At 40.8% G+C, this 72,089-nt stretch overlaps 1 protein-coding gene across 1 annotated transcript; it reads right to left on the minus strand.

Annotated features, from left to right (window-relative positions):
* Positions 1-13,243: 13,243 nt before the first annotated feature.
* LOC124722772 (mucin-17-like) lies at positions 13,244-52,272 on the minus strand. The gene is made up of 4 exons (XM_047247908.1): positions 52,201-52,272; positions 40,072-40,240; positions 27,634-27,752; positions 13,244-23,696 (listed from the first exon to the last, which is right to left on the minus strand). Exons 1-4 carry the CDS (start codon positions 52,270-52,272, stop codon positions 16,560-16,562), a joined length of 7,497 nt encoding a protein of 2,498 aa, XP_047103864.1. The 3' UTR covers positions 13,244-16,559.
* Between the last annotated feature and the right edge of the window lie 19,817 nt (positions 52,273-72,089).

The following is a 72,089-nucleotide window of genomic DNA, read 5'->3' on the forward strand; positions in this document are numbered from 1 at the left end:
TTTCATAAACATAATTTTTTAAAATAAATTGTTAGAGCTCTAAAAATGATATTAAAAAACTGTTCCACATGTTTGCTTATCTGATAACTAAGAATTACCTTGCACAATTTGAAAGTTGGAAGTAAAGTAATTCTTGTGAAAATGTTCCTTATGTGATAGCATATGTTGTGAAAATTCCCAACAATGTACCTGATCAAATTTTTTGAAAAAAAAATTTGAAAAAAAATCCAGAATGTAGCCCATAACATAATTACCTTAGGTGCAAAATTTGGTTCTATTATCTTTCAAACACCAAAAACTGTGTTAGATTACATAAACACATCCATTTTCTCATAAGTCCCACCTTAACCCTTAATGTCCCAGATGCGGTCTCAGAGACTGCTAGATTTATTGTTACTCTGTTGCTAATGGACAGGGGTGGGGTAGGTAACTGCAGTGTTGTCTAAGTGTTCTTTCCCGAAGCTGCCATGGCTTCCTTTGTCAGTAGTCACTTGAACTCCTTCCTTCATGCTAACAGTCTTTGAGACTCCATCTGGGATTTTCCATTATGAATTCAGTAGCAAAGTCTTTGTCTACTGTTCATGTTATGGACCCTGGCTTCAAGGGTACTGTTTTAAAATTGTTTGAGGACAGTTTAGGAAGTGAAGTTGGATCAGATAGTGACAACAAAATTGAAAGTGAATGTAATTCAGAATCAGAACAGTGTGAAAGAAAAGATGAATTTGTTTTGCCATTTGTGAATTTGTTGAATGATACAAGTGATCAGAGTGATGAGGACAGAAGTGTAAAGACTGAACTTTTAGCTAAACATTCTGCTAGAAATATATTTGCTTGAAACACATATCACCATTCCATTCACAATCTAATGGTAAGATGGGACACCTATTGCAAATGTTCAAAACTAAGATGAAAAAGTATGTTGCCAACTCTTTGTCTGATGTTGCCTTAGATCAGTTTCTCTCCTCATACCATTTCACGCTGTTTGGCACAAAGAGCCCAACAGATCCACCCAACACAGCTGCTCCAAGGATGCCAGCCAAGGACACTGTTACACCTCCTGTGTCCTCCACCTGGACATCAACCCATGCAGCTGCCATGCCTCTTCTGGCTGGGTGTGGCTGTCTGGGCAGATGGTTTCAGACGCAGCCCTAAATGGATTTCAGCTGTCATTTCCAGATGCTGGTCACCAAAGCCTGTTCTCAAGAAATCTCTTATTCAGCATCACATCATCATTTGTTTGCAGGCAATGCAACCACCTGCTCAAGTAGGTAATAAACCAGATCCTCTTACTATTAGGAATTTGCTTACTGATAATATTTTAAGTGTCATATTGAAATGGACTAATATAGAAACAGACATAGATAAGAATGAAAATAATCCAAATGTTTGGTATGAAGCTGGTTTATGCGAACTGAAAGGAGCTTTTGGTTTAGTGTTTTATTCAGCTATTTTCAAATCCAAGAGAGAAGATTACAAATCATTTTACACCACAGATGGTACTGGAGATGATACATCTAAAGGTGTTATATCCAAAAACCAGCTTGGTGTACTCTTAACATGCTTGAGACTCAGTGACCCTGCAACCCATTTTGAATGCAAGCAAGATGATCCTTTGGTTTCAGTGTCAGAAATTTTTACAAAATTTATTGACAACTGTCTAGTGTTGTACAATACTGGAGAACATACATGTATTGATGAAATTTTGGTATCATTTCATGGAAAATGCAGGTTCAAAATGTACATTCTGAACAAACCATGAAGTACAGCTTGAAACTCATGTGCCTTACTGATGCTCACACTGGTTATCTGTCTAATTCATGATGGACAAAATCTAAGCATAAAAAACTTCCATAAACCAACTCAGGCTGTTGTAAGACTAGCTAAACCAATCAAACAGACTAACTCCAATATTAATGCAGACAATTGGTTTACCTCGATTGAGTTGGCAACATGTCTTAGTTCAAGAGAGGAAAAATGTTTGTGCGAATGCTGAAAAAAAATAATGAAAGAGAGATAACAGAAGAATTCTTAACTGTGAGAAGCAAGAAAAGGAGTTCTACAATGTACACATTCATGCATGGCCTAACTTTAGTTTCATTGTACCCAAAAAAGGGTAAAGTAGTGATTCAAATATCATCCATAAGCCATGATGAATGTAAAGTTGGTTATACAGTTAAACCAGAAATAATTTCATACTATAACCACAGTAAAGGTGGGGAACAGATGCCCTAAATGAGAAGTGTGCTAAGTATTCAACTGCACGATGTACCCAACGATGGCCAATGGCACAGTTTTTCTGCATGTTGGACGTAAGTGGTGCGAATTCCTTTGTCCTTCACAACTCCTACAAAGACACTACTCAGATCAGCCACTTTAATTTTTGGAAGAAGCTTCCTTACATATTGGTGGCATCAACAATGGAAAATGAGTCAACAACTCTCACATAGTTCATGAACTTTCCTGCACCCATTCACCATGTTTTGGGTGTAGCAGAACCAAGAGCAGAATTTGTCATAGAATGATTGTAAAAACACAAAACATGCTCCATCTGTGACACAGAAAAAAGAAGACTGCTTATGTTTACCATTGTTGCAAGAAGCCAATCTGCCTTGAATGCTCTACAAAAATTTGCAGAGTATGCAAAGAAAACATCTGAGAAGGAAACTAAAAACCAAAAAAGTACTAGAGTAATTTCTATTTTTTAAAATGTTGCATGAGATCTTTTTATGTTTTAATTATTAGATGTATAATAAGCAATAAAAATACAGCAGAAGTAAAATTTGGCACGCAGGGTATTTGAGTTTTTATAGCTTTAATGTTATCACATAATTTTATATTCATTTTGTGCAGTTTTGTACTTAAATGTGTTTTTTAATAAACTTTAAAATTTATTTGAATATTGTTATGTCCGCACTATAACACAACAAATATTCTGTGATAACCAAATTTATTTCACCTTCTGTCACTCAAAACAAATCTTAAGTTCGACTACACAACACTTCACTGGCTGTAGTGCCAAGGAGAAATCAGAGTCACTAGTAGAGAATACAAGTCCAAACCACTGCCAACCAGTCAATACCGACATGTCACAAGTTTCCAGCCAGGGAGGCCACAGTACGGTTCGGTCGTCATGAATCCAGCAACCGGGTAGTAACACAGCTATCAGCGAAGATTGAACTCGTTAAACGGGCTCAGGGAGCTCGCTTAAATCCGCAGGTCCGGCCAATCAGAGTGTTGGTAGATTGCACCCTTATACGGTTGCTCACTCTGGTGGCGTGGCAAGGGCAATGCAGCCAGGGTAATCCGTATCAATAGTGGTGTGTACGCTGCTGCTAACCCTGCGACGACGCAGTCACTTGCGCTAGTTATTGACATCGTGTGCGGCACCAGCGGTACTCGCTGTGTGTCGTGCGTGTTGTAGCACGCCGCGCCAAGTTGACAGCTGCTGTGCGGCGGCCGATACGACAAATATATTTTTTCTGTGGTATCAATGTAACATTTTACATAAGAAGCTGAACTGTCTCTCTGACATTTCTGAATGTAATTTTTATGGCAATTTAAACATAGTGGTCTGTTAGACCACACATGGGACACTGTGAGACAAAAAAAGACCTGGGAAGCTAAGGGTTAATTAAACTTTTTATAAACACACCATTTGTGGGTATGTAAATGATTAGAGTAGCAATTCTCTGTGAGAGGTAGAAGGGGAAGATTGCATTAGTGTAGTTCATATTTAGTGTTATTACCAGGCCTGGGAGGGTATACAGCATAGGAGGCATGAACAGTGTCAGATGTTGAATGACCACTGTGAAGGACATGGGGATACCACATACGCATGTGAGACAGCATTATCAGCAGCTGACAGAATTGAAAGGGACCTCATTGTGTTTCTCCATTTTTCTAGCTGGACATATCTGTGGGGCGCTCGGATGTGACAGTGGCCCAGTGCTAGACTGCATGGGACTGTGTGGGCAGGCATAGTCATCACCAAGTTTCCAGTCAACCATGTGTGAACACCACAAGGAACCTCTTTACACACGTGCTTGTCACCTGAGAGTAAGTATAGACTCCCTGAAATATTCTGTATCTTCCCATACCATTGGTTGGAAACTAGCAGCAGCCAGACTAAGGAGTTACTGCCCCATCCACATGCTGCCACTAATACCACAACACAAATGGCTTTGTTTGGAATGGTGTATGACTGGAAGACATGGATTGCTGACAAATGGCATTATATTGTGTTCAGCAACGTAATACAGCTCTGCATTATCCTGCATGAACACCATCAGGGAGTATAGTGGTGACCTGGGAAGGTGTCCCATTCATGCAATGTTTTGGAGAGTTGCAGACGTGTTATTCCTGGTGTCACAGTGTGAGGAGCCAATGGGTATGACTTCACATCATTGCTAACAATGACTGAGGGAACTATGGTGGCACAGCAGTATTTCACAGATATCCTCTGTCCTCATGTGTTATCTCTCATGCAACAGTATCATGGCACCAGTTTGCTACAGAATAATGCTTGTCTGCACATGGCTCATGTGTCTATGAACTGTCTGCTATGGCTAAGAAGTTCTCTAGATATGTGCTGGATAGAACATGTGGGAGACCAGCTCCTATGTTTACTCTGTACAAGTGCCAGTAAACGTTGATATCGAGGACTACTTACAGCAGTTGTGGGCCAGTGATAAAGCAAGAAGAAACACAATTCATGGAGCACAGTACTTACCCCCCATGAACCATGGACCTTGCCGTTGGTGGGGAGGCTTGCGTGCCTCAGCGATACAGATAGCCGTACCGTAGGTGCAACCACAACGGAGGGGTATCTGTTGAGAGGCCAGACAAACATGTGGTTCCTGAAGAGGGGCAGCAGCCTTTTCAGTAGTTGCAAGGGCAACAGTCTGGATGATTGACTGATCTGGCCTTGTAACAATAACCAAAACGGCCTTGCTGTGCTGGTACTGCGAACGGCTGAAAGCAAGGGGCAACTACAGCCGTAATTTTTCCCGAGGGCATGCAGCTTTACTGTATGATTACATGATGATGGCGTCCTCTTGGGTAAAATATTCCGGAGGTAAAATAGTCCCCCATTCGGATCTCCGGGCGGGGACTACTCAAGAGGATGTCGTTATCAGGAGAAAGAAAACTGGCGTTCTACGGATCGGAGCGTGGAATGTCAGATCCCTTAATCGGGCAGGTAGGTTAGAAAATTTAAAAAGGGAAATGGATAGGTTGAAGTTAGATATAGTGGGAATTAGTGAAGTTCGGTGGCAGGAGGAACAAGACTTTTGGTCAGGTGACTACAGGGTTATCAACACAAAATCAAATAGGGGTAATGCAGGAGTAGGTTTAATAATGAATAGGAAAATAGGAATGTGGGTAAGCTACTACAAACAGCATAGTGAACGCATTATTGTGGCCAAGATAGATACAAAGCCCACACCTACTACAGTAGTACAAGTTTATATGCCAACTAGCTCTGCAGATGACGAAGAAATTGAAGAAATGTATGATGAAATAAAAGAAATTATTCAGATTGTGAAGGGAGACGAAAATTTAATAGTCATGGGTGACTGGAATTCGAGTGTAGGAAAAGGGAGAGAAGGAAACATAGTGGGTGAATATGGATTGGGGGACAGAAATGAAAGAGGAAGCCGCCTGGTAGAATTTTGCGCAGAGCACAACATAATCATAACTAACACTTGGCTTAAGAATCATGAAAGAAGGTTGTATACATGGAAGAACCCTGGAGATACTAAAAGGTATCAGATAGATTATATAATGGTAAGACAGAGATTTAGGAACCAGGTTTTAAATTGTAAGACATTTCCAGGGGCAGATGTGGACTCTGACCACAATCTATTGGTTATGATCTGTAGATTAAAACTGAAGAAACTGCAAAAAGGTGGGAATTTAAGGAGATGGGACCTGGATAAACTGAAAGAACCAGAGATTGTACAGAGATTCAGGGAGAGCATAAGGGAGCAATTGACAGGAATGGGGGAAATAAATACAGTAGAAGAAGAATGGGTAGCTTTGAGGGATGAAGTAGTGAAGGCAGCAGAGGATCAAGTAGGTAAAAAGACGAGGGCTAGTAGAAATCCTTGGGTAACAGAAGAAATATTGAATTTAATTGATGAAAGGAGAAAATATAAAAATGCAGTAAGTGAAACAGGCAAAAAGGAATACAAACGTCTCAAAAATGAGATCGACAGGAAGTGCAAAATGGCTAAGCAGGGATGGCTAGAGGACAAATGTAAGGATGTAGATGCCTATCTCACTAGGGGTAAGATAGATACTGCCTACAGGAAAATTAAAGAGACCTTTGGAGATAAGAGAACGACTTGTATGAATATCAAGAGCTCAGATGGAAACCCAGTTCTAAGCAACGAAGGGAAAGCAGAAAGGTGGAAGGAGTATATAGAGGGTCTATACAAGGGCGATGTACTTGAGGACAATATTATGGAAATGGAAGAGGATGTAGATGAAGATGAAATGGGAGATATGATACTGCGTGAAGAGTTTGACAGAGCACTGAAAGACCTGAGTCGAAACAAGGCCCCCGGAGTAGACAATATTCCATTGGAACCACTGACGGCCGTGGGAGAGCCAGTCCTGACAAAACTCTACCATCTGGTGAGCAAGATGTATGAAACAGGCGAAATACCCTCAGACTTCAAGAAGAATATAATAATTCCAATCCCAAGGAAAGCAGGTGTTGACAGATGTGAAAATTACCGAACTATCAGCTTAATAAGTCACAGCTGCAAAATACTAACACGAATTCTTTACAGACGAATGGAAAAACTAGTAGAAGCCAACCTCGGGGAAGATCAGTTTGGATTCCGTAGAAACACTGGAACACGTGAGGCAATACTGACCTTATGACTTATCTTAGAAGAAAGATTAAGGAAAGGCAAACCTACGTTTCTAGCATTTGTAGACTTAGAGAAAGCTTTTGACAATGTTGACTGGAATACTCTCTTTCACATTCTAAAGGTGGCAGGGGTAAAATACAGGGAGTGAAAGGCTATTTACAATTTGTACAGAAACCAGATGGCAGTTATAAGAGTCGAGGGACATGAAAGGGAAGCAGTGGTTGGGAAGGGAGTAAGACAGGGTTGTAGCCTCTCCCCGATGTTGTTCAATCTGTATATTGAGCAAGCAGTAAAGGAAACAAAAGAAAAATTCGGAGTAGGTATTAAAATTCATGGAGAAGAAATAAAAACTTTGAGGTTCGCCGATGACATTGTAATTCTGTCAGAGAGAGCAAAGGACTTGGAAGAGCAGTTGAATGGAATGGACAGTGTCTTGAAAGGAGGATATAAGATGAACATCAACAAAAGCAAAACAAGTATAATGGAATGTAGTCTAATTAAGTCGGGTGATGCTGAGGGAATTAGATTAGGAAATGATGCACTTAAAGTAGTAAAGGAGTTTTGCTATTTGGGGAGCAAAATAACTGATGATGGTCGAAGTAGAGAGGATATAAAATGTAGGCTGGCAATGGCAAGGAAAGCGTTTCTGAAGAAGAGAAAATTGTTAACATCCAGTATTGATTTAAGTGTCAGGAAGTCATTTCTGAATGTATTCGTATGGAGTGTAGCCATGTATGGAAGTGAAACATGGACGATAAATAGTTTGGACAAGAAGAGAATAGAAGCTTTCGAAATGTGGTGCTACAGAAGAATGCTGAAGATTAGATGGGTAGATCACATAACTAATGAGGAAGTATTGAATAGGATTGGGGAGAAGAGAAGTTTGTGGCACAACTTGACCAGAAGAAGGGATCGGTTGGTAGGACATGTTTTGAGGCATCAAGGGATCACCAATTTAGTATTGGAGGGCAGCGTGGAGGGTAAAAATCGTAGAGGGAGACCAAGAGATGAATACACTAAGCAGATTCAGAAGGATGTAGGTTGCAGTAGGTACTGGGAGATGGAAAAGCTTGCACAGGATAGAGTAGCATGGAGAGCTGCATCAAACCAGTCTCAGGACTGAAGACCACAACAACAAACAGTACTTTATGGAGCAACACATAGGATACAATGAAGTACAAGTTGTGCATAGCACTAAACACATTGACTGGACAACAGTAATACAGGTTAGAGAATAGGCCAAGCACTCATTTGCAATCACTTAAATAATACTGTTTCTTGTTGGCTCACCAGAGCATGCCAGGGAGCCAACCCAGGTGGCCTCTGTGAACTGTATGGATGTGCAATCTCTGAGATTGCGTGCATCGTGAGTGAAGGTACATCAGCCAGCTTCCCTCAGAAGAGGATAAAATGCCTATATGACAAACTTACCAATCAAATCAGTGCATGAATCAATGGCAGAGGGGCTCCAACATCATCCTAAGTGGGCTCATACCACCAAGTTGTTTGTAAATCTGATTCAATTTTCTAATCGCTGAAATAATATCACACACCCTCTCAACTCACAGAGTTTCATTCCATTTCCTCCTCCCCTCCTGGGTAATTCACATCTTTGCCAGGCAGTGTATTTATCAATGATTCCTTCAAATATTTTACTTGCAACACAGGTAACACTAATTGGCTTGTAGTTTTAGCTACGGTCCCTTGCTCTTTTTCCCTTGTATGCTGGTATCACTATCAGCTCTTTCCATTTATCTTGGAGGACATTATTATTTATATATATATCTCAAATAGGGATTTTGGTAAGTGACAATGCTCCAGCCTATAACTTTTAGTGTCCCATAACTTATAGTGCTTTTGCGCTTAGTCTGTCCTTCCTAGTGTCTTCTTTGTCCCTATTTTTTTATGACTAGATATATTTCCCACTTATTAAATGTGAAACCTTTAATGACAACCCTCTCTTGTCGCTTTACCTCTTCCCTTGCCTTTCTCCACCCATACACACTATACTACTGCATTCCCAATTAAATAGTTCCATTTTTTCTGCATCCTTTGACAATACTTCCCATGCTACTTGAATGATTGGAATTGACTTTTGTGTTCCATTATAACTCCTTGTACAGGGTGATTCTGTGATGATGTTATAAACTCTCAGGGATGATTGAGAAGTGTAAATGCATCAGCCTGAGATGAGGGACCATGGTCTGGAAACAACTGAGTTGAAAGCTTATAGCAAAAACTGTTCTGATACATCTGACAATGGACCTCTCTACTGCAAGCCCTTACATTCTACACTTTGGGAGGATGTAGTGTGGATGAAAATAAGAAATGAATGTCAAGTAAACTTGGGCTCTAAAGTGTATACCTTAAGAGCTATGAGCACTTGTTCATCTTTGCTAATGTGAAACATGTCTCTCCTACTCAACAAGTTCTCATAGTTCTTAAGCTATGTGGTTTAGAGCCCGTGTATACTAAACAATTTTTCTTTATTTGGTCAATTGTGAGGAGGTAGCTTCTCCCAAAATTTGGAAAGTAAAGAGTCTGCAGTAGAAGAAATCAACTTTCAACTCATTTCTTTCTGGACCATGGTGCCTTATCTCAAATTGACACATTTACACTTCTCAGTCATCCATGAAAGTTTGTAACATCATCACAGACTCACCTTGTATGCCCAAAAATGCATCTTCACCTCTCTTGATAACCCTTCCACTCTACAGTCAGCTGTTTCAAGAAACATTTTGTTGTTTCTCTCAACTTTTAGGGTTCCGAAACAAACCTTGCTACTGTTTCCCTTCCTGATCTTGTTCCTCTGCAGTCTCACCTCCCTTTTTATTATTCCCATTGCTCTAGTGAAATAAACTGGATCTGCTGATCACTTTATGACTTTTTGTGGATTATCCTTTTCATCACATTCTGATATAATATAATTCAGCTCTGACTCAAATGTGTTGACATATTTTCCTATATTTTGCCACTGACTGAACGTCTGACTATTATTTATCAAAAAAGTACAGTAAATTGTACCTCTTGTCTTTTCTGTAACAAATTGCTTGTAATGCCCTTCACAGATGAGCCTGTTTGCCACAATTTGATTTCAGCCATGTAAGTCCATTTTTCCTTCCAATTTCACTGCTGGAATGTTTAGGTGACCCCCAACAATTACACTTCTACCCTTCTTATCAATCATGTTCTCACTCTCCAACAGTTTCTCGACTGTACTGTCATTCCATTCCCCACCTCCCATCCTATACATGCCTTCAGTGTATAACTCTTTGCATCTGCAAGTGCTGAGCCATATCCCTAGAACTTCATTGACATTATCACAGAAAGTCTGTTGGCATGGATATGTTTCATGCACTAAAATAATACTACACCATCCCTGGTCACTCTGTCACTTTTGAAACTATGTTATTCTCTTGGAAAAACTTCCCCATCCCCAGCATCCCCTGTCAGCCAAGACTCTACACTTATTACAACATCAAGCTCAGTTTCCTCAAAAATGCACTGAAATCTATTTCTTTCCTGACTATGCTCCTGCAGTTCGCCAGAAGATGCCTCAGTGCCATTCTAGATGCCCTCTCATTTGACTTGTATTCTTAGTCTTTTAACTTTACCCTATTTCCACACACACACAATTAAATTTTCACCCCTTCACTAAACATCGGTGTTCTCATTTTTTGTAATTTTACACGTCATCTTAAAAATTTAACTTTATGTTTTACAGTCCATCTTATTCAGTGTAAGCCAACCAGTGGAAGGCATTAATTACCAATGAACTTATTTAGGTCTAAGAACACTACACCTGAAGCTTCACAGTGATCTCAAACACAGTCATTTTTCTTGTATTTGTAACCCTCACTCCCTGTTTTTCAGTGTACAGTTACCCTTATCACTATCTTGTACTTCTGCTGATGTGAGCTTGTATTATGCCATGTACAGTTAATTTTAGAGAATGTCTGCATGGTTATGGCATGTATTACAAAAGAGCCAGAAAGAACATTCGTTTAATAACCATTAATGTGTTACTGATATATTCTGAACTGTGTGGTCTATGAGATGTCCATATTGATTGATATGAGTGAAGTAATACTACAGAAACAAGAAAAATAGTTTTCCATTATCTTAATAGTTATTCTAATATTATTTCACATCAGCTGTTGCTGTCTCCCACAAAACTGTATAATAGATTGATGAATATATTGACTTAAACTCATTGTTGTTGTTCTGCCCTTCACATCAATGATTGGTTTGAAGCAGCTCTCCATGACAGTCTAACCAGCACAAGTTCCTTCATCTTTATATCTTCTCATCTGAACTTTTTATCATAGACATTTCACTTCTGTACAACGCTACTCTTCAGATAAATACATTCAGTTTTTCTTACACTAAAATTTATGTCAGGCGTTGACAAATTTCTGTTTTTCAGAAATGCTTTTCTTTGATATTGCCAGTCTGCATTTATATCCTCTCTACTTTAGCCATAATCTGTTTTTTTATATCTAAATAACAAAAGTCATTTATTACTTTTAATGTCTCATTTCCTAGTCTAATTACCTCAGCATCATCTGATTTCATTTGCCTACATTACATTACCCTTGCTTTAATTTTGCTGGTGATCTTTGCAAGAAACTATTCATTTTGGTCATTTGCCAATAGAGGTCCTTTGCTGTTTCTGACAGAAGCACAATATCACTGGCAGACTAAAATTTTTTATTTCTTCTCTATGAGCTTAAATTACCTTACCAAATTTCTCCAAGGCTTCCTGTATTGCTGGCTTGTTGTAAAGATGGAATAAAACTGGAGTGATGATACTACCCTGTCTCAATTCCTTCTCAGCTACTGCTCCCTTGTATGTCCGATTCTTATAGCTGCAGTCTGGTTTCTGTACAACCTTCACTCTCTGAATTTTAGTCATGTTACCTTCATAATTTCAAAGACTATGTTCCAGTCAACATGATCAAAACCATTCTTTAAATCTACAAATGCTACAAACATAGGTTTGCCTTTCTGGAACCTATATTCCAAGATATGTTGAAGGATCAGTATTGTTTTACATTTTATTCCTTCCGCCAGATCCCAAACTGACCATCCTGAAGATTAGGTTCTATCAGTTGTTCCATTCACAGAGAAATGCACAATTATTTCTTGTTAAACTGATAGTTTGGTACTATTCAGCACCTGCCTTCTGTGGAATTGGAGTTATTACATTCTCCTTGAAATCCGACAGTGTCTCGCCACTCACACCTATATTGCACATCAGTCAGAATGATGGGTGGTTTTGTCATTCTCTCCCAAGAATCTCAATAATCCTAAGGGAACATTGTCTACTCGAAGAACCTTGTTTCTTTCTAGGTCTTTCAGTGCCCTGTCAAATTCCCCGAGCTCTTGATATTTGTACAGTCGCTTCTCTTTTCTCCAAAGGTTTCTCTATTTTTCCTATAGGCAGCATCTTATCTTTCCCTGTTATAAATGCTTGTAAAACCTTGCACTTGTCGTATAATGATTCCTGCTAAGGTTAGACATTCTGCACTGTCCGTGAGTCTAATTTTTTTAGATGTCTGCATTTCATTCCCCCTACTTCATATGCTACACTATTATATTTTTTTCATTTCATCAGTTACATCCAGTATCTCCTATGTTATCTAAGGATTTCACCATTATTTATTTATTTGTTTCTCTTAACTTTCTGAATAATTTCTTTTATCTCATCAAATATTCTTTCAACTTATTATAACATTACCCCTGGTTAATTTTGTATTTGTAACACTGTACTGACCTGATTCCCATTATAACTAACTTCAACTTAACCGTTTCCCTTCTTAAATTCTGTACTCTAACTACCCAATTTAGGGACATAAAATCCATTCTTTGATCTATAGACCACCAGTTGACAACATTCTCCTGAATGGTTTCTGTCTAGAAATCTGAGTGCGAATTGTTTACCAAAGAGAATGTCATCATCATTAAGCCATTTAGTAAAAATGGGAAAAATAATGGCTGTAGTTTCCTCTTGTTTTCAACCATTTCTAGTGCTAATGTAGCAAGGCCACGTTGGATAGTATTGTAAGGCCAGAACAGTCAATCACATAAACTCTTGGCCCTACAACTACCCCTTTTGCTACCCCTTTTATGAACCACAGGGTGGCCCGACCTTTTTGCAGATACTTCTTCCCTGACACTGCACCTATGGTACAGCTATCTGTATAGTTGATTCATGGAAGTCACTTCACCTGGGCAAGGTCCATGGTTCATGTAACATGAAATGTGGATTCATATGTGTACACTATTTAATAAACATAAAAGACAAAGTAGTAAAATCACAATTTATTTTTCTTAGCTGAAAATATATTACAATTCTTTACACGTAAAAAGAAAATATTTCAGTCAATCCACAAAAATTACTTCGTTTAAGATGTATTACACATCCACTCTCATCATTTCAACATATAAAACAGATAAAATTCACAACACATATATCACTTAAGTACAAAGATCTTTTTACATCTTCAGCTAGTGATTTATAATGTTACAGTGATTGAATGAAATATAAAGAATTCAATTATCTATGGCTAACAAATTTATTCACAGTTTCTTAAGATTTGTAATTATGATTTTATGACTGCAACATAAACTGTGCTGAGCTTACTGCAGAATTATGTGGTAAACAAAAACAGTTTCCAAGCATATCTGATACAGTATTCAAGCAGCTATTTCCCTCTATCAATTTCAAGGAAGTGTTTCTTTTTCAACTATGGCTTACATTTCAGCTGTTGTTAACTACTATATATAATTCTTTTTCTTGGAATAAGCACTGTATGTAGTAGAACACAACAAAATTTTCATAAAAGTATTTCTAAAGTTCTATGTCCTCACAAGTAAGTAAAATTTCTTACTTTTGTGTGAAATAAATAATATGACATAACTGTTCATTATAATTAATAAAGATAATGTCTTATATTCTGTTGATGATGAAAGTATAAGACCACTGAGCTTAAAATTCATTTTGCTCACTTTTTAAAAGTCTCAGGCATATATGCACATATATTAAAGGAAGCAAACTGCCAGCCAGAAAATTAAACTTTGATCAAAAGGAAATAGGAAATACAACGTAATTAAATATAAAGTAAAAATGATCTGAAAGAAGCAAAATATGAATAAGCCTGTGGAAAGTAGTAACAATGACTAAAATACTACCTTATAGGTTCCACTGTTTAGTTTATGCACAGCATGGAGAATAACTGTGAGGGTACATTCCCAAATTTTTATGCTGAATAAAAGGCAAAGCTTTTATCATTCCCATACAGACTGCTATGCTGATTACACTGAGAAAATTGCGTATGCTAAATACAATGAGTATGCTAAACATGAAAAAACCTACAATATATATGTGGCTGAGGGGGAAACTGATGGCCAAAGGTACCAATGAGAAAAGTATGAATTCTTTGTTGTTCAGAACTTCTAAGAGTGCAAACTATAACAGAAAAATAATGTGTGGTGTAATGCAAACAGTTGTTTAAGAAGAAAGTGTGAACTCCTAAAATTCATGGCAACTTTCATCTAACATATTAAATATCCTAAACCCTATCATTAAATAAGTAGGTTCTGCTTATTACTGAATATACAGAGATGTTTTAGGATACAATAGAAGAGGCATGCAAGGATTTTGCTAGTAACAGTGGAAGAAAATGTCTCCAGGAATATCTACTATTACATGACCAGGATTGACTGTAATAAAATATTTTGAAAATGTTAGTGAACTTGTGTAAGTGAATTATTGTAAAATATTAAAGTTTTTGACTGGAAAAAAAGAATGTTCAAACAATAGTGAAAAATGTGTCAACATTTTTAGGATACCTTTTTACTGTGACATTAGAGACGTAAAGGGTGTGGTGTTGGTTGGGGCAGGTAATGAGGGGAAAATGTCCATGAAGAGTTTACTGAGTAAACTTTTGATAAGATTTATACAAATAACTAGCTGTCTTTTCTGACCATTGGAACACTCCAAAATAATTACTTTTTGTTGTAAAGTTGTTGCATAGAAATATTATTTTCGTCTATGAAGACTAACTATTGGTACACTCCAAAACAATTAATTTTTGTTGTACAATTGTCCCAAACAAATATTATTTTTCATCTATGGAGGTACATGTACTAACATAAAGGATGCCCTTGCAGTTTATGTACTATTTGCAGCAACAACATTTAATTTAGAAAACACAGTCCTGCTGTTAGTTTAATTAATTTTGTAGAAAATTGTAAAGCCTTAGCTATACATTTAATGTAAATCTCCCGTTCCTCAACCATTTCTGTCCTAAAATAAAAGAGGGAAGTAATGATTTATTTCTTTGTTAATCTGTTATCTCTTGAAGTTGTATGGGCAACAGCCTTTTTTAATTAATTCACACTTAATGTACACAGCTGCAGTCAATGAAGTTGCCTGAGCTTGTAATTAATAAATAGTTCTGGAATGTTAAAACTCTCATTTAAAATGCATTTGGGAGAAAAGACATTTACCAGCAATCCTGATGAAGATTCTGTTGTGCAACACAACTTCATAATCTTTGCATAGCAAAAATTAAAAAATTAAAAATATTGTCAAAATCAGTGGCTATATAAACAGAGGAAAAAGTTTGAATTTTGAGATAAGTAAAACAGTTATAGGAAGTAACTAGTTTCCTAAAATTTGTTAAGTTTTTCATATTTTATGAAAAATGATGAAATGCACCATTGTGTAACATGACACTTTGGACAATTCTCTGTGGTGCAATATTTAATTTTACAGGCTGTAGATACATTGCCCTAAATTTTCCACAGCTTGAACAGTATGACAACTGAAAATTTCAATTATCCAAAAAACCATATTTAACTATTTTCATAATATACCAGAATTCCTCGTAGCTGCTTTCCAGCTCATATTGTGATATTGGCATATGGCATACCATTAATTGAATGAGATATAAAACACAGTTTGCTAAGTTAGTACTTAAATCAGTTACATTGCTTTGTAAATACTGAAAAATAGAAGCACATTTCAACAAAAAACCACACTTTGTTCAATGTTTGGGAGATGCTTGCACCAATACATTGGCAGATTTTTTTTTGGCTTTGTGGCTGTCTGTGGTACTTAAACAAATTTACACGCATTTATAATAGCATAAAGACCAGAGTTTCGTACAATAAAGGCATTAATTACATCACACACACAAAACATCATACTCTTACACTTATACGAATGAAGTTCCTTGTTCACTGGTATTCTTGCAAACAAGTATTCATATCATTGATGTTTCAGTGTTAGTCTAAGTATTAGACAACACTTGCTTGATTAAATGGGTTCCACTGTTCTTCATGAGCAGGTAAGCGGTATTACTTGAAGCACAATGTTTGTACATGCATGACTGCTCAAGACACTCAGCTGACTACAATTGAAAAACTATACAAGGAGAAATATGAACAATGAACCTCATCAAAAACATAGAATCTTGGTTTGCTTGATACACGTCATTAGTTACACAAAATTGTGCCTCACTTATAATAATGTACAGTCATGATCAAAGAAACCACTATAAAATATTCACTGCATATCTTACTTCCACTTCAGTAAGCGTACAGCCATACTGTGTTTCAAAGACGAGGTCTGCACATTGGGACTGTTTACCACATTTAAAGTCTTATTTTACATTAACCCCATTTTGCAGCCAGTGAGTAAAGGGACCGTAGTAATTCCACAACTCGTGTATCTGCCTCTGAACTGACATTTTCCTCTGGCTCACTCACTGATGCAGACAGCTGAGAATGATCTACTACACCTGGCTTTGAAGTAGGAACTTCATCAAATGAAGTATGGTTCTTCGATGTGATCAAATCAAATACACTCATGGTTGGCATTGGAACTGACTTAAATCGTCGGTACTTTCTGTCTTTGCTATGGTATGTAGTGACAGGAGGTTCAGTAGTTGTAAGAGATTGGCTTCCTTTGGCACTTCTAAAGTGCTTTCTTTCATTTGCCATATTCTTTTGTGCAGTATACTCTGTAGATGTCTGCTGCATTTGCGGCTCCATATTTTCATCACATGGGATATTGCTTTGGTTCTTGATGGAATGCTTCTTTACATGTGAAAAATCCATGGAACTCAAGCTCTTATTAACCACTACTACTACAAGGTCCCTCATGGAGGAATTAGATGCAGCTTCTTTCATCATCTCTGTAAGTGCATGTCTACTTGTATCATTAAGCTCCATGAATAACTTCCCAGCTTTAGCAACAGTTGCTGTATCTAATGAAAAGATTTCTTGCAAATGATTCAGTGTTTCTTTCTCTTCATGTGTCATACGTGTAATAGTTCTATTTTTTCTTGAAGCAATAGTTATAGGTGTACTGGGCAAGATGTCATTTTTGTCATTTAATTGTCCCATTAATGAGGAATCTTTATTAGTTTCTAATATGGTCACAGGTTGTGTGTCAGACATAAAATGATCTGTGTTATGTTCTACAGACAAGATTCCTGTAGTAACTTCAGAATCTGGAGTTAATTCAGTGGTCATTCCATCATGACCCAATGGACTAGATATCTCACCAATATGATGAGTGAGCACATTTAATTGTTTACCTGTCCGTGATAGATGATTATTTACTGAATTCTGTTTCATGTGCAGCTGGTTAATGGGAGCAGGGGCTTCCAAAGTTGTGATGAGAGGCAAAGCTGCTGGATCCATAGTAACAGAGCTAGAGTCATCAAAATTTTTTTCTTGCAGAATGGGTTCTAGGTTCTGGGTATCTATGGCTCCACTAGATTTTGAATCTGTGCTTTCCCACTCTGATAGATCCCCAGGATTTGTTAATGGGCTTGGGTGCGTAGCAGATTTAATGTCAGTAATGACAGTGAAATAATTGGTGGATAAATTATCCTTCACCATCTTAAGTGTAGAGTCGTGTGTATTATCTTGTGATTCAGAACTGACAGTTTCTCTATCTTTTGTTCTTGACTCAGAATTCAATCTTTGAACTTTTCTTTCTGTTGTTAAATATCCTGATTCACCAGGACTCATGTCTATTCTTGTTGAGGAACTCGTACTGGATTGTAACAATGAAGCCCTGCCTTGCTCTAAAATGCCTCTCGTTTCATCAACTGTTGTAGCAAATGAAAATCCTCTGGAAGATATAGTAACTTTTGGACTCTTTGTAGTCATTTCTTTGTCTGATCTGGACTTCTGTGTTCTTTTAGTAATTGTTTCCATTTTCTGAGGAGCTGCTGAAGTAAAGGTGTTGACAGACATTCTGCTGGTTCCATCAATTTGAATGTTTCTTACTACACCTCCAATAAATGCAGGAGTGGGCTTAGCCATGGGACTATGTGAAACAGATTTTTGGTTGTTATATGCTAAGGGCAATATTTTATCATTCTCCATTCTTTGCATGGTTGGTGAACTGTTTGTTCCCCTCAAATTCATTGCATCCATCTGCTTAACTGTAGCATCATAGTCTTCCCATGACAGAGTTGCTGTTTTCTGTGATGGAGTATCTTGCTGAGTAACTTCCGTATCAGGGAGCTGTGGTAGTGAACTAAGTTCTTCTTTATTGTCAGATACCACATTAGGAGCTTTGGGTGATTCAGTGTGTGACTGTTTTCCCATACTTTCCCTTTCATGTGATGCAGTATGTGTAATATTCATTGCAGTCAGTTTAGTCATACTGTTTTCATCTATGAGTAATTCAGTCATTTCATTGGGTTTCAAAACTGATGAATCTGTAGGTAATGGATAGGTATTTTTATCTTGATTCAAATCATGTAGTTCATCATTAGTTTGAGAACTATTATAATTTGTTTCCAATTCATTATGTTTACCTGCTCTTGTCTTTTGGAAAGTAGATTGTTGTTTTAATGATGTACCAAAACCTGAAGTACCTGAAACAATAAGAGATTCTTCACCATTACCTTCGGTATTTTCCTGAGTATGTTTTGATTTTAATACATCACCATTGCCAAATTCATTCACATTATCAGACTCTGATATGCTCTTTTCTGCAAGTTTGTTGCTAAATTCCAATGGAAGTACTGAAACTGTGTTGCTGGCTTCAAGAGTTGATGGTGTTCCTGATGCATTCACATCAATAACTGTGGTTGAAAACCCACCACTTGCCTTGGGCAGAAGCCTGTTTTCGTCCTTAAGTCTCTCTACAGTGTTACTTGTTGTAACTGCTAAATTATTTACCTCTTCAGGAATCACACTATCTTGCAACGTACTTAATTCGTCAAATGATGCTCTGGTTGTCAGCGTGAAAGCTCCTTCATTTTTAAGAGCCTCCAAATCCGTTGAAGTTGTAGGAAGAGCATCTTTGTTTTCATTATTTGTTAAAATGTATGTTACTTCCTTCCCACCAAGGCTGTAAGTTGGAGGTACTCTTGAAAGTGGTGGAATTTCTTCATTTACAATCAGATCATACACTAATTCATCGCTCGTATTAGGTTTTTGAAACTGAACGCTATTGTTTTGAAATCCCCCAAAGCGTGATTTGGTTTGATTTCTGGGTGCTCTGGCTGTAGGTGTATAGTTTGTGGGGCCATATGCAAGTCCTGTATATTTCTGGGACCCTGGAGGCAGAGTATAATCGTTCACAGTCTCACTGGTAGAAGTTTCTGTGACAAACAAGTTGTTTACTTCATACGCAATTGCATTGGTGCTGTCTACAACTGTGGCTTGTTGATCAACAAGTGGATCTCTGGTTGTGAGAAAATTATAATTAGTCTCCTCGTCACGTAGGCTTTCGTGCACTACTTCCGAAGAAACTGTAGTTGTCTGTCCTGTTCTGGAAGACACAGACTCAGTGGCAGTATATTCACTTTTACTGGAGGCAGTTGCTGAGTTTGAGTCTTCACTACCTGCTACTCTCTGATTTGACGTTGTTGCTGCATGAGCCAAGGAATCAAACAATGGTGCGACTGTGGAACTAAGCAGCCTTAATGTAGGCGCTTTGTTAACATCAGAAAAGTCAAGTACCTCATCATCATCTTTAGCGGCGGGTTTAAGTGAATCAATTAAAGAAATTGTTGTAGTTTCGTATAATGGCGTTGTCATTTCAGCTTCGAAAGAGTTATTCGCCGGCTCTGTTGGGCGAGCCTGTGACAGAATTCTTCGAAAATCTGTTGGATCCTTGAGGTATGCTGTCAGAGCTCTGCTAAATATTTGAGCTAGTTCTCTCAAGCCACGTACATCCTCTTTGGCTAAACCATTGCCAGGCTCCAATGAAACACTTAAATTTTTGGCCAGTAAACTTTCTATTCCAGGTTGCGTCTCATTCAAATAAAATGCTTTACCTTCGCGAAAGTATTCTGTATAATTCACATTGTTGTTATTCCCATCATAGCCAAGCACTTCATCCATATCAGCCATTTTCCTCGTCAACGAGAATAAAGCAGAATAAGAGTCTCTTGTAAGTTGAGTTAGCAGGGGAGGGAGCTGTACTGGGATCTCCTTCGTAGAAGCGTTCACATTATTTACTGATTCGCTAACTAGATCATTCATCATTTTTGTGATCCTGTTTGAAACGTCAGACTCCTCCATTTCTGTCTCGGGAAGTCCAAAGTAAACAGCCAATGAATTCAGGGTGTCCGGTCTGTTTGACGGAGGGATGTTTAAACGTGATTTGTTGAACCGACTTTCGACAGCCGTCCGTGACGTGACCAATTGCGACCCTCTCCTGTGAGATTTCACTTCGGACCGGTCTTGCACTTTAGGTGGAAGCAGACTTTTGGATAACTGTTCTGAAGTCTGCGTGGTTTTAGATGTAACGGATTTTGTTGCAGCTGCCGACCTGAGCGGAATTGTCAGTGGTGTAGTCTTCTGCCTAAGCGACAAGACCCGCTGAATCACACTGGGGGTCGTCGTCGTAGTCGTAAGTCGTCGCCTGGGACCGTCGACAAATATAACGGATTTTCTACTGGAAACCAACCTGTTAGATCTGGGACTAGTGGAGGGTGCGCTGGTGGTTGAAACTGGATCTGCACTGCTGGATTTGCTGTGGTAAATTTTTCTTCTAAATGATGTAACACTTTCTGCGGCTGTGGAAGAGTTAGTTGATTTATCAGTAGTTTCCTGCGGTGCATCTTTTGCTGTTGAAGAATGCGAAATTTCTTTCACGTCCCTGCTCTCGTATCTGGATGTGTCGGCAGCGGAGGCTCCTAGCACTTCAGAATTTATCAGTGGTTCAACTGGAAGGACAGATTGCATAGCAGGTGGATTTGTAGCTGTCAGAAATGGTGTATCCGCTCTACTGGCATTCTCAGTAGCGGCATTTATGTCGTAAGTGTCAGGAGGACGCAATGTGGGAGACTCGGTGGCATCTGCTTCGTATGCAGGCGTTACAGGAACATCGTATTTTGTTTCTCCGCTTTCTTCCGCTGTACTAACAGTAGCTGCCCGCACTAGTGTGAACAGCTCAGTCACTCTAGCATGAGAGGATTCTGACGAATCGAAAATTTCTTCTTTATTGCTGGGAGCAGTTGTTACATCATACTGCACGTCATATCTTTGAGGCTGATATTCCTTGCCTGTAACATCAGATAGGGGAAGTGGTGCTAATATTCCTCTCGAAACAGCCCTCTGAGCACCTGGTAAGGAAGTTGTTTTTGATTCTATATCTTCAGCATCTGAAAATTTTCCATCCGAACTGTACGATTTTTCAGACGACATGTAATCAGTCTCGAACGGCTGGCTGCTCAGAGGAGGCTCTTCTGCGTGACTTGAATCTAAAGTTTTAGATAATGTTCGCCTTTCGTTCCACAGTGAGGGTGATACTTCTTTGTCGAAGGAGGAGTCGGTTGTTAACTCTTTTTCATAGAAGAATTTTTTATTTTCAGTGATTGAAAGCGACAAATCTGAGCTGCTAGCTGTCATATGGCTAATTGTTTCTGTCCTGAAGGTTCTCTCAGTAGTCTGTTTAGGCTCATATAATTCTGTTCCTACTGTCGTATGTTCAGAAGTACTGTAATCATCAAAGGCATACCTGCCAGTCGCTTGAGGGGCAGTTGGCCTATTAATTTCTCTGCCTGAATCTTCACTCAATGTAAGGCCAGTTGTGTCAGTTCCCCCGTCATGTGGCAGACCAGAACAGTTGATTATCGTTGGAACAGACGGGTCATTGTTTGAACTTACAAAAACTGCCGCTGTATGTCCTGTTTCACTTCTTTCTACTGGTTTTTCATCGTCAAAGGATGCTTCCGTAGGTGTGGGAGTACTTACAGTACCTGGTTGCGGTGTTATATGAGTACTGTCAAAATCATCCGAGGCTTTGGTGCTCATAAATGCGAAATCCTCGTGGGTGAACCACAATTCTTTCGGTGGGTTAACATCGGTGATCGGAACTTCTGTTATTGGCTCAGTGACGTCTTCAGCGGCGACATTAATTTCTGCAGGCTTCGTAACACTCACTGTGCCGGAGAGGAGCAAGTTAGTTTTTCGTGCAAATCCCGCCCTTCTGTTTATGGTCACGTAATCTTCTTCAGCGATCTCAGTTCTCGGTGTGGTGTAGAAGTTCCTCCCGCCACGCTCGTCTTCAAGAGTAAATGGAGTACCGGACGGCCGGTATATATCAGTTATAGGTAAGTCTTCCGGCGCCACAGTGGTGAACTGCCACGTAGCTGTACTGGGATTGGCGATCCGGACAACTATCGGTGTGACCGTTCGCTCGGTCGGAGACTGCGGTACGTTTCCAGGCTTCGAGTCGAATATTTTGCTCCTGTCCAGCTCCACATATTGTTTACTTGTGCCTAACTTGCTATTACGGACTGAGCTCTCTGTGACCGAGATCCCACCGCTTTCTGTAAGCCCATCTTCGAAGCTGCGCTGGCCCTGTCGCCTCGTAGGCGGGAGATCGACAGTGGTTGGAATAGTCTGAAATTCGCCGTTGGACCATCGAACGCTTTGAAGCCTTCCACCCCTCCTTTCAGAAATCGACGGTTGCACTTTCCTCGAATAAGCGAAAGCATTCCGCTGCACACTGGTTGCTGTCGACGTCTGTAGACGTGGCCCTTCGCCTGTGCTGCTGCCTGGCTGATCAGAAGGACTTGGTCGATCCTTCATGCCAACGTTGGAAAGTACGTTGTTCCTCTGGATGACCTCGTACTGCCGAGAGCCATTGTTCCTTCTGCTGTTGACGAAGGAAGCGGTTTCTGCGGGCTGTTGTCTCTCCCTGTCACTAACTGAAGTCGTGTTAAGAGCGAAATTGTTGTAAGTATTCCTGCCCTCCCGCAGAGCGTTTGGTGGGGTGTACGTAGTTGAGCGATACGATTTAGATTGTTTCTCCACTTCTGTTTGCTTGGAGAACGAGTTCTGATCTCTTCGTCTTTGGTCGGCGTCACGAATTTCTGATACGATCGGCACAGGAGAGCTCGGTGCTATGTTCCGAACGGACTCACTGCTTCCCCGTTGTTGTTGTTGCCTGCGCTGAGTCTGTCCGTTCTGCCGTCGCTGTTCAGAATAATACAGTTGCTCGTTCTGCTGAGGGTTCTCGAAAGAGTCGCGTTGCCTCGGGCGAGTTGGCTGCCTCTGAGGAATGTCTGGCTGTGGTCGGGGTGCCTGCTGTGGCTGCAACCTGTCGTTGCGGCTTGCAGGCGGCGACTGCTCGCTGTACGAGGAGTCCGACTCGACGTAGCGGCTGCGCTCGGCAGACGTCGTCTCGGCGCTGGACTCGTAGTGTTCCCTGGAGCTACCGCAGTCCACTGTCCACCACCAGTCGCAGATGAGGTGCGATTGCCGGAAGATGGTCCCGTTCGGGCACAAGAACGAGATCTTGCGGCCGCCGTCGCATATGTGGAATACCTGCGGGCAGAGAAAGCCAAAGTCAATCATATACATCTCTCTCCCTCACGTAATTTGTAGTGATTTGCATAGTATGGGCATAAATGTTCACGGTGATCCATAGTTCCTATTACACACTTCTAGTGGTCGTAGAAGGGACTTTTGACGTGAAATTTGACACTGAGAAACCGACTTTTTTTTTTTAACAAGAAAAACAAATCGAATTACATTTTTAACTCCCGCGCTAATATTGATGTTTTTACGTAAATTTTCTGTAACGCTGGCTAAGCACATCTAGTGTATGCACAATACGATCACCTGACATCGCATGACGCCTTTTTTATTTTCTTAAGCAGACGCTATCGATCATATCTCGGTGGCAATAGTTCCTTGTATATAAAGCAAGAGTACTTTGAGGGTCTTGACGAATTTTAGTTTCATTAAGAATTTCAATTGTTTAAATATCATACAGTGTATAAAGCAAGACGCTAGCTAGATTGAAGAAGAATCTCAATTTCAAGAACATTTTCAGTTCCGTTTCCGTGTCATATAACACGAAAAGCAAGAAGTTTTCAAAATGGCTTTAAGCACTACGGGACTTAACATCTGAGATCATCAGTCTCCTAGACTGAGAACTACTTAAAACTAACTAACCTAAGGATATCACACACATCCATGTGCGAGGCAGGATTCGAACCAGAAGCGCGGTTCCGGACTGAAGCGCCTAGAACCGCTCGGTCACAGCGGCCGGCGAAGTTTTCAAGACTCAAGAAGAGTTTTAGCGTGAAGATGAGTTTTAATTTTTTAGGTTTTACTTAACATAAAAAGAAGGAATACTGCCAGTCAGGAGAATCATTTCAGTCCAACAACCTTTCATTTACTATACAGAGGAGGAAGACGGCAAGTTCATCTATAATTTTAGTTTGCGGTGAACGCCATACCGAGAAGCTGAATATTGGGAGCGAAATGTGTGGCTACGAGGGGAGCAAAAAATAAATGAAAGATTGTATAAGTTTCAGATTACACACTCGAAAGTCTCAAGTTTAATCCTCGGTCGGTCCCAGGATTTTTTCTGACATTTACCACTAATTTTACATATGCGGTAACTTGAAGTGAAAAACGTTAAGCTTCAACATGATTCGGAGTCCGCATTGAACTGAAGGTCCCCCAACAGCTGGCCGAGTAAAGGAGTTCAGAGGTCGAAAGAAAGCAAGTCGAGTCACCGACGACAGAATCATACCCAATAAAGCACTGCAGTCGTCGGATTGAGGACAACTTTACTTACCGTCTTTTATGGTTTGAACGGGTCAGAGATTCATAATTTTCTGGAACTCTGGAAGATATGCCATTAGACGTTTGTGAAGAAAATTTGCTCAAACAGAAAGGTGTGCCAGTGCTTTTTCCAAATCCTCGATGAAACATCTGGGCAAAGGTGGATGGACCGAGATGTTCCGCTACCAGGGTCCTGACATTTTCCTCCTTCAGACTTTTCCTTATGGGGTGACGTGGCTTGCTTACGAGACCCCTGTATAGTAGGTCAGATTTCATGTGCGGCATGAATGATTTAGTGGAAAACAGGTATTTTAGACTGCGCATACGCTATTTATTGAACAAAAATTTTGACGGCCACCATACACTGAGGTGACAAAAATCATGGGATAGCCATATGCACATATACAGAGAGCAGTTATATAACGTACACAAGATAGAACAGGGCAATGGATTGGCGGAGCTGTCATTTCTACTCAGGAGATTCATGTGAGAAGGTTTCCGACGTGATTATGGCCGCACCACGGGAATTAACAGACTCTAAACGCGGAATGGTAGTTGGAGCATGGGACAGTCCATTTCGGAAATCGTTGGGGAATTCAATGTCCCGAGATCCATAGTCTGAAGAGTGTGCCGAGAATACAAAAGTTCAGGCATTACTTGCCACCACGGACAACGCAGCGGACGATGGCCTTCACTTAACTATCGAGACCAGCGGCGATTGCGTAGAGTTGCCAGTGTTAACAGACAAACAACATTGTGCGAAATAACCGCAGAGATCAGTGTGGGACGTGCGACGAACGCATCCGTTAGGACAGAGCGGCGAAATCTGGCGTTAATGAGAAATGGCAGCAGACGACCTATGCGAGTGCGTTTGCTAACAACACTGCGTCACGTGCAGCAATTCTTCTGGGCTTGTATCCATATCGTTTGGACCCTACTCGACTGGCGTGGTCAGATGAGTCCAGATTTCAGCTTGTAAGAGCTGATGACAGGGTTCTAGGGGGGCGCAGACACCACAAGTTGTCAACAAGGCACTGTGCAAACCGGTGGTTGCTCCTTAATGGCATGAACTGGGTCCTCTAGTCCATTTGAATCGATCATTGACTGGAAATCGTTATGTTCGGCAACCTGGATACCATTTGCAGCCATTCATTGACTTCATGTTTCCAAACAACTATGGAATTTTTATGGATGACACCGGGGCACAATTGTTCGCGATTTGTTTGAAGAACAGTGTGGACAACTCGAGCGCATAATTTGGCCACCCATTGATCATTTATGGGACATATCGAGAGATCAGTTCGTGCACAGAATCCTGCACCAGAAACACTTTCGCAATTATGAACGCCTATAGAGGCAGCATGGTTCAGTATTTCTGCTGGAGACTTCCAACTGCCGGCCACTGCGAAATGTTAACAATCCTGCGAAATTTGAAACATGTTTCCTTCGTCACATGGAAACTGATATGTTCTGGGGGTATATTTCTGCGTAGAACTTCCTTTATTAAATCCCAGTTGTAATATGAATTTGGGATAGTCTGTAGCTCTAGGTTTGTCAATAGGAGTTGGGGACAAAGTGGGATTGCAGTATTACTTTCCTGCTGGCAACATTATAGAGCAAGTGATTTGTCATTGCCTTCCTCTGATCTGTGAAGAAGTGTCAGGTGTTCATTGGTGAATGAATGTGACAGGCGATTGTGAACATAGTGTTGTGTTTTCATATATCAATATGGAATACATGGAAGAGAGACAATGAAACTAAACAGGAGTACGTAGTGCAGCCCTCTCGAAGTACGCCGAGATACCGTTGACCTATACGCCTTTGTCACATCCTCTCATTCCATGAGTCACTGCGGGGAGTATTCAGACTTACGTAGGATATTGTTGCACAGCTTTTTATCATGAAATTGTACACCTTCACCTTTCTTCCAGTTGTCAACTTAAATCCGGCAATGCAAATTCCTCCAGTCGGATACATCTAGGTCGCACGTCACTGCATTTACCGTTATTAGTGTCAGGTGAATTGCCGACCGTTGTGGCCGAGAGGTTCTAGGCGCTTCAGTCTGGAACCACGCGACCGCTACGGTCGCAGGTTAGAATCCTGCCTCGGGCATGGATGTGTGTGATGTCCTTAGGTTAGTTAGGTTTAAGTAGTTCTAAGTTCTAGGGGATTCGTGACCTCAGATGTTAAGTCCCATAGTGCTCAGAGCCATTTGAACCATTTTTTTGTGAGGTGAATTCTGCTCGTTTCTAAATCAGAAAATTTTTCCGTACGTAATGTGTTAGTATGTGTATTTCGTTTCTTCTGCACAGTTATTTTATTTATTAGTTATTTACTTAAGACGAGTCTCATTGCGGCTATTATGCCATTTCCAAATATCGTTTTAGGTGTTGCAATATAGCGTCTTGGAGTGATTTGCTGAGATTATTTCTCAGTTTTTGTGCTGTTGGAGTTCGTCCGAAATTTACGTATGGTGCTAAGTTTTTATTTGCACCAACGTTCGTTTGACAGGAAACCTTACTCCAGTGACGCATATTGTAAACACATTTCCCGATTAAAATTTGCGGGCAAGAGGCAGAAAAAAACTGGACAAATTGAGATCTTTTTCAGCCATTTAAATAAAATACGAGAGTACGAAACACAGGAAGTTTAGCTAAAGTGATAGTATAGTGAAGTGGACGTTCACCTGGCAGTCGGTGTCCATATCGGCGTAGTATCCGGGGCCTGGGACGCTGCGGCAGTTGAACGTTGTCCTAGGTATTCGAGGCAATATTGGGAAGTCCACACCTGGCCGACCCATAACGCCTGCAAATTAGAATTAACATCAGAGAACTGCTATTTCTATATTTCGCATTCAATGCAGTAAGAAATTAGAGCCACACGCATATACAAAGAGTCATAATTCCACATTTACGTCTACACCTGCGTCTGCACTCCGCAAGACACCGTACGGCGTATGGGAGGGAAAAGAACTGTACCGACAACCTTTATCCAAGCCCTGCTCCTTTAGCGTAGGACAGTAGAGAGGGGTTTAGTGTCCTTCTGTATAAGCATATATTGCTTTAACTTTACCCTCCTGCTAGCATTAGAATGCTGACTCTCAAAATTTTGAGAGGAATTCCGCAAACGTAATTGGTTGTGTGACCAAGGATCCACCGTTACGAAAATACAGCAGTAGGGCATTAAAATGCAGTTTTGTGAGAAATAATATGTAACTTTGATCCAGTATATCTGCAGTTATACCCTCAAAAGCTATTCTTTAGAGAGTGATAAAGAGTGCGTCCAAACCTGAAAAGTAGGAGGGTGAACTGAAAGTTTTTAAAATGTTTATAAGTTAGTCGGGAACTTTATTGAGAGCTACGGCTTTTTTGGTATGCGTAATTGTTGCAACGAGTATGTTCAAACCGTCGAATAAATGCAGCTAGAGTTGTTTGTTAGTAGCCGTTTTAGGTGATCAGCGTCACAACACTCACAGAAATGGTTTAAATCGAATATTATATAATTATTATGATAGCTACGAAACCATTAAGTGCAGAATTATAGCCAATTGTAAATTAAATGTTAGATCAATATAATAATACTAATAATGACAAATAAATCTAATGTGATAACTACGACAGACGTCTCTAAACAAAAGTCACCTTCATCTCTATTATTTGCTAATGGTATTGCAATCCTCCAAAATAATAGCCAACAAGCAATATATTCTGTAGAGAAACTACACGAAATAGCGGCAAACTCGACTCAAACTTTTACACTACAAGATCCAATATATTACAGAAACAATCAACCTGTAATCATCAGAATCCAGTAAATCTCTCAAATGGCCAAATTAAAATGTCTCAGTGAGATTTCAACAGGGCTCGACCACGAAGCTAACAAAGAAGGAATTACAGAACTGCAAAGACCATAGGAATGAAAAAGATTTAAAAAAATCTCTGTCACAAAAGGTAAAACAACGTCATTATTATACACTTTTAAAACAGAGCTACTTTACGCACGTGGAAATCCTGTCATTTGTGGCAAATCGCAAACTAAGAACATCAAAAAACAAGAAACAAAACTTCCGAGGATAATTCTGGGACAAAATGGAATAGCATAAATTTGAAAACCAAGAAAATCGGTCAAGTTTGCGAGATAATAACAAATGTGTTATCTCGGACGACAAGGTACAGGGCTTACTAGACCCATTCGGGATGCACCATATTGAAGCGTTATCCTCTTTGTCGATGCCGGGCGCTGATGACTGCGCAGTTGAGCGCCCCACAAACCAAACATCATCATTATCTTTGTCGATGTACGTTAGCAACAAACTGTCCCAGTGTTCCGTCATCCACTGCAAAGCAAAACCGTGGGCCATTAGTGAAATTTGAGACTTATTAGGTGGAGCCTTAATCGAAAACTTAAGGTTTTAGATATGTTGTTACTAGCTACGACAGTGCTTGGTACTGAATCAGTGACGAATCACAACACCACATTCTTAGTTGTTTCGCAAACGACTAGTTTGCGGACATATGCTTACTGGGTCGTTTTTGCTTCTACTATCGTATACTTTCATCCGTGGCAGTGCATTTTCTCAGTGATCCTCTGCAATTTAATACAGGTATTAATACGTTACCCAGATGTAGCAACTTTCACACAAAATACAGTTGCAACACAGGAAACAGCTTGTGTTATTATGAAAAATCGTACATCATTGCGAATCTCTACACTGTAGAGTCGCACGATTATGACCAATTCGACTAAAAACCCTTAGTTCATTTCACCTGTCACGGGACGTGTACCGAAGACGTATATGTAAATAAGACTGATAGATTAATAGTCTGTGAAATCTATAATTTAGAAGAGAATTATTGACAGAATTTAATCTTTGGGAGAGGGTGATGAATCATATCTGATAGCTCAGTCGTTAAAAGCATTGCTGCGAGAAACAAGGTTCTGAGTTCCAGTCGCGGTTCGACATTGCATAGTCAAATATTCATTTGGGGATACCTAAATTTTTGTCTGTATGAATTTCGCTCAGTGATATTACAAATTAGGAAGCTGTTTAAGTTGTAATAAGTGATGATCATCAGCTTTTGGCACAAGGAGTGAGCATTTCAAAACCTATTTACGGACTTTTTGCGTACTTCTGTGGTGAAAGGTATCGTGAATTTGATTAAACGCAGTGTTTTAAATAACTAATGTGAAAATTTGGAAGCTCTATTTGCACTTGATGTACAAGGTGACGACTGAATACGAGAGTGTCTAACAGTCAGACTACATGCTACCGTGGAATCTCTGTTCATCAGAAAGCAACAGTAGGCTGCCACAACAGAGCAACAGGCTCTAGCTACTTTGTACAGTGGTTAGCACTGTACTCGCATTTGCGGGGACTATTATTCAAATCCATGTCTGTACATCAGATTTAAGTTATCCACGATTTCCCTAAATTACTTAAGATAAATGTAGAGATACTTCCTTTGAAAAGAACATATCGATTTCCCTCCCCGTCCTTCTCCAATCTAAGCTTGTGCTCCACTCCAATGCTGTCATTTTTGATGGGACGTTAAACCCTAATCTACCTACCTACAAGTTCTTGCTGTGTGTAAAGAAGCATTTGGGAGGTGTCTGCGTTCGCTCCATGTGTCTGCTGGTAGGTAAGACCTGAACTTGCTCCTCAGTACGACAACTGGAGGGGTACTGATTTTCGACTAGCAGCCTTCGTTGGCGAACAACATTTTCTGTTTCTCAGAACTGCTAGATGGCCAAATGTCCAGCGAAAACTGCTGGAACGAAACACATACACCACTGTTGTATGAATGCTAGGTGGTTGAAATAGTGTTATAGCTCTAGGAATGTTACCATTGTAGTATGGTGGCAGTGCAGGTTCTGGGATGGTCTGTATAGTTGCCAAATCTCCTCTCTCGCTCCCACCTCCTCCCACACCCCACCCTCTCCTCATTCCCCTAAGCCACTTGAAGGGCAGTTATCTTACTGACAGGAGATGTGACAGCCTGCATAGTTGCCATATTCCCCAAAGACGACGATCCAAGATGGTGAAAGGCCAAAGGGGCACAACAATGGCTCCTGTAGGTAGCTACCCCCATGAATCGTTGTCCAAATCCACCAAGATGGATGCTATTATGACGCCACAGTAGACATAGTCGAATGTAAAAATGACGGGAAATTAAAAAGAAGGTTCAAGTAAGGTAGCTTGTTTGACAGTTGCATGTTGCATAGTCTATTTATTTAAACATTTAGGAGCTGACACATCGCTTTACGGGAAAAACAAATTAGATACGATTTATGATGTTGAAAATACTTTCTTTGTACATATCGCAACTCTTAAGGGCATGTGTGTAGTAGTATTGAATTATTGGGACACTGCACGTCACATGATCTGTTTATCAACACATGTAGGGACGTTTCTTGTAACAGCATTTTTATGTTGTCACGCAGTACCGCAATAATCCTGTAAACTATCACTGTTATGACTTTAACAATCAGCTGTATTACATTTTGCAGTTCTTATAACTGAGAGCATTCGAGGATTTTAAATTTGGCTTTTATTTCTTACTATTTCTTACTATCACTAATATATTTCATGTCTTCTTGGGTGTACACTACCAACTCTTCTGCTCCACATTCTTGTGGAACTTCCGTATTGAATTTTAAGTTTACAACTTTAATGTTTGATAAAAGTTGTTATACCATCCATTTTAAACTCTGCAAATGGTTTTTCTATACCTAGGTGCGCAACGTCTTGTCCTCCACTCTCTGATATAACGTAACCAACTGCTCTCAGCAGATCCAAATGAAAATGGATGTTTACAAACATATGTTTTGTATATCCTTTAATACAGCGAACATCTATGAATCCATTCATTTCTGCAAGTTCTTCAACACATGACTACTTTCCATTGCTATTTACAATAAATGATATCTTATATTCCACACCCATATGCAGATTTTTCCATACACTGTGCTTAAAGTGATATGTAAATCTAGTTCGCACATCTGAAGTGGCTTCTTCTATTTAAAATAACAGTTTAGATTCTTCTGTTATAGCAACTTTTTTAGTCAAATACTCCAGTTTTGGTTTTTTGACTTCGATTCCTTCCAATCCAGTTTTCTTTTGCATACACATGATACACTAATTGCACTTCAAGAGTTAATTTCTTCAACAGGGAATAGTTTACGTTTGTTCAGCACGTTGGTTCTGTTTCTTAAGAACTTTGGAATAACGTTATTTTTGTGAATCGGTCTTAATTTGGCATTATCTATATTTGACGGTATTCTCGAGAAAAATTTCCCAGATTGAACGAAATATATTTCTCTAGCTTTCATATAACACTTTTGCATAATACTTATGTTGTCTTTGTTAGAGTCTGTTAACGATTTACATACATTTGACAGGTAAATAGTTAAAACTATAAGCAAACAGAATGTAGTTTATAATATTTTCTTGACCATGATTGTCTGGGAGGCTTACTCCCACGCCAGCCAACTTTTTTGAACTCTTATTGCCCCAGTACTCAAATTGTATAACACAGTTAAATAAAACACAGCAACTGTTCTGTAAGCTGTTTGGTAGTTTGCACCACACAAAAGCGATTGACACAGAGTACAGTGGAACACATTATAAATACCGTTGTTGGCATTTAATACACTTGGACAGTCTTCCACAGGATCGAACACACCATCTATTCTGTAATTATAAAACGTATTTTGTAGTCTGGTAATACGATGTTCTTCAGCCGAGGAAGACGTAAATATTTCTCATAGACTCGTATCAGGGCACTTACAAAATTGGTAAAATGGTTACCATTTGCTTTGTTCACTTCTAGTCTTGTGCTTTGACATACAAACTTGTTATTTATCTTTATTCTTCAGTTTTCTGTCATTTTGAGGAAATATAAAAATCCTGTGGCTATACCGTAAAAATGTTTGTACTGATGGAAAAACTCCTTGGGATATTGCAAGAACTCCTTGTAGACAATTGTTACCTTCTGGAGCTGGATGTAACACAATATTTAGCGGGGATTTCGATCAGAACGAAGATATATAGCTACTACATAACATCAACGCACTACTTCAGCGTGTGCAGAGGGTGCCAAGGAAGCAGCAATGTGATTTTGATCAATGACGACACAGTTGGAATAGACTGTTTAACGTGTATAAGTTCAAATTGTGGAATAAAGATATATAACACATTTGTATGTCAGATGCACAGGTCTTAACAAAGTTGTCGGTAGCGATCTAATCGATTTTATAAAATGTCCAGACATGTGTCCATGAAAAACTTTCATGTCTTCCTCAGCTAAAGTACATGGTATTATAGACAAAAAACTGCGGTTTATAACTACAAAATGGATAGTCTCTTCGACCCTGTGGAAGAATGTCTAAGTGTGTTAAATGCCAAGAAACAGTTTTTATAATGTGTCCCATTGTGCTCTGTGTCAATCGCTTCTGTGTTGGGTAAATTATCAGATAGCTTACAGAACAGTTTCTGCATTGTTTTTAGCAGTAGTCTGCTATTTTTGTACTGGGGCAATAAGAATACACAGAAGTTGTGTGGTGTAAAAATAAGCCTCCCAAACAACCAAGACCGAAAAAAGATTACAAACTATGTTCCGTATGCCTATACTTTTAATTATTTATCTGTAAACTATATGTAAATTGTTGACACAGAATCCAACAGTGACGACATGTGTATTGTACAGAAGTGTTATGTTAAAGGTGGAAAAATATGTTTTTCTCAATCCAGGACATTGTTTTCTACATTACCGTCAAATATAGATATTGCCAAATTAGTATTCATCCTCACAAATAATGTTATTCCAGAGATCTTAAGAAAAAAAACAAACAAATGTACTGAACGCACTTAAACCATTCCCTATTAAAGAAATTACTCATTTAAGTGCAAGTAATCTATAACGCAATGAAACTGGAGTATAGGACGAAAACAAGTGGTGTAGGAAAAGAATATAAACTACTATTGGAAAAACAAGAAGTCATTGCAAATGTACGAGCAAGGCTTATATATTGTTTTAAACACAGTGCATGTGAACATCTGGATACGAATGTGGAACACAAGATAGCATTTACTGTAAATAGCACTGGGAGGTGGTCAGATATTGGAGGATTTGCAGAAGCCAAAGGATCCGTTGAAGTTCGCTACATTAAAAGATACACAAAAAAATCTGTTTACAAACATCCATTCCCATTTGGATCTGCTTAAAAGGATGGCTACATTGTATCTAAATGTGGTGGACTGGACATTGTGCAACTGGCGACAGAAAAACCATTTCCAGAGTTTAAAACTGATTGTACAACAACATTTATCAAACATTCATCAGTTAAAATTGTAAACTTAAAATGATATGTGGAAATTCCGCAAGACTGTGGAGAAGAAGTGTTGGTAGCGTAAACCCATAAGATGTGGAATGCTTTAGCAGTAGTGTAACACAGAAAATAAACAGCAAAATTAAAATCCCTGAATGGTCTCGGTTAGAAGAATTGTGAGAAGGAACGGAGCTAATTGTTAAAGCCATAAAAGAGATAGTTCGTGGGAAAACAGTCAGAATGATATTAGAATTAGAGAAGATACCTAATCTGGATTTGTCACTTAACTGGCTGGAAAATGAATTAGATGATTTGGACGTAGATTTAAATTTTAAATAAGAAATTAAGATGGATCTTGTTGTATTCACAACGAACGCAAATATAGGAAGAGTTGTTTTCTGTGTGTAAATGTATATGCAAAACTTAATAAAGATCTTGTATAAGAATATTTGTTTGCTTGATTGCTATTGTGTAAAAATTAAAAAAAAAAGAATCTCTTGTTTATGCTAATCTACATGTGCCTTTGGATGGTGACATTGCAAAGTAGTTGAAAGTGGATAACTGGTTGGCCTTGGAAAGTAGTTGAAACTAGGTACTTGAAAGAATAGCAACCCTCTTTTCTTACCTCCATAAAATAAATCATACATCGATTCTGCAGGAACAGGGTGTGGGAGGATCAGATTCTTGGGTGGACGCTCTGCAGACGCATGGGGCATAAGCGGTCATGGACGGTGGGCGTCTGGGGGAGATAGTGGCAGCAGACCTTTTCGCGACGGATGGAAGAGGCATGTACTACGCCTGCAGGCTATCTGGACAGCGCTTTCGCTCTCTCATGGCCGCTGTGGTCGCGCCAAGTATCTCTAGGCAGCAGACAAAAAATTGTTGCGCTACTACACGAGTGCATAAAATCGCTGCAATAATGAATATTTCAGCATTCTTCAATGGACGGACCTTACTACTTGCAGTGCGTATATAATGTCCCAATAATTAAATATACTACTACACACATGTTGTTAAAAGATGAGGCTGTTAAACTGCACCAAAACATACCTAAATGTTTAAATAAATGGACCGTACAATATAAAACCAATAACTAAGCTATCTTACTTGGATTTCTTTTAAATTTCCAGCCGTTCTTACATAGGACTATGTCCACTGTGGCATCATAGTAATAGCCATTTTGGTGAACATATAGGACAATCCTCAAAGGTAGTCATCTTGGGCAGCCATCTTCGTGAACCTTTGACCTTGTGCTATCTTGGGGAAATGTGGCAATCATGCAGGCTGTCCCATTATCATCAACTAATAGGATAACTGCCTTGAATAGGCCTAGTGGCCTAGTGGAGTGTGGGTGGGGAAATCGAGGGAGAAGGGTGGAGTGCAGGTGGGGAAATCGAGGGAGAAAGTTGTCGGCAGAGGGGAGATCTGGCAACAATGCAGACTGTCCCAGAATCGGCAAAACTACCATGCAACATTCTCTAGAATCATTAATTCATATGGAAAACTGTCTTGTGTAACTTGGTTACGAATTCATCCTCATAGATCACATTCACTCATTCACAACACATTCTCTCTGAAGAACAGGATCTCTCTCCATGCTAATAGACCTTGGATGAAAAATGGCTGGAAGTGCTCGTTTCTCGGTTCTTAACACATCTGAGTATCTATATGACCCCTTCAAAAAATCATGCGCTACATATACTTCATCAACTGTGGGAAATGCAGCAGGCAATGTGTCTAGCTGTCCTTGGGGACTGCTCACCATCTACTAGCTGTGCTGCAAACGACAATTATTACGGATGCTAACCGGTTAGATGACGTGAGTATAGTTAAGACTGTGTTTTCTTATTATTTCGTTGTAAATAAGAGCCTTACATACGGTTGATGTCTTGGGCCAACATTATTCAAAATATATATTATTGAAAGAATGGTTTAGAAAATGTAGTGAAATGGATGCCAGCTTGGAGGAGGAGATACTCTTTATTTATTGTCTGTACACGACGATGTGTCCTAACTGAAGATTAAGAAGGTAATAAATATTTGGTGAGGAAACAGTTTAAGTGTAGAGCACTGTCATTTACGGATCAGAAGTATGGGTTCCTGATAAAAAATTTAAAATCAAGAATAAGCCGCATAGAAATTTTTTGAAACACTTCTGCTAAGTGATTTTACAAGATAAGAATAGGATGACAGAAATAAAGAGAAATCTGAAAAATCCTTTGCTATGCTGTAGAGAAGAAGGAGATGGTTACCAGGGGAGAGACTGCTACATATAACTTGGAAATATATCCCTGCGAAAAGGAAGAAACGAGGCAAACCCAGAAAAAGACGGCTGGAGAAAACAAAAGGTGCTATGGCAAGAAGAAGCTTCCACATCACATGACGAGTGGCAAGATAAGAAGTTGTGGCCCTTCGGGTGCAGCAAATGGTTCTTGACGCTGTAAATAAAAAATTCGCCTATTAAGATCGATGAAAAGTATCTGCATTTCTTGCAGCATTAAACCTGATATAGGCTTGAAGATAGACATTTGGCCATAGCGTGTCTTAAGTTCAGAGGAAGCACCACAATGGAGTAATATTCCTTTATTCGAGATGATTAATCCAGTAGCTACACTGAACATTTCCTGTTCTGTTTATAGGATAGCATTTTCTGGCAATCAAAGTTTTGACATATTAATTATTCACGACTTCTACATAGTTCACAAACTTGATACTAATGCTTGCTGTGTGTTCAATTGAAAATAATGACGACACACGTAGTATAATCTTTAACCCAATCTAATATTCGTTTTTCAGTGTAACACTTCGGTATTGCTACACAAGATATTAATTATAGAGCAGAAGTTCTTTTTTTCTTTTTCTTTTTTTTTTACGAACTTACCATAGTTTACGACATCCTTAAAAAGAAAACTGTTGAAAGAGTCACTACACCCGGCACCTCTATCATTGAGTCCAACCAAAAGAAGAACTTCTTCTCTATTTCTTTCCTGGGGCCCATCTCCTATCAGATTCAACGCCTTCTTCATAATAAATTCAACTGTAATGTCGCGTTTCACCCAATAGTAGTATTAAAAAAATACATTCACAATTTAAAATCGACCTGTTCCACTTTGAAAAACTCTGTTGTGCATAAGATTTTTTGCGACACTTGCTCTTCTTACTACATAGGACAAACAGGACGTGCCTTTACAGTCAGATACAAAGAACATCTTTTAAGAAAAAATGGTACAAGCACCCAGAATTCGTCTTTTTCCGACCACCTTCTGATTACAGGTCACGCACCCAAAGCTGTTCACGATATCAGCATTTTGTACTCCGAGAAGAAAGGCCGTAGATTAGATGTTCTCGAAGAATTATAAATTTTTAAATATTAATGATGGTCTCATTCTTAATGAGCATCTACAATAACGTAATAAAAGCTTCTTCAGAGGGTATAAAGCCGGTACTTGATATTTTATTTCGTGTTCCCTCGTGCAGTTACCGAAATATTTTTTTTGCCTAAGTCGACTAATAATTCTCTGGTTTTTTAAAAGATTATATTAACTGCACTTCATGTTATACCATTCTTTTCTGCTCTCTGAGTTTTTTAGCTCACTCTAAAATGGCGTTTTCAACCTTTAAACTGTATTTATAAGCTGTCATGTAGACAATTTATTACCGTGTTTGCTGTTGTCAGGTAAAATGATTGCCTGTTACTTCATGTAGAAAATAATATTCATCGTTAACATTCGTCCGTCTACATTTTGAATGTTAAGTAGCCTGTTTGTATTTGCGGCTACTAGATTGCACTCTTGGTGTAACGTTCACCTGCCCGCAATTGCTAACGCGGGCACCTCAGTCTGATGCTACTGTAGCTCGACGCATGTGAACAGTCCATAGTGGCTTGCCTTTATGTATTCTGTTTTACAAATTTTGTGACTAAAACTTTACCGCTTGATTTTTAGTTTAATACGTTATACGTAAATACTGTTTCCTTTTTGTACTTCTAGCTACTACTTACACTTAATTTTTTTCTTTCCTATAATTTTATAATAATGTTACTGGCCAATTTCAGTGTTTTATTTCTGATGAAGGCACTCTTAGAAGTGCCGAAACTTGGGTCAAAAGACTCTTTTTTTGCGACCGAGTGCTGCTATTACTGTTAATTTTATAGAGCAGAAAGGTAATTTCAGGTTGATGAATATATCGCACAATTACGATTGCGTTAATAAAACACTAATCTTACAACAGTTCCAATAGTAGTGACCTCTTATTAACTTTTTTTTTTATAATCTCGTCTTGTACTCTATATCCTAGTGCTTCATACATGGACTGCAGCAGCTATCTCCTCGTCATTGTTTGACTCTTGTGTAACCTTTTGTTAAGATTTTTACAGACTCCCTCTGCAGCATCTTCCTAATGATCTGAAAAACGGAGCAACAATGGAACGTTTCCTACTATTTGTCGACACCAGTTCTCTTTGCGAAATATTCCTATATGCGGAACTCTCTCCATGTAGTCACAAGTTTCTTTGATTATTTCAGGCGAGATCGTAAGGTAAATGCCATTTCCAGTAAAAACTGAATTACGTCTTTGAACAGAGGCATATGGCTTACTTTCTTCTCATCCTATCTTGTGGTAAGAGGTGGTACACGCCCGACCACAATGTTCTGTACCCATGTTCGCTACGAGATGCTATTTACACGTGTACGCTTGCCACCAATGCTTCAAGTGAACTTGTCGGAGTGTTTTATGTTACTGAAGGCCGCACGATGTAACCAGAAGCAGTTTAGTATTTGGTGTAGCAAACCAGGGGCTCCTTCACGGTTGCGGTAGTCTATTCATTCCAACAGACACTTTTCGACACTGTTAAGAATAGGTATTTTGTTAAAAAATCTGGACTTTTTATCTGTGCTTGAGTCTTACATCAGAATTGCTAATTACCGGTTTCTACTTTCTCAGCAATGATGACTGTGGCGCAACGAATTAAGAAACTGCCAAATCACAAACAAATTACTGCTTCGGTCTCCGGGAAGGCCGTCTGCGCCATTCTGTTCAGACAAATAATTAGAACGCCATTATTGCAAACTTTTCCGTGTCAGCAGTCGAGAACGTGCATTGTTTATCGTTTATATACTGAATTTTGTTCTTCCGAGCTGGTTAAGAGGCATTCAGAGAGAATCAGGTTCGTTACGAAACTCTCAATATTTCTGAGCCCAAACTCTCTCAAATAAAACAGGCGTTATACAACACAAAACTGAGAGCAAACGAATGTGTGAGCTTTGTGGAAGTTTATGACTTTCTTTAGACACCGATTACTTGAAACCCTTCTCACAACTATAGTCCAAATATCACGTGACGACGTTTTAGTAGCAGAATTGTGATAAGACACTGATCGAGGCGGCGCAGTGGTGAGACTGGACTCGCATTCGCGGGGACGGCGCTTCAAATCCCCGAACGGTGTTCCAGATTTAGGTTTTCTGGGATTTCTGTAGATTGGTTAAGGAAAATACCGGCATTGTTCCTTTCAAAGAGTACGATGGAGTTCCTTCCCCTATTCGTCCCTAATGATTTCTTCATCGGCTAGACAGTAAATTATAATCTCCCTTTCTTAATTATGACAGATAATAATGTACAAATGGCAATAGAGTAGCACCAGAAATAATACATTCGCGTATATGTGTTTCAGCTCTGTATTCGCATCAATCGAAGAAAGTTATATTGAACTGTTCGATCGTTTGTGATTGTGGTGTTACGTGAAGCACTGGCCGCCCTGAGCTTGAGGAGAGCGTGTTCTAAGAAGTATGGAAGGTCCAACCTTGGTAAACATCCGAATCTGATTCGTCTTCAGCAGAAGCCAGCCGTTTGACTTTCCGACTAGGGAGCGGCGCCTCGGAACTCTCGTCTGATGTGCCGAGCTCGTCGAACTTCGTGGCTCCAAACCTCTCTGCCATCTGTGTCAGTTGCTCCGCCGTGGTCAGGTTGCTCTGCAAAACAAAATGCTACAATATAAGCCACACAAAATCAACAGGTTCGGGAGTACAACAGCAAAATAATACACTAAATTTTGGGAGCATTCCAATACCAAAAAGGATATATATGAGTGAAATGAACTTCATCCCACAAATTAGGTACAAGGTAATACATATTTGATTGAGACTCGCATGTTTTGTCTCTGGCTCTGAGAACTTGATATGAATCCCCAATGTGCCGCAATTAAAGTCTGTAACTGTTGCGGTGTGGAGCAGAGGATGGCTCAAATATATTTTATGGAATCTCCCTCCATGCTGTTTGTACACGAGTCGGAAAATATAAAATGCTTCATTTCTGGAGGACCGCGATAGACAAGTTTGGAGCCAGCTGCATATAAGACAAGTAGTGTTGGCGGAATTTCAGGAGCAGGGAGTAAAAAGGAGCAAGAGTACCTTTGGTACCTTAAGATTGTTTATACATTTCGTACCACACGCCGCCAAGTTTTGGATTGCCGAAATATGGCATGTGGAAAGGGGGTAGTAACTCGAGCTGTGAAACCTCCCAATTGTAGCCGTTATTTTACTCAATACGTCGAAGTCGAGATCGCGTGTTGTATATCCAATGTTGTCCTAAATCATCACTCTTGACATCGGGCTGCCATGTCGTTACCATACAGGGGGCACCGCGGTAGCGCTTAACACCTGTGCTACCATCGCAGTAGGACAGGTGGAGGCAAAGACTCCTCCAAAAACTCCTCGTTTAACCACTCTGCATGCCACGACAGCATTTATGTGCCCATCCCAGTCCGGATCGTTTGTGGTTTCTAGAAAACGGAATTCGACGCAGTGTATCAAAGTGACTGAGCTTGCCGTAACACTGTGTCCTCCCATTACACAAGAGGAGAACGCCGATGAGCCCACGTGTGCTGTAGTAACCACTTACCGCGGTATACTCTTGGACTTACTCGGGACATTATTTCCAAGTGTTGCAGTCTTCAGAAGCTTTACAACATAATAAAGCATACAACTGCAGTGGTTGTGCTACGTAACTACTGGTCCATTTGACATTTTAATTAAGCAACATGCGATGTAAAAGCATAGGTCATCACTGTAATAGGGACGCTGCACTGTTAAATAAATTCTGTAACATTTCTATGAAATGTTCATTGCGTATGTTTTACATTGGTTCCGAATAAACAAAGGAAGCATAAAAATATTGCACCCGGTATTTATTAGGCATAATGTTCTGTTTATTCCATCGGACTCATAGACAACTCAATGAAGTCATTATGTCACTTAGCAGGGAGCAAAGACTGTTGTCGGTAAACCTTGTGATAAAATGATGAGAGACATAACGTAAGTATAATACTGCATTTTGCAATGCCGCTATGACCCTCGACAAATGTCAGATACACTACGATACTTCCTAAGAGCAGAATCGAGTTATCCGGAGGTCAGGCGGGTCTTTGTTTCCACTTCTCTCCGTCTTTTGAAAGCTAAATTCTGTACCAGTCATTAAGAAAATTGCGTAGAATCTTACTGAAAATCACGCAGTTTCTTCTGTTAGGATTATCTTTCCACTAGTAAAAAACTGCGATACCTCAGTACATCCCACAAGCACACATGAAATTGGCATACGACTGCAGACAGGCTACAACCGCGATGAAAATAAAGTGGAACCTAGGCATATAACTGCAGGAGAACTATGAGGGCGTGCTAAAAAGTAATTCCTCCAAATTTTTTATTCTGTTCTCAGTATCGGTTGAGGTATTACATGTCATTCATATCACACAGTCAACAGTGCCGCTTCGCTGATGCAAGTTGCACCCCTCTGCCAGTAGAAGGCTCCGAGTTGTAACCTTGTGTTCATTGTCATCGTTCATTCTCCATACAGTCCCGACTTGGCCCCATCCGATTTTTACCTGTTTCCAAAATATAAAGACCACCTTCGAGAACTTCATTGTGATAGTGATGCAGCAGAGGCGAGGTTGCGGCTCCGCCAACAAAGTCAAACATTCTACAGTGACGGTATCAACAAACTGGCCTCTCGTTGGGAGAAATGTGTTCGTCACGAGGTGACGATGTTGTGGAATAAATATGTAGACATGAAGAATAAAGATGTAAAATGATAATAAAGTTGCTTTAAGAGTTTTCACATTAATCATTATGTTTTTAGGTACAATAAACCGAATTCTTCATTTACACTTATTTTCATACTCTAGTGTAAAATCAAAAAAACAGCAGTTGCTCTTCCGTAGATAAGTCTATTGCTACCATAGTAGCATTGGTCTAAAACTATCGTTTGTGTAACAACGGTGCTGAAATTCGAATGTCTCACCTGCTCATAGCAGGCAATTGCGTATTCAGAAATAGGAGGACCGTTGGAGTAGTGAAACTGAGAGAAGAAAGGAAGGAAGAATAGGGTTTAGCAACTTGTAGAGGACGGGGTCATTACCGATGGAGCACAAGTTGATCAGACTGGGGGAGGGTAGGAAAGAAATGGACCGGCAATTAACCAATTCAGAGAAACCACGGAAAACCTAAGCCTGTATGATCGGACGTGGTTATCAGCCCCAGTCCTTCTGAATGCAAGTACAGTACCGGTATCTTAAACCAAATTGTGCCAACTTTTGACGTGCAGAGTTCACCCACATATTTTAATGATCTCACGTGCTTAATTTGCTAGCTTGTTAAAAATATGTGAGACACCGTTAGCTCTTCTTAGAAGTTAAATAGCTCATCGACTTCGTCTGCTCAAATTTCAAATAATCCTAGCCCCCTTTGTCGTTGATTGGTCACAGTGAAACGAAGCCTTCATGTCAACTCGCAACGAGGCGAGGAGTCCAATGGCTAACACAGATGACATGCAGGTGTTAGGCCCTTGTTCACCCATCCAGGTTCAGAATTTCCTTGGTTTTCTTAAATCATTTCACTTTTATCCTGAGATTCCTTATACATATTACGATGACTCCTTACCGCATCCTTCTCAGTTGAGTGGGTGCTCCGTCTTTAATTATCTCAGGTCTAAGGCGCTGCAGTCATGGACTGTGCGGCTGGTCCCGGCGGAGGTTCGTGTCCTCCCTCGGGCATGGGTGTGTGTGCTTGTTCTTAGGATAACTTAGGTTAAGTAATGTGTAAGATTAGGGACTGATGACCTTAGCAGTTAAGTCCCATACGATTTCACACACATTTGAACACTTGAATTACCTCAACGCCGGCGAGATGTTATATCCACACCTTTCTACCACATGTTACTGGAATCTCTATTGAATACGCCAGTAAAATCTCCTTCACAATACGTCTCACAGTTTAAGGCGATGCTTGCACAGACGGATCAAATTAAAAATATTGGGTTAACATGTTCAATTTTTTTGTCTAGCGTTTCCCAACGAAAGAGGATTTTACAAGCTCTACAAGTGTACCGGCTGCATGTATTAGCGACACATGTCGATGTTCACCTTTTCGAAAAGATCAAGGCGCTGAAGGCGAAAAGCAGGAGTAACTACAAACTGATTACAGGATACAGCTAATGCTTTCTAATCACTTCGTAATAATTCCGAGCGATGGTGCTTGTACCTTTCAAGGTTATCGCTTTGCAGCGCCTTTAAACGATCTGTGTAACTACGCAATGTGTGCAATATGGCTGCAATAAGTTTTGTGGCGGAATTTAACTGCTGCAACATGTTGCCAAGGCATTTCTACAAAAACGAACAGGTAGATGTCAGGTGATCACCGCCTTTTGTGAGATGTAATAGCGCTCACGCTTTGCATCGTTGAAGATAATTACAATTTCGAAATCGAAATTGGGTCCTTCCCAGGCTGAAAAAATAATTAGGGAGATGTGTGCATCATCAGAAATACGTAATGCTTTACATCTGCCTTTTTTTTTTTTTTTTTTTTTTTTTTTTTTTTTTTTTTTACGAGGTTGTATGCTTGTAACGGACGTATCAGCCGATGTAGCTTACCCCTGATCCTGGAACGTAGCAAGTGCAGAAACTTCTCACATTCAGCCAATATTGAAGACTACAGATTCTGACTCGTATGGATATCTTCTTAATTTCTGCCCATCTTGTAATTAATTTAGTCATAGCATCTTACGATCACTAAAACTGACTCAGCGGTTATCTGGAATGGTATTCCAAAATTTATCTGGCGTCCGGCTTCAGCTTCTGTTTTCCCTACTTTCATACATTTGTGCTTAAATTGTTTCCAAGTGAAAGATGTTAACCATTACGCTATTTAAAACTGAAAGTTTATAAGTTCTCGGTGTGCATAATGATAAGAACTGTAATTCCAAATCACGCATTATAGAAAATAATTTCAGCGAGCACTGTCCTGTGTGTGGTCAATGACTTAAATAAGAAGGTATCATAAATTGACCTTATACGGGGTGTTCTAAAAGTCTCTCCGCAGTGCCGTATGATTGTTAGCCGAGCGAGCCCTGTGACTGTTCGCCTGCCTGGGTTTTTCAACTAAACAATAAACGCACAACGATACTGAAGTGATATTCTGCACCCATTCAAAGGAGAACTTGTGTTAAGTGAAATACTGAACAGTTATTTTCAACAAGATAGTACAACCGCGCATACAGCTCGCGTTTCAGTGTCACTGCTTGCTGATGTTTTTGGTGATCGCATAATTTCACAGGGACTTTGGTATGACCTATCACCACCTGACTTTTTCTTCTAGGGTGCGGCGAAAGCAACTCTATAAAAACCGTCCAAAATCCATCGATGAATTGAAAACTGCAATATCCACTTTCACTCCCTCTGTTACAGAAGAAATGCTACAGCTTGTGTTTGGAAACATGATTAGACGAATTGAATTGTGTATTCAACAATAGCGGGGACACTTTCAACATTTAACGTGAAAATTTGTAAGTAAAAATTAATATTCAATAAATTAATAACTTGTATTTCACTGAGTTTCATTTCGGTATATTCACTGCGGCATACGGCACGCGCGGCCAACAATAATACGGCACTGCGGAGAGACTTTTTGAACACCCCGTATTTTACATGTCAATTCATTAATGTCTTCTTCTTCTTCTTTTTCTTCTTCTGGCTTTTCGGGTAGAGGTTGGGGTAAACCTGTTTCAGATTCACCGTTTTGTTCCCACTGATTTTCTACGCGAATGTTTATAATACAAGTCTTGTTTTAGGATCCTAACCTCCGACATAAGTAGAAGATGTTTCTTCCATTCATTTTTGTTCTGTACAGCTTTCTCTGTTACATATTTGATACCTTATTTTGTCCTTATGTAGATGTTCACAACTTTTTTTTAAAGTACTAAGAATGTCACGTAGCAGCAGAGAATCACCGGTCTCTTCCTTGGAAACAAGGTCGGTTACGTTGATGATTCGCTTGTAATGTTTATTTTTTGTTATGTGTTACTGCTCTTTGTAGAAACAAAACGATTTAACTTCGAAAGACGAGAGATTGGCACAACCTAACTTACACATCATGCGCAGTTGACTGCAACCAAAAAGACCCTGATGTTATTGTTTACATATAGCAGGAAGCTGTGAGATAATCTACAGCCAGCGTTAGTGGTACGTCCCTTGCAGCCTGGTGGATGTCGGAACCCGCTGTTGCTGGTAGTTCAGCGTTGTTGTCGACAGCTCAAAATGCTTGCTTTCATGCTTCCTTCAAAGGATCATATTCCGGATCTACTGTTTTTAAACTGTCACGTCATTGTTCATTCTCTTTCTGATTGCAGTCTGTTAACGTTTCTGGCTGCCCCTGTGGCAACATCTAAACTTTAACAACAACTAGACACATAATTCTTACACCTGCGTAATGACTGTACGATCAAATGGTTCGCTATGATGCAATCAATTACTTTCTTACTTGCAAGTATTTTCACTTAATATAGTAGAAACAAGGGGCACAGTCTGATGAAGTTTGGAATATCCGACCTACATCAACTTGCATTTTTAAGATTTTATTGGCAAATGACCTCGGTGGCGAGCAACCAAAAATTTCTCTTTTTCTATTGTGTGTAGACAGCGGTTCAGAAATGTATATAGAAGTAATTGTAAATCAGATGTTGTCATCAAAAAAGGTAGTAGACAATGGAGCAGCTGTGAGGAAGATTTACTAAGATAAAGTAATACTACCTCGCTACCCTAGTTATGTTTGAAGAGGTGAAAATGGGAAGTAGACAGCTTAAGTCATAATTTAGAAAGCAGGACCGTGTTCTTGTCAAAGTCGGCCTCGTACTTCGAACTGTCGAGAAGAAATCTGTAAGTGGTTCTATGAGCCTCTGCCAGGCGCTTTAGTGTGTATTGTAGAGTATTCGTGTAAATGTAGGTGTAGATACCCAACTCTCACATCACGCGAATCGCGCGTTGCTGAACCGAGTCCCGTTGGGTTGTCGTGATCTCCTTCCGACATGTTATTGAGAGTCAAATGTATATCTGCATCGGATGCTTGCTTGGCCTTGATGAAGTGGTATGAAGAGTGTGGAATGGAAGGAAAGGAGAAGGTACATCTTGATACCAGCACACAGCTCACTCCTCCAGAAAACACCAAGGGGATCACTGAGCTTAACGCTCCCATCTGAAGGACACATTACGGTGAACAGTGACATACTGTCACCCCATGAATCACTCTCGAGATTTAATACGGGACATTGGCACTGGCACTGATAATCAGAAACATTACATCACCAACCCTTCCCACCTTTTTTGTCAAATAATGGTCATAAAAATTAGTTCCACCAACAAGATTCGGACCGACATCTGCTGAGAAGAGGGCCATCACCCTAGCGTGCGTTAAGGCGGCCAACCATGTAACTGCATGCTAGACAAGCACGCATGCACAAGTGTGCTCGCCCAAGCATGCTTGAGCGTGTGTACCACAAATTTCTGAAAGCTGCAGGATTCTACAAGCAGTTTGATACTTGACAGAATTTTGATGAAGCATGCTTGTGCAAGCGTTCAATCGCGTGGGTGATCGATCGTGTGCACCAAAAATAGGAAGGTTCGTGCAAGCATTCGGCAGTGATTTGATTTAATTTTTATTCGGTCCTGTTAAAATACATTCTGTAGAAAGCTCGTGCTGTAATATAGGTCAACCCAAAGTTTGCAACAGGATATTACATGGGGGAGAGTGGGGGGGGGGGGGGGGAGGGGAAGAGAAGAGAAACAGTAGTACTGTGAGACAGGTTCCGTAGTGCCTCTACTGCGAACAGGTAATACGGGAATAATATTTTCGTTTCTTTAACCACTCTTTACTCCACATATCACATCTCCTATTTCCTTCGTGATACAAGCAAAACGTCTGCCAAATCCAGCGAATCGTCGTCTGAGCTCGGCAATCTTTTGGTAAACAAAGTGGTGATCGTACAAGCACGTTCGAGCCGCGTGGAGGCGCATGCGTGCTCGTAAAGCGATCAATTACATGCTTGGCCGCCTTTAGTGTCCTCGGCAGTTAACGTAGTTCTACGGCTTATACGAGGCTTGAAATGGAGCAGTTATCACTAGAGCGTACAGAGGCAACTATTAAGGTATGCTACTCTGAAGAGAAACAAACAGAAGCGACAGGAGGTGGACTGAGCATAAGTCACGAGCGCGAAAACACTGCCTTATTACTCTCACCAGGCTTAAATATGTCTTCTTTACGTTTGTAAATATATTTCCATTATTTCACATTAGACGGCTGAGAATAAATGCGATTTTTTTTTTTTACCTCGGTAGCAGCGTGATGCGAGTCAGTCATATATTAGTACCACTATAACGCTGATGAGGAGATTATTTGGCATAAGGGTTTATGAGACGTCCAGTAAGCCTACACAATTCGATACAAGCAGACAGTCTGACCGTGTCTTGCTTACAGGACTGTATCAGCATTTGCAGCAATATGCTGTGTCACATCGTAGTAGCCTGCATCTGTTGATCAGTTTCTTAATAAATATTATAATAACATATATTATGTTTTTCAGAGTGGAGTGCGCACATTTACGCAAGCACTGCGTTTGCACGAGACTGTATAGAGAATTTAATCTAGTCGTTAGTAAGATAGAGTAATACGCATTGCTCATTGCGTCACTTATTCGTGTACAAGGAAAAATGGCTCAGTAACGATGACATGACGAAAAAGATGTTCTTTGTACGAGCCGCTGGGAAAAACGCTCATTAAGCCACCATCAGCAAACAGTTTCATAGACTTTGGCTAACGAAGTTCTCCTCGTCATATAAGAAAGGAAGTTGCTCAAATCAAGTTGGTTGGTAAGCAGATATAACCCAGAAAATAATGCGCGGATACTGCGGACACGCACTGTGTCGGAAACCTACTTTTTTCCGAAACTGTGCGTCAGTGGTTTTGCGCGTAAAATGCGTTTTAGGAGAACCATTAAGGAAGAACTGTATAGTAAGCCACGCATTGCCTGTAAACTAATGAAAACTGGAAGAAATTAGACCAGGTTAAGAATTTCAAGTGGGATGATGCTAAAAAACTGAATAAGGCTCTCAGAATGGAGCATTTTATGTTGGTAAAGTTTTGGTATGTGACAACGATCTGATTTTACTGTACAATAATATAATTTAGAATTTTCATAGAGATATTTTTTTGGCTTTCATTCATGTCAAAAGTCGTAGTTTTAAAATTATAATTAACTACAAAAGAACGTATCATCATATTTTTAATTTACTGTAGTGGATGGTCAAAATACCTATCGGGTAGTTTGATTCTATGTGCAACTAGGAGCGACCCTGTCCATCTTCCCTCTCTGTTGAAGCGGTATGTTGGTCTCTCAAAAGAACCAACGGCGTACCTGTGTTGTGTATGAATCACGATCACGTTATCGTTTTAATGTTCAAACGATTGTTAGAAAAACTGGATATGAATGATATTCTTCAGCACACAAATTTCTGGCGCCTCCAAAGTTCGTTATATTTTCTCAGTTTAAGCCAGAGGACATATAATGGAAAAAATATTCTGGTTGACATATTAAATGCCAAACACGAGACTAAGTCTCCACATATCCCGAAGCTATGCAGCAACTCTCTTGGACGTCTCCGATACGGAATGTTACAAGCAAGAAGCGACAACAACCACAGGTCTTAGCGTAGTACATTCGAGACTGTGTGACGAAGAAAACAGGACTGTCCAAGAGAGGTTCAAAATTATATTCAGAGTTATGTCCCGAGATCTTACATTTCATACAAGTGAGAACCCTGTTTCTTGATTGTCACAGACTTATTCTATCCTGTCGTTTATTTTTAGAGTAGAAAAATGTCTTTGTCGCTCATAGTTTTTGAAAATAGCGAGATGTCACACAAATAACAGATCCAGTATTATGCAAGAAAATCAAGTACGATAAAGAACAGGACTGACGTTGTCCGGTGTCATGTATATGAAATTCGTCTCGCACGATTTAGACGACCAAAGGAAAATTTCAATCTTTAATAGCTGACTGCGACTGGAATGACGAAACTCTCGAATATGAATACACAGTATTAACTGCGTCAGTACTTCTCTCAGTTTTATCATACGAAGTTAACAATTTTGACAAGTTACTCAACTATCCGACCGAGGTGGCACAATGGACTCATATTGGAGAGTAGTGGGATTTCAAACCCTCTTACTGAAATTCAGATTTAGATTTATAAACAAGCTCACCTCCGATTTCCTTCCTCGGCTTTTTGCAGTCAAAACTGGACTCCTCCTCTAATTACCTCGATGTCGACGGAGCCCTATAATCTTTCACCAATGGTACGGAATCCTTCAAATTTTACAGGAAGTGTAAAATCATGATGCCAACTGCATACCGTTTTGTAATGAGACATGTGAAGCTTTTTTTTCTCTGGTATCATGCATGAAGTTCACTTAGTGGATACAAACAAATCTTTAGGAACTTACCGTGTGGTGTCTGCCGGAAACATTGCGTAGGCAGTGCACGTAACACGACAACCCTGGAAGCAGATAAACATATTGGTAATCAGAAGTTTATAAAAATACATATAAGACTACTTTTTAAAAAGTGAAACTGCCATCGAGCCAAAAGTTCATTTGAACACCACAGTGCTGTACTACACATTATCGTGCTGGCGATGGTACGGGATGCCTTCGGGCTGAAAATCGGATCCCCAGCCAGAATACAGTTTGACGTGGAGTCTGAATCGCGGTGCAAATTGTCATTTTTCACATACACAAGACATGGACTTTATAAAAGTCTTGCAGAAACTACTTACTAAGTTCTATAATCAGATTGGAGAATACCATCAACCGGAAAATAGAGAAACGTTGAGATGGTGGTTTGAATGGTTCGTGTGCTCTACTCAGTATCCTCCACTTGAGTACCACACACAGAACTTTCATGCAACCATGTGAAACGGCCAGAAAAGTCATTCTTTGGGATGTAGTTTAATACGCGCGTCACGCTGGCTGCGTAAATATCTACAGTTCGTTGTTTTTTTTAAGGTTTGAATTGATAACACCAAATCTCGTCACCTGTGACGATTTTTTTTTTTTCAGAAAAGAATTGTCCGCGTTGTGTTTTTCATTTAAATCGACGCAGCCGTCCACGTCAGTAATAAAATGAGTCTCGCAGTTTGTGGACAGACGGGGTACATCCATGTTTTATCTACTTACAAGGGAATTAAAGTTACATTATTATAAAACTGAACGTCTATACATGCGTTTACAAAGTTATTTACTAGTATTGCTAATTTTGTAGTTATGTACGATAATGAACAAAAGGTTGCTCGTGAAGAAAGAGCCATCAGAGAAACATATTTTATGTTACATCTGACGAGTAGTGATACAAATAAAATATTAATGTTTCACACTAATAATGTAACTACGTTATTACGCTATAGATAATGTTTTGTTACACCATAAGGAGCAGTGTAAAACTTTTTCTGTGTATCTATCGAATCAGAGACACGCTGTCACGCATTTCCGGTCCGATTTCATTGATACTCATGTTTTTGTTGTTTGTAATTCTCATGTTTTTGGTAAGTGAAATAGCTTCAACAGTGTGGATGAAAAGTCTTAAATTTTGTTTATGATTATGATGTGCGATAAATAATATTCAGTTTCTCTCTGTGACGAGTCCGTATGATTAGTTGATTTGGAGTCGGTTATTTCCAAGGCGACCCACAGGTTTATGTTTCTAGTACTGTGTGTAATTTCTGCGATGACTCGAAAAATCTTGGATTCGAACGTCATTAAAGATTTCTTGGTCTGGTTGCAAAACTAATCTAACCTTGGAGACAGTATTCACGCAAACTCGCCGACACAGGATATTGCAGTGCCTGTGTTGTTACGAAGAACGATGCAATATTCCTCCGGATATGCGAATGTGGTTCATGTATTTGATAACGGCTGTAGCCGCCGCAGAGCCTGTTACTACGGATATTGCATGTCCGAAGGAACAACATTGCATCGTCCTTCTTAACCACATAGGCACTGCAATATTGTATTTATCAGCCGATACCAGGTAGCGGCTTTCACTTAAAATTTCCTCCCCTGTACGGTAATTACATAATGTGTGTACGAGTACAGGTTGTGACGAAATACGGAAGCGCGAATACATTTGATGTAGCAAATACAGGGCTACAGAGTGGTCTGAAAAGCTTGTAAGGGTGTTGCAGGGTGAGTTGTGCTCATAAGAAAAAATTCGACACATTGCGCCGTTTCCGATTTAATTAACATTGAAGTCAGTCAATTAGGCGGTTTTCACGCGCAAATTCAAACGGCCCGCCATAGACGGTGTCGCCTAAAACCGAACAAGAGAGCGATATAAAAATTGGGCAAAGGACGTAGTAAGTATAGAACCGTTACCGAAGGCTGAGCAGTCTTGTGTGCTATGAGAACAACTGACATTATTGTATCTGGAAGGCCACTTGAATTTGCGTGCGCAACGGCCTGATTGGCTAAGTTCAATGCTAATTAACTCGGAGACGGCGCAACGTACCGAATTTTTGTAGTAAGAGTTATTTCTCAACATAACTCTGCAACACACTTACAAGCTTTTCAGGCTGATACCCTGGATGTGACCTGCTGTGGTTGTAATGATCTGACATTGGTGTCTGCGACATTTAAACATGTTGCCCATTGCACAGTGAACTCCCTCTCTTATAGGGACCCATGGAAGAAGTGTTGCACACCATTAGGGTGAACTTGACTATTTTTTGCCCTTGAGCTTATGTTGCTTGTTCTTCGGTTACAATTTTATTTTTAGTAGTTAAGTTTTACATCACAAAATGTTTTTGTTGTTATGGTCTTTAGTCCGAAAAGTGGTTTGGTGCAGAACTCGACATTAGCCTATCCTCTGCAAGCCTCTTCACCTCTGAATAATCGCTGCAACCTGTATTTGAACGTGCTCCATTGTATTCAATCAAGCCTTTGTCTTCCTCTACAGTTGGATGTGTCCTATCAACCAATTCCATCTTTTACACAAGTTGTGCCATGAAGTTCTTTTCTCCGCTATTCTATTCAGTATATCCCCATAAGTTATTCAATCTACGCATCTCATCTTCAACCCGGAGGTGTTTCTGTGATGTTTTGCGAGCGTTTTTCATACCGTACTATGCCCTTGCAGATTACTGTGAACATGAACGAGGATGTTTATTTCGACTTTCTCAGCGACCGAGTGTTGCCCTTTCATTTACATCTTATAATGAGTATGCTGATGACACTCCCTTTTTCCAAGGCGACAACAGCCATGCTCATAGGGCCGCAAGCATACGTTCCCGGTGTTACGAACACTGAGGCACACTGTCGCACCTCGAAAGGCATCACAAATCACTCTATCGTAATTGCTAAGCAATAATAACTTTGTTATTTTTAATTAGTCTTACAAAGATGTCACAGTTCGTAGTGATAGACGGTAAATCATCGAGTAGAACAGAAGTGATATCTGGCGTTCCGCAAGGTAGTGTCATAGGCCCTATGCTGTTCCTGGCCGGCCGTTGTCGCCGAGCGGTTCTAGGCGCTTCAGTCTGGGACCGCGCGACCGCTACGGTCGCAGGTTCGAATTCTGCCTCGGTCATGGATGTGTGTGATGTCCTTAGGTTAGTTAGGTTTAAGTAGTTCTAAGTTCTAGGGGACTGATGACCACAGATGTTAAGTCCCATAGTGCTCAGAGCCATTTGAACTATTTTGTAGCTGGGCTGCGCAAATTGGCATTATGCTGATCCGCACAATCTACCGAGTGAGCCAAAAGAACTTTACAACTTTGGAATTATAGAGAAATTTATTGGAATATCTTACAGAATCGGTAGAAGTGTTATTTTGTAGCAAACAACCTCAAGTTTCACACAAAAGTGTCAAGTGTCATTTTGGTTCGATGTGACTACCATTTGTGATGGGGCAAACATCACATCGGCGATCAACTTCTTCCCACACTCATTGCAACAGATCGGGCGTTACTTTTGTAACGATCTTTCACGTCAGCTAAATTCTTTGGTAAGGGAGGAACATACACACGGTCTTTAATGAAACCCCACAGAAAGGAATCCATTGATGTCGAGTCTGATGAGCGAGATAGCCATGTGATTAGCCCTTCACGCCCAATCCACCGACCTGGGAAGCGATTACCCAGGAAACCTCGAACTTTCGTGAGGAAATGAGGCGGTGCACCGTCTTGGTGGTAGTAAACCATCCCATATCGGTAACATTCATCTATTTGTGGAGTTAAAACGTTTTGCAGCATATCCAAATACATAATACCAGTGACTGTTTTCTCCATGAAGAATAAAGGGCCGTACACTTTCAGCGTGCTAAGGACACAAGATATACCGGGTGATCAAAAAGTCAGTATAAATTTGAAAACTTAGTAAACCACGGAGTAATGTAGATAGAGAGGTAAAAATTGACACACATGCGTGGAATGACATGGGGTTTTATTATAACCGAAAAGAAACACCCCATATTGACAGACGCGTGAAAGATCTCTTGCGCGCGTCGTTTGGTGATGATCGTGTGCTCAGCCGCCACTTTCGTCATGCTTGGCCTCTCAGGTCCCCAGACCTCAGTCCGTGCGATTATTGGCTTTGGGGTTACCTGAAGTCGCAAGTGTATCGTGATCGACCGACATCTCTAGGGATGCTGAAAGACAACATCCGACGCCAATGCCTCACCATAACTCCGGACATGCTTTACAGTGCTGTTCACAACATTATTCCTCGACTACAGCTATTGTTGAGGAATGATGGTGGACATATTGAGCATTTCCTGTAAAGAACCTCATCTTTGCTTTGTCTTACTTTGTTATGCTAATTATTACTATTCTGATCAGATTAAGCGCCATCTGTCGGACATTTTTTGAACGTTTGTATTTTTTGGTTCTAATAAAACCCTATGTCATTCCAAGCATGTGTGTCAATTTGTACCTCTCAATCTACATTATTCCGTGATTTATTCAGTTTTCAAATTTATACTGACTTTTTGATCCCCCAGTATTAACTTTGGGGCTGTCACGAACGTGTTCTAGGGTTGTATGGGGAGATTCGCTGCCCCATATTCACTGTGCCACTGATTTGAAATTTTGACTTATCGTAAAGATTATTGTGTTCAAGAATATCTCGTCGTCCTCTATCCGAGGCAACATTTCCGCACGGAATTCCCCACGATCCATCTTATTTGCATCACTAATGTGCTGTGTCATTGTGGACCTGTACGGTTTCAAGTGTAAACGTCTATCCAGTACTCTCCAAGTAACCTTTGTGGAATGCCAGTCTCGCGAGACGCATGTCGCGTTGATTTTTGTTGACTGCGGACAAAGCTGTCCCTAACCAGTTCGATGTAATCATCAACACGGGCGACTTGCTGATTTATTGTGTCGTAGTGAACAACCCATCTCGACAACGTTCTTGTGCCAAGAGTAAATTGTAGGCCTGCTTGGAGGTTCTTTAGCGTATTCGGTGTGAAATTCAAGCCGAACAGTTGCAGCAGAGTTCGTTTCATGAAACCAAAACACACAGCGAGCCTCAGTTTTATATAATGCTCTCTCAGAATTATAATCCTTTCCAATTACGTTTAAAAGATGAATCGATTTTTGTAGTTCGTCTTCAGAATTATAAAGTACGCCATTGACTTTCACCTTTGTTTATTAAAATCTTTCCCCTGTGTAACCAGTTATACAATTTTGATTTGGAAAACTCCCAGTTTACTGACCCAAAAGAAGTGAAACAGTAATCCATCATTATGTTATTCGCATTATTTGTTGAAATTTCTCGGTGTAGCTGTCCAGCTGCCTGCACTTGTTCAAGCCCGTTATCGAATGTATCTTCAGTTTCATAGCCGTCTCTGTCAAACATAAATTTATGCGAAACGACGCAGGCCTTTTCGTAATCTATATAAAATGGGTGAATTTAATGTATTCTTCTTTTCAAACCCCGTTAAGTTGAAACTCGTGCTAGCATTCGTACACATTTCACTTCACCGGTACTGTGCTGAGAGACGGGGAGGAATGAAATGAAGGTAGATACAGTGCCGCTCATAACAGCAGCCGCATAAAAATGTGAAAGGCGCGGTGTGCCGTGTGCGCGATGCTGGCCAATAAGTGAGGCACGTGGCTTGCACATAGCCTCGAACTAGCGGACTGACATGACGTAACGGCGATCCACATTGTGGCGTGCTGCACTTTGGGATTCTACAAGTTTGCTATATTTAAAGACGATTAAGAGAGAGAAATGATTGCAAGTGAAATGTCAGAGACAGGTACAGTAATTGAAATTAATTAAACAGAAATGAGCAATGTTGTTTCCTATGCCGGCCGAAGTGGCCGTGCGGTTAAAGGCGCTGCAGTCTGGAACCGCAACACCACTACGGTCGGAGGTTCGAATCCTGCCTCGGGCATGGGTGTTTGTGATGTCCTTAGGTTAGTTAGGTTTAGCTAGTTCTAAGTTCTAGGGGACTAATGACCTCAGCAGTTGAGTCCCATAGTGCTCAGAGCCATTTGAACCATTTTTTGTTTCCTATGAACCAACTCCTGGAACATTGGCACTAACATAACTGAAAGAACGTTACACATACCTCCTTCCCCTGCTAATATATGATTAAGTATGCACCTTTCATCAGTTAATTATCTACGAAGGCCTGACCTCATCAGGCGTTTTGTGGGAGCGAAAGCATTCTACACAGGAAATGACAAGGAAATTTGCAGTCTTCTTGCGCAAAGGCGCAGGATCCGGAAGTGAGACCTCGCCTCTAAACAACAATTTACCGAAAGAACTTTAGCAGTATGAAGAATATAACGCACCAGTTGCCTAGATGTGTGCTGTATTTAATTTAGAAACGCAACTTGTTTTAGAAAGACACGATTCCATTTACGATTATAGCATGGCATAGTATTTTTAAGAACTTGATGATGGGGTCACGTCTTTTCAAAATATGCTGTGTTTTTAAATTAAATAAAGCACACATCTGGACAACTGGTGGGTCATATTTTCCGAACTGATACCGTTATACAGATCAACTATGGCTTCACAACAGATTCCTTTTAATACTCGCCTGTTACTGTTGCAGCTAGACTCCCCAACGTCAGTAAAATAATGTGCCCAGCAAGGTATTTTAGACATCTAGCGCGTCACTGAAGCCACCTCTACGCTTGGCCGAGAGCATTTCAAATTCCCCTTGTACGAGGTGTGGTCACAAAATTTTAATTATCACCTCGAAAAAATAATGTTACGTGATTCTGTTTGTTTGTGGTTACATGTCTGCAGTTCCAGTATATACTGGAATCTTCAAACCACCGTGGAATCACGTGCCGTTAAAGAAGCCACAATAAAATGGTGCCGCTCATTAATGAAGTGGATTATCGTCAGGTAATTCGTTATCGACAGCATCGGTAGTGTTTCAGTTGTGTCAAGCCATGCCGAAGTAGTTATTTGGCAGCCTGGATTGGCCTGAAATAGCTGCAACAATTTTGCTATTTCCGAAAACGAATTACAGCACGATATTCCACCCTATCGATGTGCGGCACCATTTTATTGTGACTCCTCTAGTGGCGTGCTACGGTACTTTGGCACGAGGATGTCAGTGTACCAGGTCAGCAGGTACGTACCTGCAAACAAACGAAAATTAATTAGGTGACTTTATTTTTCCGATGTGATAATTAAATTGTTACGAATTCTCCTCGTATATTCAGGGGAGAAGCGTCCGAACATTGGAGTTCTAACTCACGGCACGAATGATAGCGTCTCATTAGTGTGAGTGCAGCGTAATTCGTGTCAGCGCGCCGGTGCAGTTGGCTCGTGCGTCTGACAAGGCATCGACCCCAGCTGTGACGACCGCGGCTCACAGCAGGCGGCGATTTCTCGGCTTTGGTGCGGCCTTGGCGGCGCCGGCAGGCGAGTAACCTAGGCGCACGACTCGTTCGTCATAGCGGACAACCGAGGACGAGCAACGGCACGACAGTGACGGCTGCTTATTGCCGCGTCCGCTCATTGCCGGCACTCGTGATGACAGAGTCGTAAACCAATCAAATGGACGACGAGATGTCTTAAAGGCAACGTCGTCAAATAAATCTCAAACGACGGCTTCGAGCCCGTTTCACGCGGGTGACACTCTTGTCAAAGTCGACTACACGAAGTGCGTGCGCCTTTCGTGCCAGCAGCCAGCCACGTCGCAAGTGTGTCTGTGACTTGAGTGATCTATAGTTTGTGGCAAGAGTGGAGTACTAAATATCAAAGAAAGCTGCACACTGCGCATGCGTAGAAACAGGGGACTGTGGCGGCGTCTCCTAACATCTGAAGTTAACCTGTTCAGATCGAGTTCACTCCTATTGTAGAAAGAAATTTTCAGCTTTCTCGCCTTTATTGTGTTGTTTACTTTGTTTTCGCGACACATTGAAAAGGTTAGGCGAGGTTGTGGTATTTTTATAATTAGGGATCTGCAATAGAAAAGAAATACCAGAAACTAAAAAGGTAATTACGTTTTACAGAGAAAAAGCCTACACTATGCATAAATAAAAAATTGAACAGATAAACGTGTTTTAATGACAGTTACTTCAACAGTGAAAAAGTCAGATTTATTTGACGAGAAAAATAATTTTCGATAATATTTATACTTAGCCAGATAACAAGAAACAAAGGATAAAGTAAAAAGGCGCTATTTACTGCGTCATAAACATTGCTCCAATGTTTCACTTCTCATGAGCGTAGGGAATTTACCACACCACCTTTCACGAGAACATCCATTACGAATTTTGTTTTGGTTATTAATAAACTCTATTATCTTTGCTTGTTCCTACATTTTGTTACTATATTCCGATTTGTTCGTAAAAAGAATAGTCCCTCGTAACCTCACTTTCACCGTTCAGGTACCAAACTGCACAGCAGACAGCTGTCGCAACACACACAATTTTGGCGCTGACGTGTAAACGGAACCGACCACCAGAAGCAGACGAAACTCAATACAGGAATGAAACGTTAGGGACGCTGCAGTAGACTCACTTATGTCGACTAGTTAGTTGAGATTAGAAAGTAGATCGTGTAAAAAGGCTTCACAGAAATAGAATGGGCCTTAAAGTTGAAAGTAACCCTCAGCGATTACCTTTAATCTCCAGACACACACACGCTTCCCGCAAAAATTTGAAATATGGTAACAAAATTAAGACAATAACAATCATAACAGAGTTTACTAATGACTACAGAAAAATTTACAGTGGATGTTCTTGACAAAGGTCGTATGGCAATTTACCCACACTGCTGAGAACTAAAATAATGTTACAAACATCGCTTAAACATCAAAACATCGACTTTTATTTGTTTCGTAAAATATTTACGTACACATTTAGTACAAAATAATTAGAATGTAGTACATAGTACCATTTGTATCTTATTTTCTTTCTAATAACGTCAAAAATTATTTTTCTCGTTCAGTATATCTGACTTTTCATTGTTGAAGTAATCCTCATAAAAACTGTTATCTATATATTTCCGTATTTATGTACGGCATAGGAAATTTCATTGTCCAGGTATTGCATAACCTAAATATGTTTTCGCTTCCAGATATTTGATTTCGTCTCTCGTGTAGGCGAACACTAATAAGGAAAATATCGAAACCTCGTGAAACCTGTGCAGTGCGCTACGAAAACAAAGCAATCAATAAAGCAAGGATTAAGGAGACAAAAAAGCACAAAATTAACTCCTATAACAGGAGTGAGTGTGGAGAGAGTAGGTTAAGTTGGGATGTTGGCAGACGACGTCGCAATACCTTCTTTTTGCTCATGCGCTGACTGCAACATGTCACCGGCCGCCCCCCGGCCAACGAGATATCCGGGCCCTGCACCGAACTTGTGATGTCACACTAGTCGACTTGTCGCCGACTTTGTGAAAGCTCGATTCCGTGCAGGGTCTACGGGAAATCAATATTTAATTGAAAAGGTGCCTACTAAAGGTCTTAATTTTGTATTGCTGTCGAGAACTCGCATGCATTTAAATACGCAGTCAAGAATTATGAAATTCGTGTGAAATAGTTACTCGCTCCCCGCTGGAGATAGCTGCTGGGACTCGTAAGTCCTGTAGTGAAGTGAAAAGAGCTCTGACGTACACGCCACTACCTGTCTTTGTCGTGGGCCTCGAGCATGTTCAGGATAGTGGGCAAAGTCAGTTGGTCGCTGACATCGACACCCATTCCTGACGTGCTTGGCGGTTGTTGTTCACGTAGGCACGTGATGCGCGCCCCACTCGAGTTGTCGATTTTGACGAGGAAGTCGCTCACGTAGAAAGGGATTAACAGATACATCGTATGAGTCGTAATGAATTATTATCGAAGAAACGGAACCCAAAGTTTTCACCAAATTCATGAAGTAAATTGAGAGACTATTGCAACAGGCTGCAAACGTTGAGTATAATTTCTTAAAATACATACTGTTTCAAAATGCCTGGCAAGACTAGTGAAATGACCTGCTTCTCCTAACAAATTAATGACAAAGTAAGTAAAACCTGTTTCCAGTAATTATTCGTTTTTGTGGTTTTATTTATAGGATATTTTATGTGATATTACTGAAATAAGTCGACCTGCTATGAACTCTTCCTGACTTCCAACAGACTATCGAGGAGATGGCGCAGTGGTTTGCACACTGGACTCGCATTCTAGAGGAGGACGGTTCAAACCCGCTTCTAGCCATCCAGATTTAGATTTTCCGTGATTTCCCTAAATCGCTTCAGGCAAATGACGTGATGGTTCCTTTAAAAGGGCACTGCCGATTTCCTTCCCCATCCTTGACAAAATCCGAGCTTCTGCTCCGTCTCTAATGACCTCAATGTCGGTGGGACGTTAAACCCAATCTTCCTTCCAACAGACTGTGCCTCAGGTAAGAAGAAGAATCGTTTGCTTTAATCAGCAAGTGGCTCCAGGGCATTTATGTACATTGCTTGAGATCTGTACAGGGACAGATGGGTACAGTCCAATTACATGGACTGAACGTCTGTCTGTGAGTCGATGTAAAAGAATTAGTTTATGCACTGGACACTCCAAATAAAGAAACACCTCATCAGCTTCTCACAGAAACTTGAAAAACCTTTCGATACAATAAAATATTCTTGAAAGTCTATGATCCATAGAATTCATGCGTGTATATGAGATGACGACAGCAAAATTCCTATTCCTTCTCAGCCGCAGATAAGTAACGTGTAATTATCACAGCAATGCGCCAATAATTCTCATTTCTAACACTAGTAGTAGAATGAGTTTCAAACCGTCAGAGGCGGAAGAGACAGAGTATGCAACGTGACCACGAGTGCTACCAGAGCCACAGTAAATTATTACACCACTTAGGCCGGTATTACACTATCAAATTTCTTTGTCAAAAATCTTTGTCAAAGATATTTGATGGTGTAATAGGGAACTTTTTCAAACGTCATCCAATATTTCATCCAATCTAGGGCCTCGCTGTAGATCTGATCAAAGAAGTCGCTTGTCTTCTGTTCACTGCAATGTGACATGTTACCACATGGAACGCTAGCATCGCTGCAGCGTTCTGTCGTCTGTAGTGTTTACATAAACATTGCCGGTAAATACAATTCATGTGTGCCGACAACTACAAAATTAATAGAGATGTATGAAGCTGATGAGGCGCTTTACAACGTGAGGCACCCTGAATACAAGAATCGATTAAGAAGATTGGAGACCTGACCTGACCAAACCTAACCTAACCTAACCCTCTCCTGTAGCAAGGAATCGGAGTGTTACAGTGAGGCCGTCTTCTGCAGATGTAGCAGTTCTTAAGTGAATATTGTGCTTTGTGATATGAGGATACACTTCACTGAGCACATACAGAAATGTATGCTCATCCATTCTTAAGTAATTGATGTACGACTTGACGTCCTCCACTATAAGCTCACGTAACAAGTTTTGTTGAATGCTTTTATCGTGTCGTCGTGAAACCCACGGCTTCACCCAGGTATGTTTCCTTTTTTTCCCCGCTTCTCTTCCGCATGTGCACACAGTGAAACTGTGGTATATGCAACTGCTGTGGTTAATAACAGGTTGTTGTTGTCAGCCATCTTGAACTTTGACGAAAAATATGATGACAGTGCAATACCCCTCCTAGCGCTACGTCAAAGATCTTTGTCAAATATATTTAACGGAATATTTGATCACATCTTTGATCAAACTTTGACAAAGAAATTTGATAGTGTAATACCGGCCCTACACCCAGCCTACGCGAGAGAGCGGAATACATTGTTTTACATATTGGCCCCTGTAGCACGGAGACGTTTCGTCTCCAGATGTTTGTTCTACTTGGTGTCCTCTGTCACAGCTTTATAATCGAGGTTTAGAAAATCTCTGAAACCTACAAAGGCCCATAGACGACCGTTGGAAACTGTCTACATTTGTCGACGTAGGAATGTGTGAAATGTTTATCAAATTCGAATGAATGGAGGAGATAATGAGCGGGGACGTGCAAGGATTGGTTTTTGAAAGGAGCAAGGTTTATCCTTATCTTTCTGTAAATCGTTTGAGGTGAGTGAAGGAATGTTTCCGTCAGCAAGGCCATGGCCGATTTCCTTCACACTCTTTCCCTATCCGAGCTTTCGCTCTGTCTCTAACTATCTCGACAAAGGAAAGGAAAGGAGTAATAAGGTTTATCATCCCGTCTATGACGAGGTCGTTAGAGACGGAGTACAAGCGAGATCTGGAGAAGATTGGGAAAGGAAATCGACAATGTTCATTTCAGAGGAATCGTCATCACATTTGCCCACAGAGATCTGAAGAAACAACGGCGTTCTAAGTCTGGATGGCCGGACGGGATTTAAAGCCTGGTCATCCCAAATGCGGGGCCTGGGTCTTAGCCACAGAACCGCCTTACTGGGTAATTACGTCGACGTGTGGAACATTAATATCTAATGTGTCTTCATAAAAGGGGAGAATAGTCTCGTGAATGTGGTCTGCCTTATCACAGTTTCAGTCTGTACGGAGTGCGATACTACCACAGGGATGTACGCGAACAAAAGTGTGGGCCGAAGAGAAATGAACCAGTCATAAAATCAGAAGCAAATCACGAAACGTGACATTAACAGGGGATGGCAGAAGCGTCATTGACATGGCAGTGAAGGAACGTTGAGATGTCCTCACTCTTGATCACCGAGTGCGTGCATTTATTCGTTTCTCCTCGATGCCTATGATGCCGGAAAAAATGGCATCTTCAGTACAGACAGCACTGTGCTCACTAGAAACAACCAGTGTCTTCTATAAGTAACACTTCAGTCTTTAACTGGCCACAACCTGCAACAAGATAAGGACGCGAGCGGGGTTCCACACAGTGCATTACTTATCGTCATGCCGGATGGATGTCTAAAGTGATGGTCTGTAGGTTCATTTCATTAATTATAATCCACAGATCCCGATGAGAGGGGTGTATGAGTTCAGAAAAGATGCCAAATATGTAAATTTTTTAAAGTGTAACAAAATAAAATAACTTAACATTATGAAAGATCTACATTTACATACATACTCCGCAAGTCACCGTACGGCGCGATGGGAAGGGTGGCCTGTACCACTGTTAATTATTTCCTTTCCTGTTCCACTCGCAAACAGAGCGAGGGGAAAACGGCTGTCTATATGCCTCCGTACGAGTCTTAATTTCTCTTATCTGATCTTCATGGGTCTTCCGCGAAATGTACGTTGGCGACAGAAGAAATATTCTGCAGTTAGCTTCAAATGCCGGGTCTCTAAATTTTCTCAATAGTGTTCCTCGAAAAGCGCGTCGTCTTCCTTTCCAGGGATTCCTATTAGAGTTCCAGAAGCATCTCTGAAATACTTGCGAGTTGTTCGAACCTACCGATAACCGATCTAGCAGCCCACGTCTGAACTTCTTCGATGTCTTCCTTTAATCCCAAACAAAATGGTTCAAACGGCTCTGAGCACTATGGGACTTAACATCTGAGGTCATCAGCCCCTAAAACTTAGAACTACTTAAATCTAACTAACCTATGGACATCACACACATCCATGCCCGAGGCCGGATTCGAACCTGCGACCTTAGGAGTCGCGCGGTTCCAGACTGAAGCGCCTAGAACCGCTCGGCCACACCGGCCGGCTAATCCCAAACACTCGAGCAGTACTAAAGAATGGGTCGCACTAATGTCCTATATTCCGTCTGCGCCACAAATGAACGACAGGTTCCCAGGATTGTCCCAGTGAACCGATGTTGCCCATTCGCCTTCCCTAATGCAGTCCGTACATGGTCGTTCCATTTTATCTCGCCTTGCAAAGTTACACCTAGATATTTAATCGATGTGACTGTGTCAAGCAGCACATTGCTAATGCCGTATTCGAGCATTGCTCAATTGTTTTTCCTACTCATCTGCATTAACTTACAATTTTTATATTTACAGCTAGCTCTCATTCATCACACCAATTAGAAATTTTGTCTAAGTCATCTTGTATCCTCCTACAGTTACTCAACTGCGACACTTTCCCGCACACCACAGCATCATCAGAAAAAAACCGCAGACTGCTCGCCCTGTCTGCCAGACCATTTATGTACAGTATATAGAAAATAACAGCGGTCTTATCACACTTCCCTGGAGCACTCCTGATGATAACCTTGTCTCTGATGAACACTCGCCGTCGAGGACAACGTACAGGGTACTGTTACTCAAGAAATCTTGGAGCCACTCACATATCTGGGAACTTGTGCCGTACGTCTGTACCTTCTTTAAGAGTCTGCAGTGGGGCACCGTGTCAAATGCTTTTCGGAAATCTGGGAATATGGAATCTGACTTTTGGTCTACATCCATAGATAATTATATTGCAGTGGTAACACACTAATTTTAAGAGTTTCTGTGGAGTTACTCTTCGATGTAGTAAAAGGAGTTGACTAATATGAAGTTACTTAATTTAATCTTGAACTTCTCAAGAGATTTAATATGCGCTGGTAGATTGTTGCAAACATATGTGCTTTCACACTTCTGCCACCAGTCTGAATATAAGATTCGTGATTCATTGGTTAAGAATAAGGTAAAGCGTTAACGACGTATGTTTTTGAAGCGATATCTTCGTACGAACGTGCAAAATAATTTTGTGTAAACCATCAATTTTCGTCGAAGGTGTAGTCATCGTCTTTACACTCATAAAAGAGAAACATTTTCTCGAAATACTTTTAGTTACGCAGTATTTTCTCCAGAAATCAGTTGTTGATAATAAGATAATAAATAACATTATATGAATTTTTTCTTGGAGACAAAAAAATTGTAGATGCGTCCAACGAACAACCTTCTAAACTAACACCTCCTTCTTTTGTACAGAATAACGAGCCTTGCGTTACGTGTGTAGTTCCTGATCGCAAACGTATCTTGCATATCGTCCATTATTTGTTGACAGACAACTTTTCTTTCGAGCGACTTAATTTGATTGAATTGTAGAAAAGGTAATTTACAATCAGTACTTCGATAACAGTTGCCAGCTTTAGTTCAGTCTGTTTATGGTTCTCCAACAGCCTTATTACGAAGAGTCGTATTTCTGAACCTGTAAACAATGCTGAAACATCCGGACAGGAAGCAGCAGATAATCATGTGAACATTGTAAACTTAAAAATGTTGTTGTTGTTGCAGCTGCTGCTGTTGTTGAAGCAATACGTCGATGAGTACGAGACTGCTATAAAAATGCACGTTATTTCCTATTAAGGAATTTGTTTCATTTGCTGGAAGCAGGTACAGTAACGTAAAATATGATAACAGTGTGGTTCAAAATGGTTCAAATGGCTCTGAGCACTATGGGACTCAACTGCTGAGGTCATTAGTCCCCTAGAACTTAGAACTAGTTAAACCTAACTAACCTAAGGACATCACAAACATCCATGCCCGAGGCAGGATTCGAACCTGCGACCGTAGTGGTCTCGCGGTTCCAGACTGCAGCGCCAGAACCGCGCGGCCACTCCGGCCGGCCAATAACAGTGTGGTTCTTCGCAGTTTTACAGCTTGTTTATAAACACACCGGCCAAAAATAGTCACGCCTAGGATTCATCGCGCTGTCCCGTGTAACGCCGCCTCTGGCCTTCATAATGAACTCAACTTGGCGAGGAAGAGTGTCCATAAGTTTCTTCAAGTATGCCATATACAAGTGAAGTCACTCATTAATGATCAGATCCCAGAGAGCTACCCATTTGCGGGAATGTTGATTACTACGTGTAACCTGCTGTTCCAAATACTTAGTCCCAGACATTTCCCTATGGGATTAATAATTGGTAATTTAGTATGTCAGTCTAGGTGCGATAGGGTGCTCGAGTGTCCGTTAAACCATGAACGTGCGTGTACAGTTCATCTTTGATGGCGGGGGTATCCACAACTTACTCATCAGGAAGGTGTAGAAGAAAGTGCAGCACTTGGTTGCCGAAAGTGTTGAAATAAACATCCTAATTCATGTCACAGTAGCCTGAGTCAGTGCGCTCAAGTTATGGAACGAAGAACATACCAATTATCACAGACCCATCTCCGGCCTGAGTTCAGTCCTCCACATAACACGGGTTGGCGAGTTGAATGCCCCACTGGCCCGTCGCCGCACTCGACGTCTCGCATCATTTGAAAAATGACTTGTCGGACCACGCTATACATCTGCAGTCGGCTACTGTACAGTTTCTCTGCTGTTTGGATCACTGAAGACGTGTAGCTCTGTGTGCCATTGTGAGAAATGAACTTCTGCGAGTTACCCAACTCCAAATGTTTGTTGAGTACAGTTCTCTTCGCAATGCCGGGTGGGGGGAACTGGTTGCGATGGACCTGCATTCACTGACAGGAACAATTCCTGACGAACTTCAAACGGGCTGTCATTGATTAGGTGTGATACTTGTTTCCTCTCCTTGTATGTTTGGACCTTTCTGACAGCAACTCTTCTTACCCTGTGTTACATGGCTGTGATGGTACACCACTCCCTGTAGATGTACTAGACAGTCCTCGTTGATTCACAAACAAATCGGGCAACTACACTGACGATGTTGTCAAACACAGTAGCTCCTATCTGCCATTCTGTGAAGTACTACGTCGATCCATCTTACTACACATATACCATACAGCCGACTACCACATACACACCGTTACTTACGCCAGCGGTGGAGAGTCACATAACCGACTGGCATATGTGCAACATCATCCTCAGTGCTCCAAAGTGACCAGTGAGCTCTTCTAAGGGCGGTGACTAACGTTTAGTCCTGTCAGCTTATTGCCTCAAATTACAACAATGACCACAAAATTAGACACATCTGTCTAGCAGCTAGCAGCACCTCCATTCATCCCGATGACCACATTGATGCTTCGGGGCCTTGACGCCACGAGATTCCGAGACTTTTCTTGATCCCACTGCTCGAGAGGTTGCGTCCAGGGAGCCCACATCTGCTCAATGATATCCTAGGTTTACCTAGTAGGTTTAATGCCACGTGGTATCTAGGGCTACACAAGCATCCTTATAGTCTTAAGCTTTTCTTGAAATAAATTTGTTCCATTATGGGAGTGTCTGGGTAGTGCACTGTCTTGCTGAAAGTATAAGTCGCCAACAGGGTTATTTAGGCGAGCAAACGGATGCACGTAATCGGACAGTAGATTGTTGTATCTTGTCCCAGTCAGGGACGACGACAAACGTGTCACGGATCCCATTTCATCCAGTGAAACGTTCTACACAGACAATACTTCCACCACCTGTCTGAACGATACCTTATTGGGAAACTGAACGAGGTGGTGCGGTTGTAAGATACTAGAATACTGCCAACTACTTTCTCGCCCCCTCCCCTCTCCCCTTCCCCCCGGACATAAGTTCCTTATCAACACTTTACCAAGCTCCCTCCACAACCCCTAGAAGCTTGTAATGGGAATTGTGAAGCAACCTGTATGGCGGCACGTGCAAAGCCCAGTGTGTGTACGATCTCGGAGATGTGTCCGATGCGTCACAACCTACGACTTGGCCGCATTCAGATGCACTGATATCGCACATCTTCTCCGTCCCACACTAGGTTATCCCGCCGATGGCCGGTATAAGGTTTGACGACATTGCAGTCTTGTGACACCGCAAAGTATTTCATTCGTCGTGCCCACAGGAGCGATCTCTCTCCTGCCAAGTCAACAGGTGCGGTTCAGTTAGTGAAGGTTGCTGGGGGGGGGGGGGGGGGGGGGGGGGTGGCACACGGGGCTTACGATCCATCCCCTCCCACCCCCCAACCCCCCCAAAAAACGTTTAGTGGAAGTGTTTATATTCTTACATTGTCAGTTTTCTAATTTCAGAGCTAACATTCAGAGAAAAAAGTAGCGTGGAAACTAAGGGTCTCGAATAATAGCACAAAAGTTTAGAAACAACAAGCGACGTTTAACAGCTAAAGACACAAATTCACAGGCTGGCAGTACCTTCTGCTAACAACGAATCCGATACGGTCTGTGAGTCGGCAAGTAGAAGCCGCAAACCATTGTAAGTTGAGTAAGAGAGGACAGAATGACATAGACCCTCTACTATGAAAAAGTACTAAAACAAAAAAAGAAACTGGCTACCACAACGTAGGGGGAAACTATAATTATAAAGACCCCCCACCGCGTTTATCTGCCTATATATAAAGGCTAATCTCAGGAAATGCTGTAGGGATTCAGCTTCCAATAAGTCGAGACCAACAATTTGATGTAGGACAATTCTGGTCCATCAAGCCGGGAAACAACCTCATATTGTTCTACAAAAGTCTCTTACTGGTAAGGTACAGACTACAGAGCATGCGCGCCACGCTAGATTTTGGCTAGAATCGTTCACGGATATTAAAAACCCCTTCTTTTTGAACTTGCAAAATGTAAAATTGACGTTTGTGTAAATTATCTCACAATTACGTAAATTAACAAGTAAATCGTTCTGCTTTCTTACTAAGAGGCAACTGCGCTTGTAAGAGTTAAGTTTAGATCGTGTTAGAAACGTAAATAGTTTTGCATAACTTTGTTCAAAAGTCTTTTACTGTCATTACTCTCACAGAAAAAGTTAACTTATCAGTGTTAAAGATAGCCGATGCTATAAGAGGGACAGAGGATATTGAAAATCTCGACGGCACGCATGTGCTGTAGGTTAAGTGGCTTTTGTAGAGCAATTTGAAGCTGTTTCTCGGCTTGATGGACCACAAGTTTCCTATATCAAACTGTTGGTTTCAGCTTCCCCTACAACATTGTGGTAGGTTGTAAGCAGTTATCGTTTGCACACTGTATGGACAGATTCACGGGGAAGATTTGTGTATGTACTCTCTTGCTCAGAAAAAAACGGATCACCTTGAACGACTTGAGATAGGATGCTCATATTCACAGGACATGTATAATAGTATGTTCTACAGGAGTGATTAGCATTTGAACCATGTCGGCCCGAGGGTTCAAGTCCGCAGCTCGTAGTCGTGCGGTAGCGTTCTCGCTTCCCGCGCCCGAGTTCCCGGGTTCGATTCCCGACGGGGTCAGGGATTTTCTCTGCCTCGTGATGACTGGGTGTTGTGTGATGTCCTTAGGTTAGTTAGGTTTAAGTAGTTCTAAGTTCTAGGGGACTGATGACCATAGATGTTAAGTCCCATAATGCTCAGAGCCATTTGAACCTAGGGTTCAAGGTCATCATCGATATTGCAGCGCAACACAACCTACCGGTAAAATATGCCTGCGGCTCTCATCGTCGCTATCAATCTAAGATAATGGATCAGAGAGATTTGAGCAGACGAGCAGGATGCCTCACAGACATATGCACCAACTGTACCGTCAATTCAGTCAGTTGCCGCGCGGGATTAGCCGAGCGGTCTTTGGCGCGGCTGGTCCCGGCGGAGGTTCGAGTCCTCCCTCGGGCATAGGTGTGTGTGTTTGTCCTTAGGGTAATTTAGGTTAAGTAGTGTGTAAGCTTAGGGACTGATGACCTTAGCAGTTAAGTCCCATAAGATTTCACACACATGTGAACATTTTTTGAAATCAGTCAGTTTGAAAGAGGGCTCATTATTGGCGTCAGAAAATGTATTGCATCCATCCGGGAAATTGCTACTCGTGCGGGACGGTATGTTTCGGTAATGCACCCAGTGTGTGCCAAGTGGTTCACGGAAGGCCATAGAACACGATGAGATGGGTCAGGTCGCATCACCCAGACCATCCCCTGAAGTATCGACACCTCATCCGAATGGCACTGCGAGACAGATCTGCGTCCTCCTTGGCTCTGGCGCAACAGTGGAACAGTGTGACATATCATACACTATCAGTGCCGTTTATTACGGCAAGGGTTACGTGCGGGTCGTTCACTTTCCGCCTACCTTTGACGAATAAGCACAAACATGCTAGAGGGCAATGGTGTATGGAACAACGTCACTGGGGACAGGAATGGTATCAGATAGTGTTTCCGGACGAATCCAGGTTCTGTTTGTTTGAAGATTATGACCGCATTTTGGTTCGCCGTTGACAGGGTGAGCGGCATTACAGTGACTGCATTCACACAAGACTTACAGCGCCAATTCGAGTCCTTAAGGAGGGGGGGCTGCTATTAGGTACAACCACAAATCACAGTTGGTGCGTGTCCAGGGCACGTTGACAAGTGTGACGGACGTGAATGACACCCTGCGACCCGTAGCCGTACCCTTTGTGCACAACACCCTATACCCCATTTTTCAGCGATAAAATGAGCGATCACATGTTGCTGCACGGACACCTGCGTTCTTGGTGTCACAAGATGTTAGCCTTTTGCCATGGCCTGCCAGATCACCAGATTTCTCGCCAATCGAAAATGCGTGGGATATGGTGAAACGATGGGTGCAGTTTTGTGACCCAATCCCAACCACCACAGATGAGCTTTGGAACCAGGTGAATGCAGCACGGATGGCTATATTACAGGACTTCATTTGCTTCTTATAGGCGTCGATGCAATCACGCATGGAACAAGTTATCAGGGCCAGTGGCAGACCCAGTGTCTACTCGGCAACAGGACACGTGCCGAACCATGGTGATTGAAATGCTAATCATTTCTCCATAACGTACTAATGTACATGTCCTGTGAATATGAACGTCCTATCTCTAGTCGTTCAAGGTGTTCTATTTTTTTTCTGAGCGTGAGTGTATTTTTTTGCCACTAGGCGAGACAAGGCAACCCGCCGTAGATATATTCTGAGGGCGGGGGCTTAGGAGGAAGAGCGGGGGGTTGTAACCAGTTGTGACCCCACTACAGAGATGTTATCATTCTCCCATGAGTGCAAGCATCAAGCAACGTAGCGTTTACGAAAGGAGTGTAGTTCAAATCCCTATCCGCTCATTTAGGTTTAGCTTTTCTGCACTCTCCCTAAATCGCTTCAGGGCAATGCCTGCTTGGTTCCTTCAGACAGGCCACGGGATATTGTCCCTTTCTAATTTGTGCAGCTACTATCAATCAGTATTTTATTAACTCGACTGGACGTTGAGATACAACGTTCCTTGGAATTCCATGGAGGAACATGATTATAGTTTCTTTGAGTTTACGTTGTATAACCGTCACAGATCTTCGTGATATATCTAACTGGAGACCACTTTTCCTCCCAATGTTTGCTTCGAGTTAGTAGTTTTCTAAAAAAGAAAGAAAGAAAGAGAAAGCATGTGAGTTAATACATGTACCCGGTTTAGTGTCGGCACCTTCGTAAATAATTGCTCACGTGAGCTAACGAAGTGTCCTAACAACCGGTTAAGGCAGATGTGTAAACCGGGGCACCTGCAGAAAAACTTCGTGAGGTTAATTTGTAGCTAGCGTAACATCTCAACGACTTTCTCCGCGACAAGTATATCAACAATCAGCGCTCGTCCTTATTTTCCGAATACCGAGATTTCTCTTCCTCGCCTCCGTATCTTCAATTTAGTCGTCTCCAACAAGCACCCGAATAATTCAGTGAAATCTCTTCTGCTGACACGCTTACAACAGCAGCTAGTAGCAAATGACTTTCTCCGTCACAAACTGCTGGCACTTTCGTCTTAGTGAGTTTCAGTTGTCTCCCTTCCTTGGGACAACGTTTACAGTTACAATTCTATTACACGCTGTATCTCCTCGAACGATGAGATTTTTAAGCGGCGTTACACCACAAGAAGATCTTAAGACAACCTTCCCATGTCTCCCAGTGTGCGAAGAATCGGTTTTTTTTTTTTTTTTTAATAACAATCGCTGAAGAGCTCCTCGGAGCAACAGGTTCTGAACGTGCAGGCGTCACTGGCACACGTCTGATTCGGTAGTGTATCATTGAAGTAAACAGAAAGCAGTAAACATACAGAACAGCTGGGTATTTCATTCCTATTTTGGCCTGCTCGTACATGTAATAACGCTACTATAAGTTATCATAGTGCGCTTCTAAACATATTCGTATTGGGAGCAGTGTACACTTTTTTCCTTCAGGTTGATAACTAATTCACCCACACGACCTTAGTTTTTACGTGGAATACGTACCATACTGATATACAACACACAAAAATGTTACCAGAGT

This window comes from Schistocerca piceifrons, chromosome X, assembly GCF_021461385.2.
Source record: "Schistocerca piceifrons isolate TAMUIC-IGC-003096 chromosome X, iqSchPice1.1, whole genome shotgun sequence".
Lineage (NCBI taxonomy): Eukaryota > Metazoa > Arthropoda > Insecta > Orthoptera > Acrididae > Schistocerca > Schistocerca piceifrons.

Excerpts from the sequence above, each read along its gene's own strand:
- LOC124722772 (XM_047247908.1), bottom strand. The coding sequence starts at position 52,272 with ATGTCGCAGACACCAATGTCAGATCATTACAACCACAGCAGGTCACAT. Across the intron at positions 40,241-52,200 it reads GGTATCAGCCTGAAAAGCTT|AGCAACCTGACCACGGCGGA; the intron begins GTAAGTGTGTTG and ends TTTGTTTTGCAG. Across the intron at positions 27,753-40,071 it reads AGATTCGGATGTTTACCAAG|GCGTTATGGGTCGGCCAGGT; the intron begins GTTGGACCTTCC and ends TCTAATTTGCAG.